Below are 70932 nucleotides of genomic sequence, written 5' to 3'. Positions count from 1 at the left end.
ACTTTTGTGAACTACAAAAACAAGTATAATCTCCACATTAAAAACAAAGATAGAGGCATGGTAAGGTAAAGAGATGGCCAAGATCCTACAGAAGTTAGTGGCAGAGATGGGACGAGAACTCAAATTCCCTGACTGCAGTCCCGTGAATAAACATATTCCATGTCCTTTCTCCACTGTCCACCAGCACTGATTTACATAACGATCAAAATAGAAAAGGGCCCTTTTTGAAGGCACAAGATGAGCTTCCTCTAGGAACTAACAAGTCACTATTCAGTAAGAAATCCTGAGCTAAGGAAATTGCTCTTTTTATCTAATAAAATTTCCAGCGGGTTTAACTTATTTCATATAGAAGCAGGGAAACATATACACTCAGAGATGCTTGTATATCCCTCTTCCAAAGGTAATGACAGAATATGTAATCTATACTTCTGTGATCATAGCAGATCTCATTCCATAGTGTTGTGGGGGGCTGGGTCTTTCCTCCTAGACATGAGAATTAGGGCTATCTTCATCACTGTTACGCTCTACCTCTTAACACGGGGCCTGGCATGAGCAGGGGCTCATGAAGTTCATGAGTGGGTGGATGATGGATGGAAGGATGGCTGAGTGCATGGATGAAGGAGTGCATATACAGATAGGTACATGCATGGACATATGCATGCCTGCTTGGAAATGATTTGGTCTCCTCTGATGGGGGATCAGCTATATTTACAGATCTATCAGAATGTGATTAAGTAGGTCACAGTTAAGTTTGACCTTTGACATCTACTTTTTTCCCACTGATAATTCAAGTGCTATCGTGCAAGAAAAGAAGGGAAGGTAAGGCATTGGAGAACATCCTAACCCAAACCAGTGGGTATGGTGAACACAAGAACCTGAGCCTCTGAGAAGTAGCAGCTTTGAAGGCAGCCAGAGGGCAAGAGAAAGAGAAGCAGACTAGCTGACTTGTTGGACACTTAGAGGTCCTGGGGTCTAGGCCAAGTATGGGAGTGGTCAAGGCAGGACACATGGTCAGGGTCGGGGGCAGGAAACATGGGGAACTGAAAAGAATTATGGGCTTCACCAGCAAGGAATTCTAATTCACTCTCTCATGAGCCACAGTGGTAATTTCATCCATTTTATTGTTCCTCTGAACTATTAAAAGCAAACTAAATACACATTGAGGCAGCTTCTCCAGGCCTGGAAATTCTCTCCTTTAGGGTTGGGGAAGTTTGTTCAGAGACCACAGAAACAAAGGCACCTCAGATGGTGATGTTTTCTTCTAAGGAACTTCCTTACCCATCTTGTGTGGAGTACACACCCCAGTGAAGTTTCACTTGCCCTGGGAGAGAGCTTGACCTGTGTACCTGGGAAGACAGAGGAACCCTGGGTGTTTGGGAGTCAAAAAGAGCTGGCATCCAGTTCAGGGTTTGCCACTCATTAGACAGGGACCCTCAGCCAAGCCACCTACCTTCTCTGAGCCTTGGCTTCTTACCTGTTAAACCACCCTGACACTGCTGCTGGGTCATAGGCCTGGTGAGGATGTAAAGAACCTGCCATAGAGTACAAGTGGCCACCTGGTGACTCTGAAGTGCTCTGCACATGGACAGTGGTGTCATCTATTTAGAGGATTAAAAATCACATATGGTTTGCCTGCAGATAAATGTTTCTCAAATACCTTAAAGATTTTATTTATTCATTTGAGAGAGAGAGAGAGTACTCAAGGAGAGGGGGGAGAAGGAGAGTGAGAGAAAGGTAGACAATCCCAAGCAGACTCCATGCTGAACGTGGAGCCCAACACAGGGTTCAATCTCAGAACCCTGAGATCCTGACCCAAGCTGAAACCAGGAGTTGGACGCTTAACCAACTGAGTCACCCAAGCATCCCTTAAATATTTCAAAAACTGAAAAACGAAGTCAGATCCTAGCAAATATCATCATTTCTAGGGCCTCACATTAATTTTGAGTTTAACCCAAATTAACATATTCCCCAGCTTTGTCAAGATGGACCTATACCTCAGACTACCACCCTCAGAACTGAAAGTATGAACATTTTATGTGGAAGAACAATGTAGGGCTGTAGAGTATGAGCTAGCACAAACAACCAGGTTTCAGTCCAGACACAGGCCTGGGCCTGACTTAACTGCATGTCAGTACAATTGCAGTGTAAAGGATTTTGGGCCAGTCTACCCTTGCCAAAAGGCCAGATTTTTTTCTCTCCCTTAGGGCTGAAGTTGTTCTCACAGCTCTCTGCAGTGGCACTGCTTAGGAGAGAACCTAGCACATTTTAGGTACTCAATACATGTTTCTTGAACTAAATCTGAAACCTGAAAATAATATGGTAATTTGTGAAATGCTGGCTTCAAACAGCCACCTTCTTTTTGAGAACACCATCCCAAGCCAGGTGTCCACCTCCCAAAACTGCACCTTCTGTCACAACACAGATTTTTTTCTGTTCATTTCTGGTGCTGTGGTAAAATCGGCATTCCCAAGGAGCAGTCAAGACCACACAGAATAGTCTCGCTCAGCACGAGACTTTCCACTGGCACCAAACTTACAACAAATTTTCAAGCGCAAGTTCACTGCCACTTTCAAAGATGTGTGTTTCAGGATGGTCAAACTCCAAGCAAGGAAGTTGGGCAATGACGGTGAAGATGACATTAAGCGCTCACGTTTCTGAAAGCGAATACCAAGGTAAGCTCAACCCAGAGTATCCACTGTCTCCATGGATACCTGCATCATCTCTGCAGGAGAAGGGCCATTCAGAAGAGAGACCCAGGAATAGGTGGACCCTGCCTAGTGTTTCTCACTGGACATGCCAGCCAGAAGAAGGCCACCAACCAGGCAATTCCCAAACCCTCCAAACCAGATCCTCACGCTCAGATCTAGATAGGAAGCCTCAGATGTTTCCAATCAAGAACTCCCAACCTTTCAAAGGCACACAGTCCTCATCATTTAGAACCCATCTTGTAAGGGAAGTGAGGTCTGGGAGGGCTGGATCCTGGTATGAAAGAACAGTCTTTGTTTTATATTCTTCAATAGGATTTTTTAAAATTATAAAGTAATTCATGCTCATTGCACAAAAGAGAATACAGAATGTTATAAATAAGAAAATAAAACCATCCAAATTTCCATAACATAGAGACAATCATTAACACTTCTATAAATGCATGTATGTATGCATGGTGTGTGTGTATATATATAATATATATTATATATATAGTTAGAAGCATCATGTACATAATTTTTGCATCCCACGGTCCTCACCTAAAATTACTTAAAAGCATTTTCCAATGGCATTCAATGTTTATATTTCATGAACACCCACGTAGCCTTTACTCTGCACCAGAAACTATTCTAAGTGCCTCACGAGCATTAACCCTCATAGCAGGCCTATGAGGTGAGTATTATTATCATCCCTCTTTGCAGATGGGGACACAGAGCAGGCAAGTAGCAGAGCTGGAGTTCACACCCGGCTGTCTAAGTCCAAAGGCCGTGCCCCCTCAACCACCATGCTGCACTGTCTCTGCAGCCTTTGGAAACCTGACTTTTTATGACTCCAGAATATTCCAGTTGGGTCTCCTGTGATTGGAGCAATGCCACGTTTAAGACCTCAAAGTCCCTTCCGGCCAAGGTCCTTTCAGCTCTCTGAGTTTGTTGACTCCAGGAAGAGGATCCTGGCTATCAGTGCCTCAACAGTTGACGACAAGCTATATATAGCAAAGTGGGAGAAACACTGCCAAAGAAACACCCATTGTAAGAGCATTAGCTCATTGACCCCTGCCACCCCCACCCCCCCCAGACTCCGGTACCCAGGGAACGGCTGCTTCTCTTATTCGAGCTCAAGCAGGCTGCCTCATTCACCTGAGCTTCACTTTCTATCACTAACACAGGGCACTTTCACCTGCCTGACAGGATGTTGAAGAGACTTAAGGAGACAGCTAGATGAACCTGAAGTACCTGGCCCAAGCTGGCCCAGGGCTGGGTAGAGTACAAGGCTGGTTTTTGGATTTTGTTTTTTAACATGCTTTATTTATTTATTTTTTTTAACATACCTTGATTTACATGGATATCCACTCATTCACTGGGATGTAAAGGACAGACTCTGGAGTCAGACAAGCTAGGACTGACTCCCGGCCCTGCCATTTCCTAGCTGTGGGACTTTGGGCAAGTTTCTTACCCCCTCTGAACCTCCTTTGCTCATCTGTGTTATCAGGCATCATAATGGCAGCCACCACACAGACCACCGTGAGGATTAGATGAGATAATGCATGCCAAAGAATTTAGCATTTACCAGGGACTCACTAAGTCATGGCCCTTCCTACTACTTCTTTGCTCATTTTCCACATTCTCTGCTTTCCCCTGTATTCATTTGTTTCTCTGTCAAGGTGGAGCCCTGGAAGGGGGCAGGGGAACCGCCAATCAGGTCTGAGTCTGTGACACAGGAACCCTCAAGCAACAAGAATTGCAGGGAGGTTAGAGACCTGGTCACCCTCCACTTCCCTTTTCCACTTCACGGCTCAGGAGACCTGACCAGTGTGCCTGGCCGCTGGCCACCACCACTGTCAGAGAGTACTACTGGGTCTTTGAAGGCCCCTTCCAGCACCCCAGAGAGTCATTAGCATCTGATTTCTAAAGGAATCAACCTATTCCTTGAAAGGAAAACACTCTGAGAAGCTTGATCCTGCTCCTGGGGGCTGGAATGCCCGTTTCCAAAGCCCCTGTCCTTGGTTCCTGCGTGAGGTATGCAGGAAAATGGCTGTCACCACCCAGCCTGCCAGCGATGCCAGTGATAAGGCTCCCCAAGACTTTGAGCTGGTATACCCCGCAAAGACACTACCCTCCCCCACCCCTAGCTCCAGGGAGGGGCAATCTGGAGGCAGGGCCAGGCTTGCTGGGAGGCAGGCCTGCCTCTTCAGTATTTCCACTCAGCCCTCGGGCTACAAGGGAGGAACAGGACACTCCTCAAAGCCAGCATGGTAATTGCAGGAGGCATTAAGCTTAATTAGGCTAATCATCTGCCTGAAGTCATTCACCCTCAACCTCCAAAAAAATGTCTTCAGAAGAAAATCCCATAGAAGCTGTGGGGCTTGAAGGGTGCAGGTGGAGGCTTAGGGCGCTGGTATCCGGAATTCCTAAGGGGCCTCCAGCATGGTCTCAGGAGTCTCAGGGCGTCAGAGCTAACCAGCTAAATCTATACCAAGAAGGGCAAAAGGGGGAACTTCTCAGCCTCAGTCCCAAGCCAGGATCTGGGCCTGAACTGGAGGCTAGGGGGTCTTTTCTGGTTTCCCTGTGAGCCTATTTGACTTGGTCAGTGGATGTCTGACCCAGGAAACCGTCGTGCCCAGGCACGTTCCCACAGGTTCTGCGGGTTTAGTTTCTCCAGCTGTCTGCTCCCTACAGCAGTGGCCTCCTGTCTGCCAGGGTGACTCTGTGTAACCAGCCAACTGGGAGACAGAAAAACGTACCAGTCTGAGTGAAATGGTTCCTCACTCAGAAAACTTCATGCGAGGCTACAAAGCCCAGCTGAGAAGGAGCAATCCTTTGCAACAAGGAAAAAAAAAATCTATTTAGCAGCTAAAACGGAATCCTAAACCCCATAATTCAAAAGCCCCGGGGAGTAGAGATACCAGCGGCCAAACCCTTGTGCATAAATGCCTTCCTGGAACTGGGGCGTGGGAGAGAATCTGGAAGCTGTGTCCACCCCCAGGTCTGCAGAAGTCCACACACCTACAGCAAAAATGTCACTAAATCAAAACCCACTCATCCAGAATTCAGGACAGCTGGGATAAGGAAGGCTCAGTTCCTCCCTTTGTAATGGTTTACGGAAGGCACATTAGTGAACACAATTGTGGGGGAAATGCTTAGCCCTACTGAGTCTTCCTGATCCTCTTAGTTGCACATATTAGCACACAAGGAGCTAGGCATAAATAGCCCTACTTTGTCCATCAGAGATGATTCTTGCCGTTAGAGACTCACTTTGTTGGCAGTGGGCCCTAGCTTTTATACAATCTCTACAAAAAGTAAGAGACGGGCAGTTTACGGATTGGTGCCTGCCATGTGCTAGAGAGGAGCGCTAATCCTCTGCTCTCTGCTAAGTGGCAGGCCCAGGGCAAGGTGATTGACACTAAGTCACCCCTCACAATAAACCCCGGAGGGTAGATGTTGTTAACCCATATTTACAAAAAGAAGAAACCAAGGCCCAGAAGTATTGCATAACCGCTGAGGTCACTGAGCAAGTGAGCACACTGCTGGATTCAAGCTCAGGTCAAAGCCTGTACACACACGGCATCCCCAGGAATTCAACAATGGAGCTTCCTTTGGCGCAGCTGGGCGTTCACCGTGGCAGCCGTGTGAGGGATACGGCAGGGCAGAAGCCGGGGCAAGTCCAGCTGGGCAGCCCACTGTCCCCACAGTCCAGCGGGAGATGGCAAGGGCCCAACAGAGGCAGCAAAAGGGTGGGAGCACACTGGAGGGAGCTGTAAGGAAGTGAAGAGCTTCGGGAGAGAGGGCAGCTTCTTCAAAGACTGTTTAAGCCCTGGGGTTGGGTCAAGAAGGGAAGAAGAACCACACTTTCTCCTACGAGTATAGACAAGGTAAAGACAAACACTTCAAACACACATGACCAGCTCAAGGATAGAAGAACTTGTCCCTGGAAGGTTCCCAGGCATGCCCAGGAAGGTGGAAATTGAGGAAAAGCCAGACTCCCCAGGCACGGCAGCAGGAGGTGCTTGGGGGAGGAGGCAGCCCTCAGCAGTGACAGCCTCTCACATGGACATAAAACACCATGCAGAGTTCTTATGAGGTCCTCTCCCCCCCCCCCAGAGCCCTGCAAGGACGCTAAGCAGCCAGACATTGTAACTGCAGATAGAGACCTTGGTGTCTAGGGCCATAAATGACTTACCCACCCCAGGATGGGTGGCCCTAGCCAGTGGTCAGAACTTCCTGAGGTCACTCCCTCCCCAGTGCCAGCCCTTTGCTCTCTGGTGTCTTCTTCTGTGGTTGGGTTTGTGACTTCCCACTTCTGTGACCAACTCTGTGAGGCCAGGGGAGGGATAACTGTTCATTCATCCAGTCAGTCAGCCAGTCAATAGACACTTGAGTGCCTACCATGTGCCAGGCACGGTGTTTGGTGCTGGGATATGACACTGAACACACAGTCCCTGCAGGGGAAGACATTCCAGACAAGGATTGCAGGCAAGGAGCACAGAAGTAGGGGCTACAAAGGGGAAGGAGCAAGCAGAAGTTTGGTCAGGGAGATAGCATTTGGGCATGACTTTTCGCAGGTGCCAGCCTGGGAAGAAAGAAGAGGTGCTCCTTCCCACCCCAGCCTCTCCACCTGAGGGCGTGCAGCTGGGTGCCAGGTACACCTCCTCAGAGGACCCTGGCACCATTGTCCCTAAGCTGAAGACCCTCAGATTGACAAAACGACATCCTCAGGGCTTGAACGCTGGGCAGCAGAGAAGGCAAGAATGGCGACACTGCCCACGTGGAGGAGGCCACGTGACTCATCTACTCGCCTAAGCTGTTCCACTTGGAATGTTCTGGCCATCACCAACTAGGCACCAGAGCGTAAAGGCCCTGGAAATGCCTCATCTACCTTATTATTTTAACCTACTTTTAATCAGTCAAAGACCACACCCAAAGACACAGTTCCTAGCATGAGAAGCTATAATGAGGCCAGCAGATGGAGCCTTGACAACTCGCACACAGCACAAGCGCTGAGTGATATATTGAGCCCGGAGGGGCTTGGCCAAGGCAGAAGGGAGTACGCAGACATACAAGTGGATTCTTTCTTAGATACGTTATGGCACAGACAGACAGGAATAGACTCCTCTTCCCAAAGTCATTGCCATGTACTGACTTCCCCAAAGTTGCCTAGAGAAGCAGCCCCATCCTGGGCAAGCCTGTGAGTGCTAGAGGCCGGGACTGAGGCTGTGCCCTCTGACTTCTAGCTCCTTGCATAGAATTAGCCCAAAGTGGCAACAAGGAATATTTTCTGGACAAAATTTTCGGGGTAAGGGATGACAAGCAACTTATCGGGCTAGCCTGTGCCCTCTACAACTAGAGCGGCAAGAGCACCATTAATACTGGCAATATTGGATGTGTCCTCCCAGCCTCAGTTTCCCCAGCAGCCCATCCTGCCTCCAGCTGTTCTGGACCCTCATGGGTGATAAGTGGCAAGAGTACCTGCAGACCTGGGCACAGCACAAGAGAAACCCCGTCTGTGCTTGGTGAAGAAGAAGAAAGGAGAGCAGTAAGTGGCTTGATTACAGCAAACCCCCAAAGGCACCCCACCAGAATCTAGTGGGAAGGGGGGCACCGCTAGTAGCCATCAGGTCTAGTAATCCAATCAGTCAGAAAGCCCAGGAAGGATGTGCACAGACATATAATCAGATAATGTTCCCCAAAATGAGAAGCAAGCATGACCGTCCATGTGGAAGCTCCTGGCCATCCCTGTGCAAGAAGGATCCTTCCCAAGTTCACAGTCCCTTTGCAACCATGGTTCTACGGGTGAAATTAATAGTAATGGTTACTGCAACTCCACCATATCTTCTCCCTCTCCCTGACCCAGGCCCCATCTGCAGCCAGCTTTCCCCTGAGGGCACAGCTTCCCCCTGGCCTGCTTGCAATGGAGGCTACTCCTTCTGCCCTGGCAAGTGACTCCAAGCTATCTTCACTCCCCAGAGCTGCTTCCAGCCTACCCTCCTCTGCCCGCACCCGAAGCTCCTGTCCATCTGAGGCTTTGCGGGCTGGTCCTCCTCTCCTTAAAGCGGTCACCTGCCATCCACGCCCTTCACCCCCCCTCACTCACGGCGAACCTGTGCGCGGGCCTGCTGTCCTCCTCCCAGGCCATCTGGGCTCACCTCAGCCTCTAGGGGTGCCATCAGTCCTGACTTCCTTCTCACTGGTAGCCCTCGCCCGTACCCCAGTCCAGGTACCCACACCCATACCCTGCACCCTGTCATTCCCCAGACTCGCTCCATCTTCCAGATCATCAACTCAGACACCCCACCTATTGACCACAGGCTCCAGGCCTCCAGCCCTCAGGGCACTTCACCTTCCTGGAAAGCCCTGACTCTGGAGCCGCCCCTGACCTAGACTCGGCCACAGAGCCCCACTGGTAAGCGGTCTCACATGAGGTGCCTGTGATCCCCCCACAGTCCTCTGCGCCAAAACTCCCTACGGCAGCTCTTCTCACTCTCTTCTCTCAGACCTCCTCACACCACCGCCCCCTTCCTTCCAGCTGCAGATTCATCCCCGCATCATGGAGAAGGTATCCTATTTTCCATTCAGCAGTTTCTGATTTAATACCCCAAATATGTGTGACTGACTGTCCTAGGCACTGGCGAGATAGCAGTGAACACAACAGATAAAAGTCCCTATCCTTGCAGCCGGCAGCCAACTGGGTGGAATCAAACAGTTAAAAAGACGAATAAAGCAAATAGTATGTGACAAGTGCTAAGGGAAAATGCTAAGAGTGAGGACAGAAACTCCTAGACAAGCACGCCCTTCATGCCTGCCACCAGGGAAGGCACCGCCTGGTACCTTGGCCTCCTCAGGGACTGCTGCCCCCAAATCTCTGTGGCTTTTCCCAGCCCAAGGCTAGTTCCACCCCTGGGCTCTGGGTCCCTCTCTCCTCACTGCTGGGGGCACGGGTCTCCATCCCACCTCTTGCCAGTCTCCCACTTCTCCCCCTTCCCTCTGCCTCCCTCCCCCAAACATGCTTGGGTCCCGCTCACTCATCCAGAAACCAAAGAAGACACAACTCTCCTTCCACCCATTTCTCCACCTTCCCCCAACCTGGTGCCCTCTCTCCTCCTACCAAAGTGAGGTTACCTCAGAGAGCTGCTTACAACCCTCGCTGCCATCTTGTGCTACCAACGCTGCAGTTTGGTCCTATCCCTGCAACTGCCCCGGAAGGGCTCTTGCCAAGGTCACTGTCAGCTCCCTGTGGCCACGTCAGCCTTCACCTTCTGACCTCCCAGCAGCATTTGCCCCTGACCATCCGGGTCCACGGCAGGAGCACCATCATAAGAAAGCGGTGTGTGCAGCACTAAGGAGTGCACACTCCAGAGCCAAGGCATCCTGAGATGGCAGTCCTGCTTCTGTCACTCACTCACTAGCTGTCGCTTTGACCTCTCCACGGCAGAAGCGGACGAACACCAGCACTGCCTCGCCGGGTTGCTGTTAGATAAAAGCCGGTATGGGGCATCCAGTGTTTCCTGGCACCGTAGTGACAGTGGCCATCGCTGTATCACAAGACCACCAAACTTTGCACACACACTAGGTACATAGACAATGAAGTCGCTGAGAACAAAACTGGAAGGAAGACTTACTTGTCTGTGAGGTCTGCATGTCAGAGGAGCAGTTCCTTCATGAATAACAGGGAAACCAGGGGCACCTGGGTCACTCGGTCGGTTAAGCGGCCAACTCTTGATTTTGGCTCAGGCCATGATCTCAGCGTCGTGAGATTGAGCCCCGCATCGGGCTCTGCGCTGGGTGTGGAACCTGCTTGGGATTCTCTCTCTCCCTGTCCCTCTACCCCTCCCCCTGCTTGCACTCTCTCTCTCTCTCTCTCAAATAAATAAATCTTTAAAAAAAAAAAAAAAAGAAAAAGTAATTCAGAGAAACTGGAACACTGCTGACAAGTCAGCCATTGAGAAAATGCCAGACCAGGAGGTAGAAGTGTTTGGAAGGGTGGGGCCACACTTGGTGCAGGCCACTGGCCAGCAGGAAGAACAGAGTGGGAGTCCCCCACCGAGAAGGACCAGCTCTGTGAAGGCCCTGCAAAGCCCTTCCTCCACGTGTCTTCCCCACTCATCCACCTACAGTGGGCCTGTGGCACCTTGCCTTTGGGACTGACATTGCCCCTTTCCCTCTTATTGTCACTTGGACTTGTCCCCCCCCACTCCTTGGCTGCACATCCCCAGAGGACAGACTTTGACTTGACCTAGAGGTATACCACTGGCAGCCCTACCCGAGCCTGGCACCCAGAAGAATGGTGCCTGAGGCCATTGCTGAACTGCTCAAGGGACAACTAGAGAAGCCACCCAGATGGAGCAAAGGTCAAGGAAGAGGTTTCTTAACTGACAGACTGGCTGAGTCAGCAAGAGACTGGGGGAGTGGAGGACGGAGGATGAAGATGAGAAAGTTCTGGTTTCGCAACTAACGAACCCTCTTTCATGGTGGCAGAGCCAACATATTTGATGTTAAAGGGGCAGAGGAGCTCTGCAGAGGGGTAGGAATGGGGATGCACAGGAGATCAGGGATGATGTCACCAGGAGGCATCCTTGAGAGAGTCCTGAGGGGTGACCCAGAGATCCCAGGGGCAGAGGCAGGAAAGGCATTCCAGGCAGGGGGAACAAAGAGTACAGAAGCTTGTACAAGGGAGTACGTGGTATGTTTGGGCAGCCAGGGGGGTGCTGGAAGGCTGAGCCAAGTGTGGCAGGGGCAGAGGAGGCCAGGAGGCCCTAAGATTAGATGCCCTGGGTCCAGGCCCTGAGCATGGCCCCCTGGAGGCCAAGGAGCCACTCAGGAGCTCAAAGCAGGCAAGAAGATGGAAAGATTTGTGTTTGAGAAAGCTGTGCAGGCTGTCAGGCAGACAATGGCCTGGGAGGCAAGCTTTAGAATACAGGAGGCCAGAGAGAAGGCAGTCAGCCACACTGTCCAGCTCAGAGACTGCAACGAAGATTTAACAAAGGACTGTGGCAATGGGTACAAAGACAGATATGACATGTAGGTGCCTTATAAGGCTTGGTGGCTGGTTGGGGAGAGCAGGTTGGCAGTGAGAGAGAAGAGTTAAGTCAGAGTGGTCCAAGTTCCTGGCACAGACAATACGGTGGAGGACAACATGATGACACCATTAAATGAGATGCTGCATCGCAGAAAAACACTCTGCAAGGGAGGCCCCCAAAGAGGAAGGTGAATCTTAACACTGTTCATTAGGGGCCAAGCCAGGATACCTGAGAAGGCCGGAAAAATCATGATAATAATATCAAATATTTTGAGCACTTGCATTACTACTACTGAGCACTTTGTGCTGGATTCTGTGGATTCGTTGTCTCAACCCCCATTCCATTCTCTTTCTAACTGGAAGGTTGGAAAGCTAAACACATTTCCCAGACTCCTGCAGCTAGGGTCCAGGATGTAACCTAGGTTCCACCAGTCAGATACACTCACACCAGACTTGGAAAGCAGAAGTCCCATGTCCTTCAGCTGTTTCTAGCAGCAAGCGCGATCCTGGAGATGTGGGGTTTCTTGGAGGCACATTCCAGGGTTCCTCCCACAGCTTCCCAGTTATTAAGAGGTAAGTGTGTGGCGCCAGCAGCAGTGATTTCTTCATTCCGGCTTCCTGGCACCTGGAGCCCAGCTGTAAGCCTGAGTCCTGAGCTCTGAATTCTGGTGTCAGAGGCAGCGCAGAGGTAAACAGCCCCACCCTGGAGGGTCCATTCTGAACTGCCCTGGGAATCCTTCCGGGGACTTGTCAGTGAGCTGCTCCTCCAGCCCTCCCAACAGAGTTGTAGGACCTCATTCCCTACCTTACATCTGCCCTCGCTCCAAGTCAGCCCCGACGTGTTGCACAGGGCACTGTGCTGGGCTTTTATATGCATTATCCCCTCAGGACAGACCTACTATTAGCTTTTTTTTTTTTTTTTTTCAAAAGAGGACTGAGTCATAGAGATGCTAAGCAATTCACAAGAGGTTACACAGTAAGTGACAGAGACAGATTTCAGCCCACTGCCAAGTGCACCCCCAACCCCTACAGTACACTGCACTGATAGGGAGCACACTGTTACGCTGTCTCCCAGAAGCTGCCCCGTGAGCACGTCTTTCCCAGCTTCCATTAGGCTGGGGGAGGGGCAGAACAGAAGGAGAGGGACGGGGAGCCCACTGGAGAGGCACTCTTTCAAAATCATGGTGGGTTATGGGAGGACCTTGTGGTGGGTCATTCTAATTAAAAGTGGGGCATAAAGCTCTGCTTGCTTAGCAGTTGACACCAATGAGGAAATTCCCTGTCCTTCTTAGAAAATGGGGCAGGTTGGCACATGGAGGTTATCAGCAAGAGGGCGCTGACAACCACTCCTCAGCAACTTCACAACTGAGCTTGTTGGGTCATTTCATTCCCCACATCTGTAAAGTCTGGCCTAATAGGGCCAAAAAAGACACCACTTGGATGGCGAAGTGAGAGAAAAAGAATCAAGATATTTGATTTTGAGAGCTATAGACGCTGACCCTTTAGACTGAAACTAAGTTTCCTCATATGCCCTCCCTCTAGATGGGGACAGAGGGACACAGCTTTGCAAAGGAACACTTGCTAATCCTTTTCCTCCCCCCAGAGATTTTTCCTTGGCTGCTTAGCCCATAAGTGAAGTCATGTGTGTCTGTGCATAAGTTCAACAACTATAATTTGCAGGGAGTTAATTACCTTCATACTTTGATCTGGTGGAGTTTCATCTCTATGGTTACCAGCTGAGTATAAACAGTTATCACTTGTCTCTTTTACATAAAATATTCTTGGAAAATACCCCAGGGCTCCAATCATGGAAATCAAATATGCAGAATGTTCAGAGAACCTTTTAAGATTTTTTTTTTACATAAAATGTCTCTACAAACAAAAATAGATAAAATTGGGTAACCATATGGCTATAAATAATAATTCGAGGATTGATGCAGTTTGCTTTTTCAGCTCTAATTTGTAAGGAGCACATAAGATCTCCTCAGTGAGGCTGGTCTGGTGAGGGTAAGGGCTTGGCTGAGTGACAGGTGGGGGTGCTCAGGAAACAGTGTCCAGCACTGATGATGTTCACTCTGGGAGTATCAGAGTTGGGGGTGACTGATGCTCAGAGGGATCACTCAGGTAAGTGATCATTTAGTCCTGGTGCTTATTGATTATGCCTGCCTAGGGCCTTATGCTGAAGCCTTACGTGTAAATAGATGCAACGGTGTTGAATGAATGAATGAATGATGATGAAAGATAACATTTATGCAGAGTTTACTGTGTGCCAGTCATTGTCATGCACTTTACCAGTATTTCATGTAATCCTCACCATAGCACTAGGAGCTAGATATAACTGTCATTGTGCCAAATTTACAGAGGAGAAAACAGAGGCTCAGAGAAGTCACACAGCTAAAGAGGTAGAGCCAGGATTTATGCCCAAGTCCGGCTCAGTGTGAAGCTGCTCTCTCTACCCTCTTCTCTGATGCCATCATATGACAGGCCCACAAATATGGATGTCATGACTGCCGGACAAAACTGAAATTTTCCAGGTGAGGGGCTTGACAGCTTTCCTAATTTCCCAGGAAGGAGCTCCCTAGATGGGTGATCCTGATGGGAAGATGCTCCTGACCCACCAGAAGCATTCAACCATTGGAATCTCTGGTCAACAGTGTCTATCTATTAGTATCTCTATGTCCCTGATCAGTGGTATCTGCCCATTGGTAGCTCTATGTCCCTGGTCAATAGTGTCCATTCACTGGTAGCTCTATATCCCTGCTCTGTAGTGAAAATCCACTGGTAGCTCTATGTTTCTGGTCAACAGTGTCCATCCAGTGGGAGCTTTCCCATCCAGTGTAGAACTGCCAGCAGTTCTGATCTCCAGGAGTCCATGAGGTTGAGCAGGGTTACCATGTCATGGCATACAATGGGAATAATGTCCAGGAGATTTAGGCAACACCCAATCCTGCCCATCCAATCTTGTCTCCAAATGGAAAAGGTGACAGGGACTATACAGGGTGGACCTGGGTGAGACAATGAGAGGACCCACCAGAATGGCACTGCCTAAAGATGGAGGACTCCACTTGCCTTACCCGGGACTCTTTGGAAGTGAGGCCTGAGTCACTGTAGCTATGATTAGACTTCAAAGGCATGTGGATCACCTCTCTAAGACTCAAAATCTGGGTACAGGGTCTGACCAATATATAAAACAGGGACAGAATATATGGAGTGTGGACTACCTATCAAAACCCTGGGTGTCATACTCCCACAGAACTGGGCCATTATGATGGCTTTAGCTCATCAGTCAGTCTCTCAAGATGCCGTCTTCCATCTGCCTCTTGGAAGAAACTCTTGGAATTTTGTCTATGGTGCCAGAAATTGCAGATGCTGCTTAATCAAGTGCAAATGCTTCCCTAGATCCATCAAAGCCCCTTTTCATTTTCTGTTGTGGATGAGATCTGGCAGAGATTGGAAATAATACATACGTACCTGTTGAGTGTTGACCTGAGGTTAGCACACATAGGTTGTGATGGAGGTTGACACTCCGTCACAGCAGAGAGCCGGCTGATGTTCCACTGCAGGAACAAAACAATCGGGCCCACTGTGTGCTTGACCCTGTGAATTCCAAGACAGAGACGCCCTGGCTTCTGCCCCCAGAATGGAGGACACTGAGGACTACATCAGCCGTGACCAGAAAAGGAGGGAACTGGTAGATGAGAAAAGAGGAGGAGGAAGGAGAGACCAGCAGAGCTGGATGAAGTGGCTTTTCGTATACAGCAACCTTGAGAGCCTAGTCAGCAGCATTCTGAGCCCTGGAGTCTTGCTGGAGTCATCTGGAATCTTCCTGAGTTCAGGGTGGGGGGCTGTTCCCTTGGCCACTACTGGAGCTCCAGGACTTTGGGCAATGGACCAGGCGATGGGCATTCCTGTCAGCAGTAGGATGTTTACACCAGGTGTCTCCCTCCCACCTCGACCCCCCACTGTGCTCTCTCAGAGAGTTCTGCTACATGTACTGGTGAGAGTTTCTAGAAGCCCCAAACATCTGCCATCCACTCTCCCACTACTTGTGTGGGAACCAACTCCTCCCCCAAACTCCTAATGCCCTCATTCTACCTTCCTGCTTCCCAGGGCCATGGCTAGACCATTTTGGGGAATATGTGTGTTCTCTCTCTCACACTCACACACTCACAACACACCCAGACACCCACACATAGACCCTCACATTCATACACACTCACAACAACCGACATACACTTGTCCACTCACTCTCACACTCACACACAAAGACCCTCACACTTGGACACACAACCCACATGCTCACACTAGTACATGCTCACACTCAAAGCACACCCATAAACACTCGCACATGCTCGCTCACATATGCTCACCCTCACACAAGCTCACTGACTCCATCATTCCCAGCTGGCCTTCCTTTTCTTCTCACAGCACACCACACCCTGCAGCTTTCCTCTCCATGGCCCAGCCCTTTCCCATTTCTGTTTCCCATGTTCATGTCCATGTCCGTTTCCTCCCATGTCCCATTCCCTCTGGCCCTTCCGGCTGAGCCCCTAACACACCCTTGTCTAGGATGGTCTGCATTTAGCAGTGGACACCCATGACAGATCCATTCTGGAGCTGCCACGCCTCAGCATTTGATGAGCACTTAACTACATACCAAAGGTGTGAACAACGAACAGTGGGGCTTCAGGGACAGTACACAAAGGTATTTCGGAGTGAAAGAGCATTGCTGGAGCCACAGACAATGTCTGTTCCTGGTCGCCTGGGCTTAGTTACATAGCCCTTCATGAGACCACACCACAGGTCTGAAGGGCTGAGCCTCAGTTTCCGCTGTAACACAAGCAGACCTGGGTGGTTTCCAGGCACTCTACATATTGTAATTCCCTGGTCCCAGAAGATTCCCATGGCCCTGAAAAGTGGGGCAGGGTTGGCAGTGGGGGTACTTAGTTTAGGTTTAACCCTCACAGAGCCTGACATGGGGACGTAGGTGTGAGTGGCTTATTTAGAAGTAGTCCCAGGAAGCAAGAGTAAAGGAGCAGGAGTGAGTCTAGAGGAGAAAGGTCACTGTAAGGTGTGTTATCAAGATCACAGATCCAGGCGATGGGGGGCTCCGTTCTGCCAGGGTCTCTGAAAATGTGGACAGTGCCCCCCAGAACCATCCCCTTGAAAGGCAGAGCCGAGTATTGGTCCACCAGCTCCCACTCCCCATTGGCTGGGCTTTGCCTCCAGATGCATTAAATGGCCACTCACTCTTCCATGTTTCCAAGATGTCCTGGTATAAAGGCAACAGGAGCTCCTATAGGCTTGAGAAGGCTCTGGGGGAGAAAGCAACAGGATGCATGGAACACTTGAGGCAGGTTGAGGCACAGTGGGGGCAGATGAGTTGGAACTGCCCAACACAGCTGCCACTGAAATCAGAAGCAGGCTGAGGGAGGCAGCTACAACAGGCAAGTATGGGCCTTAGCCAGCCTCCATCCCACAGAAGGACCATCCCAAGAATACTGACATGCCAGGTAGTGGGCTAGGCATCAGGTAAACATCTGAGAACAACCCTGCTCCTGAGCAGAAGCAGTTCTTTCTCTGCTCTGGGACTCAGTTCCTCTATCCCCCAAAGGGGGATCAAAATGCTTTCTCTACAGATGGTACAAAAATGGATGCAGGGCAGTGTACGACTCTCCAGTGCTTTGCGCTCACATCATTGCCAGACGATGCCATGTCTTTGCCCAGAAAGGTACAGTCTAACAGCAAAATCACAGGTACCTTATAGGCAGGGGACAACTTTGGAGACAAGGCAGTCCTCGTCCCCTGACAGCATGGAGGCTCCTGCTCGAGCATCAGGTGGTGGGGTGGGGGGAGGGGGCAGTATGAAGCTTGCGGCAGTACATGGGCCTTGGAATTGAGATATGAGCTCATAGCCCAGGTCTGCCCAAAAGCTGGGTGACTTTAGAAAGGTCACTTATTATCTCTGCCAAGGGAGGAGAGAGGGCTGCACATTGGGCTTGGCTGATAGTTTGAAGAGGGTATCTGTGAAGAACCAGTACACAAGACCTAGCACAGAGCAGGCCTGCAGCAAATGCCCTCTGCTGGCCGTCCCCACCTGAGGGCCAGAGAATGTCTGCGGAGCTCCCCCAAAGCCAGGCTATCGTCTCTTCTGCAAAGCCTCCCACCCTCCTTCACTGGATGGAACAGTGTGGCAGGGGGTTAAGCGCAGGTGTTGGGGTGGGCGTGGGGTGGGCCGGCAGCAGCCCTGGAAGCGCTCAGGCTTTACAGTCCCCCAGCAGGGGCTGCGATCCCCTCCACTAGCTCAGACCCTGGGCCCTCTGAGAAGCCTTGAGCTTAAGGGAACAAGGTGCCTTCAGTAAAAAAAAAAAAAAAAAAAATCTACAAATAAAGGGTGAGTTTGCAAGGGGAGTGTGGTGCAACCTTGGGGGCTCCAAGCGGTTTTACAGACCCAGACACAGAGCAAAGGCATTCAGGAACCACAGAACAGTTCCTATACCCAATAGGCTGGTGGGGCCCAGGCCATAGGCAGGGATGGGGTGGGTAAGGCCCCTCCTCCAGCTCTTCACTGGTCTCCAAAGGCAGACTTCCAGGCTGGCCCTACTGCAGGTGGGTGGAAGGAAGGAGGGGGGAGAGGTCCAGCTCAATGAAAGTCAGTTCTTGCAGCTCTTCTTGTTAGGGGCCTTACATCCCAGGGATAGGCTTTCCTTAAAAGCAGTTTTTCTTGTTGTGGATATGGAATGGGTACATGCAAGCCCTGGGTGAGAACACCCCCTAATCCCTCCTCTCCACACACTCCCAGAAATGCAGTCCCTCTCAGGTCTCACTAAACAAATTTGGGCATATATAGAGTCAGGAAAATCAAGAGACTGGACTGAAAATCCATCTATAAAATCTTTTTACAACACACAAGACATCCAAAATTCAAAATACATGAAAGCGTGTCAAACCACCAAATACCAAAACACAACCACCAAATGAGCAGCTGTGGCAAGAACCAAATGCCCACGGGGTGCCTGGGTGGCTCAGTCGGTTAAGTGTCAGCCTTCAGCTCAGGTCATGATCTTGGGGTCCTGGGATGGAGCCCCATGTCGGGCTCTCTGTTCAGTAGGGAGTCTCCTTCTCCCTCTCTGCTCTCACTCTCTCTCAAATAAATAAATAAAATCTTAAAAAAAAAACACACACACACATCAAATGCCCATAAACATCACTAGTAGTGAACAGAAACCAAATTTTGATAAACTATAATTTCAGTACCTTGGTCCTTCAGCATATTGAGTTTTATTCAGAGGATTGACCTGGGGCCCCTAAAAGACCAAGCCCAGTGCCTGGCAGATGCAAGAGGTCATCCCAGAGCACTGCCATAAATCCCTGTCCTGCTCCATGGCCTTTGTCACCCCAGTGGCCATCCAGGAACCTGGGCACCGTGATACAAGCTCTCCCTGGTATATAGGAGCACGTGGTTGAGTGAAATGGGGGAGCCAGCCCAAAGGGCTCTCAACCTTTGGCAAGTATGAACTAGAGAAACTTTTGGAGAACCCAAACTCAAACCACTAAGCTGGAAATTGTTCATATTTCAGAAATGCTGTATTGTACGCCAGGGTCCTTTTATACCTCCCTAGGCTATTTAAAGTGGGCATCAAATGGAGCAAACAGGTGACTGATAAAATAATGTGTACCAAAGGAAGACAAGTGCAGATGGATCATACAGTGTGACTCTAATTCTGTGAAAGTCTGCACGGGACAGCGGGACTGGCTCTTGGCAGGGTGGAGGGTTCCATGTTACCCTTTCTTCTCTTCAGTACTCCTGTACTATTTTCAGGACAGGATAGCTGTATTGTTTGGTGGTGGGGAGGGGAGGCGGTTGCTTAAATTTTTTTTAAAGAAATGAGTGTTGCAGCGGCATCAAACAGACTAAGCACCAAATTCAATTTTCCAAAAAGTTGATTACAAGTTCCTGACACCAGCCTTCAAGGCTCTCCACAATGCCCCTGTTGCCCACAGCCCCCATCTACCTTTTCATGGAACCAGCTACTCCCTGACTCACCACAGTCTGCCTCCAGGCTGTTCTGCTGTTCAGTCCCTACGGCTCTGCCTTCCCTTCCCCTTCTCTACCTGGGTATCTCTCTCATTCTGCAAGATCCACTTCAAGCCTACTTGCTCCATGAAAGCTCCCTTGGCTCCCTAGCTGAATGGGGCTGCCCCTAGCCACCCTCTGAAATCCCAGAACTCATGTCTGGAACCCATTTAAAGGAATCTTCCCAGACTGCTGGGCTTTGGTCCCCTCCACCACAGACACACCACGGAGCTGCCCGCATCTTGGCAGTCCCCGCTCCCTGGCAAAGATGCGGTGCTCAGCAAGGGTTCACCTTGATGTTTTCAAAGCACTGGGCACATCAGAATAAATCCTCCATCTCAAGCCAAGGAGGGCCACTTGGGCAAACATACTTTTCACCCCAATCCAAAGGGATTTCCACATGTGTTACTCTTTTCCTCTACAGGATAAACAAAGTTAGTCTTTCCGTGATATTTCAAGTATACTGTTAAAGAACTACTTCAAATGTTGTCTTCAAAGACAAAAATTCAGGAAAAGCTTATAAAATACTTTTGTTAGTCCAGCTGAAGAAGCAGCAACAAGAATGGTAAGCCTTCAGTCTCCGCCTCTTCCCTTTGAAGCTGGACCTCCCAGCCACCTCAAACAGGGGCAAACCTGCCCTCTTTCCATGGCCTGAACCTGGACTCCATCTCTGCCAGTGCTGCAGGAGGTACCTCTCCTCACATGGAGCCCTTTCCTACACTTCAGCCCACAGGGCATGCCCCCCTCCCTCTAACCCGCCCATCCATCCCCTCCCCCTGCCTGCCCCCCACTCCTGCCTGCCCCCACACCAGCACACCCTCCCTCTTGCCTGTCCCCTCCTGCCTGCACCCCCATCTGCACATCCTCCCTCCTGCCTACGCCCGCCTTCCCCCTGCTACCTGCCCCCCCCACATGTAACCCTCCCCACCTGCCCCCTCCACCCGCACACACCCCCTCCTGCCTGCTCCCTCCCGCCTGCCCCTCTCCAGCATCCACATCTGGTTTCCCTTCCCTACAAGTTTCACAATGGACAGATTCTGCACTTCAAGGATTTATGGGTCCTGCTGCCCCTCCTTGCTTTTGATATGATTCCATTATGTGCTTAAAATCTGGGCTGTGCTCTTGGCTCCTGGGAGCTGTTTATGACAATTCTTTTACAGCTCTAAATCATTCACCGTTAGGAACCTGACTGTGTTCAGAAGCAATGACTAGTTGCTAAGACAGAAATTTGCAATGTATCTCGGACAGTTGGTTGAAAAGTTTTCTTCACACAAGATTAGTTAAGGCTAATGTTCACCTGGAAGGTAAATCCTCTGAGCAATGCCTTTGACACTGTCCCCTTACACATGGCTGAGACACTGATTTAGAGGCAAATTAGAAACATCCCCACCCCAAACCCAATCACTTCCTCCTTCTGTTGTGCTCCTTTCTCTGGATGCTAGAGACCCACGGATAGAAGGCTTGGTAGAAATAAAAGCATCAGCACTGCACACCTCCTTCTCCTTAACAGAGTGGACTGAACCATCTTTCATTTTCCAGCTCTGACTTATATTTTTCAGGAGAAGACAAAGAATTCTGGGAATAAGAAGACAAAGTGTTTGTTCCCTGTTCTTTGGTCTAGGACTTCCCTTGGCCAAGGTTTCTCTTGCCTCCCAACTCCCTCTCTGTCACGCCTCCTTCACTGACAGCCAGAGAGATCTTCCTAACAGGTAAAACCTAATCACCGGACTCTCCTGCTTATAGGGCTCGGGGGCTCCTTATCATCTAGGTGGTGAAGCCCAAGGCCCTGTGCAGTATGGCCCTCATTCACATATCCAGCTCTCCCCACTCCTGCACCAGATCCCTGCCCTACCCTCATAGCAGTCTACTGACTAGCTGCCTGTGACCTCCCGCTTCCCTGAGCACTTACTTAAGCTGCTGTTTCCACCTGGAATGTTCTTCTTGATGCCTGCCTTTTCAGACTGTCTCCTCCTCCCCCCCCCCCACTAGAGCCTGAATGCCCACTCTGCCCCACAAGAGTTCACAAGTGTGCCTACCCTCCCCCTCCCTAGCCCTGCCCAAGGCAGATCCGAGGGGGGCGCCACACCTGGGTGTCTGAGACCACCACTTGAAGGAGGCTGGCCCAAAACCACATTGCTGCCCCTGATGCTGAATGTAGGGTGGCCATTTAAAATACAGGAACTTTAGTTAACTTTGGGGGTTTGGTATTATTTGTTTTTTAACTTTATTCTTTTATTTAAATTCCGTTAATTAACATATAGTGTATTATTAGTTTCAGAGGTAGAGGTCAGTGATTCATCAGTCTTATATAACACCCAGTGCTCATTACATCATGTGCCCTCCTTAATGCCCATCACTCAGTTACCCCATCCCCCCACCCCCTGCCCCTCCAGCAACCCTCAGTTTGTTTCCTATTGTTAAGAGCCTCTTATGGTTTGTCTCCCTCTCTGATTTCATCTTGTTTTATTTTTCCCTCCCTTCCCCTATGCTCCTTTGTTTTGATTCCTAAATTCCACATACCAATTTCACACAAGTAATGAGTAACTTTTTAGGATAAGTGTGTCCCCACATGTCGCATGGGCATCGTGTATTTGTGTTTGCCCAATCTGGCAACCCTAGCTAGATGGGAACTCTGGGACACCCTGCAGGGACAGGAGCTGAAGATCACATGCCCGCAGCACAGGGCAAGGGAAGCAGTGGGGAGGCCACGTTCCGCTGTTCTCTCCTCCCCAGAGGGCAGCATATGGCTGTTCTGAGCACAATCCTGTAGCCAGCCACACTGCTTGGAGGTGAAGATCAGCTCTGCCACCCGCCAGTTATGTTGGGCAAGTTACTTACCTTCTCTGTGTCTCTGTGCCATTTTACAGATGGGGGTCACCCACCCTAGGCATTTATGATGATTAAATAAATAGTTGTATAGCCCTCAGAACAATCCTCGACACAAAGTAAGGGTTATATAAGCCTTTCACAAATATAAAACAAAAGCAATTAGCCAAGCAAACCCACAGATAAGGGGGCAAGACGAGGAGATTTAATAATAATAGTAAAATAAAATAAGAACGGAGATCTGTGGAGCGCTGGCTATATGACAAGACACTGTGCCACATGCTTATCCTGTATTAGCTTATTTAATCCCCACCACAGTCCTACTGCTATTTTTCCTATCCTGTTTTTACAGATGAGGAAGCAGAGGCACAGAGAGGCACACCGTGGTAGACTACGATTTTAAACCAAGAAATCTGACTCCAACTCACTAGACTGGGGTAAACTGTGATCCACATTAGTTCGTTCATCATTCATTCATTCATTCATTCACTCATTCACACATTGCTGTGTGCCAGGCCCTGGGTTCCTGCCGGAACACTGGAGTCAATAAGAAAGTTCTCTGAAGCTCCTGGACTGATCGGGAAGATCTTGAGGAGGCTTTGCGGGTATGAGGAGCGGTACTAAAGAGAAAATGGGTCACAGACCACGCAAGCCGACAGCAGTGACCTCTCCCAGACTGGCACAGGGGCAGGGAGGGGATGGGGCAGATGTGCATGGTCGTGGAAGGCTTCCCTGTAAAATGACCTCTTTGCAGATTAAGAAGGTAAAGCAGCAACCAGCCTGGCCAAGGGGCAGGGGAGAAGGCTTCAGAGGAACAGGAAGCTGTCCAAGGAGCTTGAGTTGGAGTTCCCAGGGAACTGGAGAGCAGAGGGTGTGGCTGGAGGGGGTGGGGACACCCCTGCAGTACAGGCCAGTGAGGGACAGCTCCCGGGACCCATGTCAGGAGACAGGGCTCAGTGGACCTTCACAGAGGCCTGGGGGAGAGGCCAGGACCCTGCTGTGAGCATGAAGCAGGACTGGCAGTAGCAGGGGGAGGCAAAGCAGGACGAAGCAGGTGGGGCCTGCAGGGACAGGCCCGTGAGCTATGCTGCGGAAGGTGGGGACAGCTGTGACGACAGGGCCCAAGCCCTCATGGGGCTCACCTGCACCCCAAGAACTCTATGTGCTGCTACTGCAGCACCAGCTGCAGGAAGGGAGTGCCTACCACCCCGCACAGTGGTTAAGGTGGCCCAGAACACTGTCTCAACTGAATGCATGCTCTTGAGTTCTCAACTGTCTCAACTGAATGCTCATGAGTTCCTTTCAGAATAAGAACATTTAAATAAACTGGAAAGCAAGGGGAAAACCTTTTAAGAATGCCCGAAGTCCTGCCACTCAAAGAGCATGCTGTTTGTATCTCTCACTTTGCCATGCTGTATACAGTGGTTTCTGTCTTACATACTTGCAATCATGGTGTTTACACGACCTTGTGTTGTCTGTCCTCGCTGCATAAGCCTTTACTCCATGAAATTCCACAGATTCTGTAATCAGGAGTCTTCATACCAGTATAATATTTCATTCAGAACTCTCACTGTTTACTTAACCAACATCCCACTGCTGGGCATTCAGGTTAACTCCTTATTTGCATGTGACATTTCCCCCTTATCAACTGTTTAAATAGATCTGAGGTGTGTTAATGGGGTGAAATAGTTTATTTCAAACTGTCTGGGTACATACTATAAATATAACGTCCCAAAATCTTGTACCAATTTATAGTTCCACCAGTGATGCTTCCGCCCTTTACCATTGTCCGCTTTGGATGTTACTCTTTAAAATAAATATTTATTATCAGGTAGGACCCAAACCAAAATGGCATGATACTGCAGCATTAATGTGGTTTTCCTTGATTGCTAATGAGGATGCACATTCTTTCATGAGTTGGTTAATAATTGCCTTTCTTTCTGTGTTCCCCCTGAATTGCCCTTTGATGTCCTTTGCTCGTTTATTTGTTAGGGTCCCCTTTGAAAATATCTTCGCTTGTGTTCTTGATATAGTAAAGATGCTTGTTTGCAGTGAGGTGGTGTTGAATAAACAAATGGCAAGATAAATGCTAACGGTGGGTGTGTCACATTTGCTGCAAGCATCCTGTCGCATGTTTGGTGCAACACACAGCATTCTCGTGAGTGGCACCTGAGTGGCAGAGCCCCTCTGCTCTACAAGGCTGCCTGAAGCCTAATTCAACACTGCCTACCTACCCCCTGCACCATTTCCTCTACGCTTAGTTTCTCAGGCTCTCTAAACATTCCAAGTATAAAGAACAAAACCAAGAGTTGTCCTCAGGAAACCTCAATCTGCATCCCTCTCTCCCTCAGAGCAAGGCCGTGGGGAGGGGGTCAGTATGCAGAGCTGTGCGAAAGGAAAGCCAGCAAAGAGGAGGCAACTGGCTGCCCAGGGCCCCACAGGTTGTGGGTGACACTGGGCGAAAGGTACACGGACCTCCACCATGGGGAAGTGTTGTCCCTCGGCTCCCTGGGCTCCCTGGGCAGGAAACCAGCCTTGATCAGTCAACATCCACCTGCTCGGGAGACCTATGGGGTGGCGCCCAGATACCTGCAGGGTTTCCTGGAAAAACCACACTCCTGCTCATTCACCTTCTCCTCCTCCTCCCAGCAAACACTTTTCTGAAGCAAATGTGCTGAGAAGAACTGGCGTTTCTGGGAACATGGTCTTGCCAATGGCCACCCTTATCCACCCCCTACGTGCACGCATGTACTCACACACACACTCTCTCCCCTCTCCCCTACCCGCTCCCTCTCTCACCTGACCATGTAGTCTACATAGCCTGGATTCAGCAATTCTCTATCACACCTCTGGGCTTTTGCCTGAAACACACTTTTATTTATTCAAAGATGTGGCCAAGCACTGCAGTAGGTTGAGGATGAGTAAGGAAGACACAGACTCTAGCTTCACAGAACCAACAGACCAGAGGATGATCCACAATACACTCCCAAATAAACATGAACATGGTACCATGTGAGGTTGCTGCACATACAATGTAAGAAGTAAAATAGGTCAACAGCACAGAGAGTGACTGCAGGCACAGGGAGGAGGAGAGTGACAGTGTGACTGGGTCTCAAGAGTGACTATTTGGGAGAAGAGGGCCACCTGCCAACACCTGGAGAGCAGTGGTGTGGGCAGAGGGTCCCGCAAGGACAAAGATCCAGAGAGAGGGACAGGCTCAGCATGTCTGAAGGAGAGGACAAGGCACTCTGGTGGAGCATGGCCACAGGCAGAAAGGTGGATGCTGGTCACGAGGCGACTGGCTTTGACTCTGAGTGAGATCAGGAGCCAGCAAGGCATTGAGCAGGGGGTTAACCCCAGGAGATCACTGTGTGAGGAGCAGAGACTATAAGGGGGCAGGAGTGGTCTCCTCCCCATTGTCACCCGGTTAACACCTTCCCATCCTTCAGACTGCAGTCCAGTGGGCATTTCCTCTGGGAAGCCACCCCCACCCCCCAACCTGCTCAGATCCCCTGATGAGCCCCATAGCATTAGCTTCCCTTCATCACATCTAGCTCTGCAGTAATTTCATGTGCATTTCTGGTTGTCTGATTAATGTCTGTCTTCCCCACTAGACTCTGAACTCCTTGGGAACAGGTACACCCCTCCTCTGCTCACCTTATATCCCCAGCACCTTGCACGAGACTGGCACACTGTGGGTACTCAATCACTGTGAACAGAATAAATATGCAAATTCCTAGGATCTCAGCCAATTTTTCCACTCCCTCGAGGAATGATTTTCTGCTTATATTTCCTCCCACCTCTGTGCCCCCCATACCTTGCATGTACCCCTTCCACAGAGGCCAGCATAATCACCTACACACACACACACACACACACATCCGACTGTGCTCCAAAGGGCAGGATATATGTGTGGTCCTTCACTGCACTCCAGGGATCCCCTTCAATCAGGCAGTGTTGCTGTGCATAGAACTGCCTCCCCATATCCACCTCACCCTGCCTCATTCACCTGCTCAAAGACCCCCCATATGAGCTCAGTAGAGAGTCTGCACCCTAAAGGCAAGTCAAAGGTCAAAGTTGAGTCTCAGGTGAGCGGCATCACCCACAGACAGGTTGGCAGCAGAAGGCCCCCATCCTCTCCTGTACCAGTGACCTTGAAAGAACTCACACAAACGGGAGTGAGCTCTGCTTGCAGAAACACATGGCTATATTTTGGGGCACCTGGGTGGCACAGTCGGTTAAGCATCTGACTCTTGGTTTTGGCTCAGGTCATGATCTCAGGGTCTTAAGAGCCAGCCCTACATTGGGGTCCACGCTCAGTGGAGAGTCTGCTTAAGACTCTCTCTCCCTCTCCCCGCCCCTGCGTGTGCTGTCTCTCTCTCTCTCTCTCTCTCTCTCTCTCTCGAATAAATAAATAAATAAATCGTAAAAAAAAAAAAAAGACACATGGCTGTATTTTGCAAACCAAAGATAAGCATATATAGACTAAGGAATACAACTAAGGACAAAACACTGGATTGTCTGACCTCTGGTCTCACCCTGGAAGTTGGGAAATTGGCCCGTATTTTTAGGGCCAACCACTTTCTCCTATAAAAGCTCAGTGCCCGTGATCCCAGATGCTGTTAGATCCTACTTAACTAATCAGCACTGTTAATAAAAAAAAATCTATTTCACATGTTCTGAGAAAGCTTAGTAGGTAAGAAATCCTTTTTGCAGAATAAAATGCATTATATTTTTTAAAGGGCAATTTGTATTAAAAGCCTTAAAATGGACATAACCCATGGCCCAGTGACTCTGAGACATGATCAATTTTTAAAGGGCCCCAAAATTGAGCTACAAGAATATCTGTCACACAGCACTGCTTCTGAGATAATATGGTGGAAAACAATCTACATGTCTAGCAGAGAGTAATTACTTAAAGTAATTATGACACATCTGTACAGTGGAATATGCTGCATCCAAAATACTAAAACAATACACAGCAGTTATTGAGCACTTACTCTGTGACAGGGACTGCATTAAAAGCTTTACAGACACCATCTCATTTAATTCTCCCTAAGCTGTAAGTACCATTATCATTACAACCTCGCAGATTAGAAAATCAATAATGAAGAGAGTTAAATCATTTGCCCCAGGTCACACAGCTAGTAGCAGGATTCACACCCAGGCAGTGTGACATGGAGACACCAAGTTCTCACGCACGATGCTCTATGACTTCATACGACGCTATTAAAAAGAGACTGGAGAAGCAAAACCAGTCACATGGGAGGATGTTGATGATAGAGTGATAGGTAAAACAAGCGGGTTATTGAATAGGACACACGCACTGATCACATTTGTGCAAATGAATGCAAGCAAAGACAAAGGGTTTGAAAAGATAACACTGCTGGCATCTTGGTGTAGACCTCTGAGTGGGTGGAAGTGTGTGTGTGTGTGTGTGTGTGTGTGTGTGTGTGTTTTATGTTTTCTTCTGCTTGTGTTTTCTGATTTTTCTGTAACAAATGTTTTGGTTTTGTACTAAGAAAAATTTTCAAGAGATTAAAAATTTTAAAAATTAATGCTAATGCCAAAAAAATCACTCCCTTGCACTCATATTCTGCATAAACCTAAATGTCCAGCTGTTGGCCTTGCTTTAAGTATAGATACAACTGCATGCATAGGACTTAGGAAATGGCCTGAAGCCAGCTCACGAGCTCTGGCAGGCTCTTCATGGCCAAGCATCCTCTCAAGGCAGCCAAGGTTTCAAACTGGGAAGAGACAGCACACATTTTCCTACTCTGCCCCCAGCCTCCTGCCCTCCCCATCCCTCCAGACCCCTCTCTGGGTATTTGTACCCCCAGAGAGTTAGTGAGCTGACAGCACAGAGCTGTGTGAGCTGGAAGAAACTGGCAGCTTCTGCCCTGGCTTCAGCTCTGGCCTGGGAGCCAAGCCCAGGGACCCTTGGAGCCTGAGACACTCCATCCCCTGTCGCTGAGTCTAAGAAGGAAGCACTTCCCCAAGTGCCTGAGGGAGGCAGGACAACCCAGAGACTAGAGCCCCAGAGCTGCAGCCACATATACCAGGGCCCCTCCTGGCCTAGCCACCTGCCTCCTGGCCACATGATCTTACCCAAGTTATTTCTTCTTCTGAGTCTGTTTCCATGCCCATCAAATAAGGAATTAAAATACCAACTTAGAAAAGGACTTATAAGAATCAAAAGAATACATATTAAAATACATCCTATAATGATACCAATGAGTAATATTTCCTGGGCACCAGCTATGGGACAGGTACTCTGTTGAACACTTTATAAGTCCGATCTTACACAGCTCTCACAGCCACCCGATGACAGGCAAAATGAAGACTTAAAGTAGTGAAGTCACTTGCACTTCTAAGTAATGGAGCAGGAATTCCTGTTGCCATGCCTTGGCCCACACCACTCCACCAGAGAGCTTGGCATATGTGGGGAACATGGACTTTGTGCAGATGGTTACCACTGCCATGTCTCCCTACTGGACAGAGGCTTTAGAGAATGGTATGACAATGAGGAATCCTGGCTTCTGGCCGCCCCCCCCCCCCCCCCCGCCAGCCTGCACAGGCAGCTCACACAGCCACACACCACTTTAGGAAGCCTTCCTGTCAGAGTGACCAAATCTCCCTCACACACACCCTTGGAGGCAGCCCCAGCGGCCACAGGCAATGGCTTTGCTGCTGTACAACCTATGGCAACCTCCCTCCAGAACTGGCCTCGTGCTCTGGCCACCAAGGCTGCTGGCCCAGCAAAGACAACTCACGCCCTAGGAGTCAGGCCTGCTGGCACCCACACCTGGCACCTGCTCCAAAACCCTTTCAGTCTCAGAAGATCTGGGCCGCGGGCCTGGGGCTCTCAGCCGCCCGTCTGGCCAGAGGGAACCACACGAATCGGAAAAGCAGTACCCTTAAGCAGCCTCTCAAGCGTCCGGTACAGCCCGGGCACCGGCGGTGTGCGCGGGCTGGAGTCCGGGTGTGCAAGCGTTCGCGTAGAAGTGAGAGGGCAGCCGGTGTGAGTGTGCCTGTGCGCGCGTGGCTCCGAGTGAGCGCCGCTGTGATCACGGTCCCGGGGCGGGGAAGGTCTCCTCCCCCCACCTCGTTGAGAAATCTCAGTGAGTCACCGAGTGGTTCTGCATATTAATGAGCTCGCTGCGGCGAGGGCAGGAGCGGATTTAAAAAGAGGCCCGGGCGGGAGGAGGGAGGCTGCGGAGAGAGCGCTGAGCGGAGCGCAGAAGCGCAGCGCGGCAGCCGAGGCACCCACCGACGGGCGCAGCGGGAGCGAGCGGAGCCGGGAGGCGCGCTCCGGGCAGAGACAGCCGAGCCGGCCGGGCGCCCTCCCCAGTCCCTGCTCCCGCGCCCCGCGCCCCTCCGGCCAGCATGAGGCTCCTGTCGGCCGCGCTGCTCCTGCTGCTCCTGGCGCTGTGCGCCGCACGCGTGGACGGTGAGTGCCCGGGAGGTCCCTCGTCGCCGCCCGGTCCCGTCCTGGGGCACCCAGGCGCCAACTGCGGGGCTTCCTGGGACCCTGGAGGTTCTGGGTGGGCACCGAGGGAGGTCGGGGGCAGGAGACCCCGCACGCGGCTGAACGGCACCCCGCGCTCTCCCTTGCAGGGTCCAAATGCAAGTGCTCGCGAAAGGGGCCCAAGATTCGCTACAGCGACGTGAAGAAGCTGGAAATGAAGCCAAAGTACCCGCACTGCGAGGAGAAGATGGTTATGTGAGTTCTGGCTCCTCACCGTGAGCGTGTGCGCGCTGCTCTTAACCCGGTGCTGGGGCACAGCTTGGGGCTGGATCGGGCGGGCTAACAAACATTCCTCTGTGCCTCTGGCAAGGCCTTGGACCAGCCTTTGTAATTGCCCAGCGAGTCCTTGGGACGCTGGCGCGACAGTGTGAAAGAGAGTTTGGAAAGAGGGTCACTGTCCGGTGCTCTGGAAACAGCCCCTCTGGGAGTTCACCCTTGCTAAGATTCAAATGGGCAGCCTAGGTGCCTGCACTGCCCACCTTTCTGGGATGATCAAGGGTTAAGTGGCTCCCGTTGTGCCAACTTTAGAAAATCCGGATTGAAAGCACTCAAAACACACCCAGAACTATTGTACTTGCCCCCAAACTGGGAGGCATGCTGCCTTCCTGTTACTGGAGAGAGAATAAAAACAAATGTCTTTAAGTCCTCAGACCCTCCTTTCAGAGCCTTTTTCCGATCAGGGGACCACAGACGGTCAGTTTTTGGCTTCTAGCGATTTCATTTTGGGACTGATCCTTGATCTTCCCCCACCGGCTGGACTCTTGTGGGTCCCTGAGCCTGAGCAGTGCTGTGCAAAGTGTTCTGTTGGGGTTAACGTGCCATGCGGCTGGAGCCCTGCTTGGTGGGGATGCGAGGAATATTTTAAAAACTGGGGCAGAGTGAGAGAACACTGAGTTTCCTTGCTCCTCTGCCTTCCCAATTAACCACTTGAGTCCAGTACCACTGTTTCCCCATCAATACACACTTGGCCAGGAAGGAAGCCCTTGGCAAAGCAGCTACCAAATATCTGCCACGGACCATTGGCCCCTCTTCCCCTCCCCCAGCAACAGGACACAATTTATTCTCAGTCTGGGCAAGTGCCTTCTGTCTGCTGGACCTGCTGGCCCAAAGGCCTCCACCCCCCATTGCCACCTGGCTGCACAGTCAGGCTCAAGTTAGGGGAATTTGCAAAGCCATCAGGCTTGAGCTGAACCCCACTGCCTTTCCGCCCAGGCACTTAAATTAACCTCTTGTCCCTTGCCCCCTTGCCTTGCAAACCCAAGTCCCGAAAAACTGCCAGAAAATCCTTTTTGGTGAGGGCCAGGGTTCCCACAAGCTGAGAGAGGAGCTACAAGCCCCCCATCCCAGCTCGGGGGCTGGAGATGACAGGGACACTGAAAATTAAGTCTGCACTCCTCTAAGTGCTGAAAACCACCCCATGCCCCAAGGCAAGGTGTCAAGACCTTTCAGGGAAGGAGAAGCAGGGTATGGGGTGCAGAGCCATCTCAAAAAGACAGAACCCTCAATAAACAGGCTTACTCCTTTTCCTGGTAAAACTTCAGAATAGAGAAGAAACTGACAGCAGCAGGCAGATGCGGGAAGGCCTTACGCAGCCTTGTGAAAACTTGCAGTGGCCTCCAGAGGTCCGAACACAGTCAGCGTCTCCAAAACCTTCACTCACACCCAGATGCCCCCCCCATCCCTGAAGGGCTAAACATCCTCTCCCGTCTCAAGCTCCTAAGAGTCTCTAGATCAGACAAGGGGCCAGCACTTTTTGCCAAAGCAGGTTTTCAGGCACAAAAGCTGAACAAAAGCAAGTTTTGCAGCTCACCCTGAGTCACCCAGAAATCTCTGATGAGGCTGGGGGGTGGGGTGGGGAGGGCAGTCAGCTTTGCAAGTGGGAGTTCTTGCACCAGGAGACTCCAAATTTTATATAGGGCAATTTGTGTCATATGTCCACTGAACTCTTGCCAAAACCCTCGGCACCCAGAACCACTGAGGAGAGAGGACGCAGGACCCAGAATTTCTGAGTAACTGCTGGGAACAGAAATCCTCGTGTCTCCACCCCACAACCAATTTTCACAGGCCCAGTATTGTGACAAGCATTTGAGGACTGTGCTGGGAGGGTCGAGTGTCCTCCCCTGCTGCCCCTCCCTTCAGGACTGGGCATCCTCAGCCTGGGTACAGTGACCTAACTGAGGAAGGGCTTTTCATCAGGTTTGGGCACATCCTTTCTTTCTGAGGGCAAAAGCAGTATTGTAGACAGAGAGCAGTGGGCTAAATTCCCGCAGAGCAACCAGGTACCGCAAGGAGGAGAAGGAGCACACTCCCCCTGAAGCCTGGCCCTGTGCTGGCCACCTAGAAGGAGGAACAGGACCAGGGAAATGACTGGTCTCAGGGAAGGCCAGCGAAGGCAGAGCCCAGTCCACAGGCACTAGCAGAAGATCCACACCTACTCGAGGAAGCTGAGGCTGTGGTGGGGGCCTTGGAAACTCAGAGCACAGAGAAGGGAAGAGAACAAGTTGCCCAGAAATATTCTGCCCCCATACTGGTGGCAAGATTCGATTCTTTTCTCCCTGTCAACTGGGACAGTCGGTTCATGGTGGCCCTGGTCCCATCTAGAACTTGGCATGTGCCCTGACACTTTTATCTTTGGGAACCTGCGGGGCCCTAGCTGACCTCTCTCCTTCCCTTTTTGCTCTTCCCATTCCAGCCCCCAACTGCCCCTCTTTGGCCCCGCAGCTCATTCCCCAGCACCCAGTCCAGGAGCATCCCTTGCCTGTGCTGTGACCTCTCAGGGAACGGCCCCTCTCCCCTTCCACTTTTTCAGGTCCCCTACATGGTCCCTCATTCTGGAACACCATCCTTCCTCCCCCACCCAGAAGATTCCTCCTAAATCCTGCCGCCCTAGCTCAGCCCTGGCTGAGAGGGGCATAGAGGTACTGGGCAGTAGTCCTGCCTCCCCATCCAGGCTGGAGCTCACACACTAAGGCTTCTCCTTGCCCCTGGCCATCCCATCTTCCATGACAAATACTAATGACGGTAACTCTTCACTGTGCATCTACCAAGTGCTAGGCATTCTCCATAGATTATATCATCTCATCACCCAATAATCCTAAGAGGTATGTCCTATAATTAGACCCATTTTACAGATGGGCAAACTCATTCAGGGTTTACCCAAGGTCCACAGACAGACCTGGGATTCATACTCTGTACAATTCCGCCTGCTTCCCTCCCACATGGCTAGGGCCTCCACTGGCTTGGAACACTGGCTGATGGAGGCCTGAAGGGAGGTCTTACTTTCTTGCCAGAGGCTGAGACAACAGGGACTTCATGCTCGGGAATCAAAATGGGCTTCAAGGCCAGCAAGACTTAACTTCAAGATCTGTAATGCCTAGCCCGGGGACAATCTTCAGAGGATCAAGTGGAACTGGGGTTTGAAGGGTCAGAGAGAGACCACCACATGCACAGAGCATGTCTGAGTCCCACCGCGAGCTCCTCATTTCTAAGAAAGAGGTCTTAGCATGTGCACCTTGCTGGCCTTAGCTCTCTCCACCTCTCCATCCCAGGTTCAGAGCAGCTGGAAGAGTCCCCTGAGCTTTGTTCTCTAAGGGAGGCATAAGCCCTGTAAACAACAGCCTCATGGGGGTAGGGACGGGGTAAGGGGACTATCCCAGACTCTAAGGGCTCCAGGGGAAAAGTGAGAGCCTAAGGGGACACCTAGAAACTCCCAAAGAGCCAGCCAGGCAGTGAGCACATGGGCACGCTCCCATGAAAGGAGGGAGGAGGCCACAGTCTCTCAGTGTCCTGACTGGGACAGACCAGGGCCACCCACAGGCCACAATAAGGGGCTTCATTCAGGCTCCTCAATCCTCCACCCCATGCTGCTCCATTTCAGCATCACCACTAAGAGCGTGTCCAGGTACCGGGGTCAGGAGCATTGCCTGCACCCCAAGCTGCAGAGCACCAAGCGGTTCATCAAGTGGTACAACGCCTGGAACGAGAAGCGCAGGTATGGCCCACCTCCTCGCCCCTTCCTTCCCACCCCCCCCCCCCAGCTCCAGATCCTAGACTCCAGCTAGCTCATCAAGCCCTATCTAATGGGGGAACACCCACCACCGTCGCCACGGCAAGCAGATAGCCAGCCCTGCTTATAGAACCCCACGCGGTAAGGAATTCACCACTTCCCAAAGCAGGCAATTCCTCTCCTGGACAACTGTAAGCATCGAAAATGTAACCTTTTGTGAACTAAAGTTTGCACCATGCTAACTTTTTAAGTTGCAGTCTTAATTCCTCTTCTTTTTAAAGTAACTTAAGGTCTCCGATCCTCAGTTTCCCTCTGTCAAATGAATGAGCAAGCACCTGGCGTGGCTCTCTGTGATTCTTGTGTGGTAAAACATGACCATTCAAGTAACTGGGGTATATTAACTGTAACACTGGGTACAACACAAGATGATGAGGACAGTGCCTCGCCAGCAACATTCCCTCCCCTCAAGGTGCTGCATGCCCCCTCCCATACTCCTAATCTCAGAGGGTAGCAGTAGCCAGATGACCATAACCATGAACCAGACCCCTGTCCTCTCTGGGCTCTGTTTCTCCATAACCAGAAAATGACTTTCCATCTCTAATCTGGGGTCCTGTGTTTGGCAAGTTCCTGGTTTCCTCATACCACATAGAAGAGAGCCTGTCCCAGAGCACACCTACTCCTCACACACTCAGGGCCTGTCTACACCTGTACCTACCCAGCATGTTCCGAGAAGCGCTTGCACGCACACACACAGAAGGGACTTCCTCAGGAGCTGGTGCCAGCACCTCATCCTGCAGAGCGGGAAACCGAGGCCAAGTGGAGGTGGGGAGTAACTTCCCTAGGAGCACAGGGCAGGAAGCCAGGCCTCCCAGGGTCACCTTCACCCTGCCTAGAGTGGGTGCCTGAGCCACCCCTCCCATTGTCCCACCCAGCCCTTCCACTGTAAGCTCAGCCCATGACCAGCTCTCCACCGGCTGACACTTGGGCCCAACCCCAATACCTGAGCCTTCTGTGCTGCCTCCAAAACTGCCTCGTCTGCAGCTGCTTGAAATAGAAACTGATGAGAGCGAGAGATTATTTTCTATAAATCTGATGGGAATGAAGCAGGTGGCTCACATGGCAGAAGCAGGACCTGCCCCTGTCCACTGTCACTCTCCAGGCCCTGCGTCACCAAAGTGGAACGAGGCTCACCTCGGGGCCAGTCCATGGAGGGGGCTGAGAACATCTCCACCAGACTGCTGGCAGACACTGAGGCGGTTTGCACACTTTGTCCCTCAGCCCTCCACCTGGGCCCTAGCTCTGACGAAGAGGAGGCAGGCATGGGACAATGCAGCCCTGCTCTTTTGTCTCGGCAAATTCCAATGATGAGAGCATCTCCGTTACCAGGCCTCCCGTCACTTTATTACAAAATGAGCTCGTCCTCTTTCTGGGGAAGCTGAGGCATCCTGGGAGAGGAAGGGGGCAATTCCTTACCCTCCCTCTGTAAAAGGTTGAAAATGTCTCCATGAATGTACAATGGAGAGAAAGGAACTATCTCGAAGTCCTCTTTGCAGAGACAGTGAGAGAATGCTAAACGTAGGGCAGAGGAAGGAGAAGCCAGCCTGGCAGCCCAGGCCCATGGAGCCAGACTAGCAGATCTGCATCTCAGAGCTCCCGGCTTCCGGCTGCCAAGGGAAGCAGCGCATCAGGCAGAGCACAATTAGGGTGATCCTACTCAGGAATCAGGAAGAAGGCAGAAGAATCTGAGTATGAGGCATAGCCCTGGAACAGCCATGGGGCAGAAGAGAAGGGATTTAAGTACCTAAAGAGAGACAGTCTGGAAGGTGAGGGGAAAAGGCCAGCTTGGGAATGCACACAGGCCCACAACCACTAGAGGAAGTGATCTTGAGCCAGAGGCCTCCCCGACAGCCCTAGCCCCAGCCCTACTACCACCCTTCAGTCTTCAGGCAGCAGCTTCTAGAACTAGCATTTTTCTGGAAGGCATGCATTCTCTGGGCAAAATACAAAGAAAGATGCAATCCTAAATTGAAGGAGGGGCTGCCTGTCCTCCCATGTTGCATCCCTGCTCATGCTGCAAACAGACCTCATTCCCACCACTGACATTCAGTGTTCACAGGGCAAATCTGAAGTCCCCTGTGCCTCAGTTTCCTCACATACAGAGACGGTTTGCTCCATAGGGCTTTGAGGATTGCAGAGGTGGAGGCTGTTGAGAATGCACAAAGCCAGATTTGGGTAAACTTTTGTGGTCCATGTGATGACTTCTTAAGGGTTCCCCACTCCCACCCCCACTTCTCCCAAGCTCCAGAATTCCTGGGAGGGGCGCTCCTAAAGACAAGGATGAAGCAGCTTAGCCACCAGCCTGTGGATCGCCTGTGTCATATTCTGAGCCACTGACATGGGTGTTTTCTCTTCCTAGGGTCTACGAAGAGTAGGGTGAAAAATCCCACATGGGAAAACTTCATACCAGCTGGGAGAGGAGCAAAGGATTCTGCAGATAAAAAACAAAAAAACAAAAAAACAAACCTTTTCTTTCTCACAGGCATAAGACACAAATTATATATTGTTACAAAGCACTTTTTACCAAGGGTCAGTTTTTACATTTTATAGCTGTGTGCGGAAGGCTTCCAGATGTGAGACCCTTCTCTCGTGCTCCAGACTTTATCACACACTGCTTTTTATCGAAGAGGGGGAAACTTATGCCTTTCCTTTGTAAAAAAAAAAAAAAAAAAAAAAAAAAAAAAAACTGCTTTTTTGTATTTGTCCAGACATCACTACATCTGAGCTTTATAAGCGCCTGGGAGGAACCCAGAGCTTGGTTTAAACATTTCATAGCAGCATTGCTCCGTTGCTAATGCAGGAAGCTTCCGCTCAGAGGTCCTGGCGCCTCCACACAGCTGCCATGGGCTCTCCTGGGCTCATGGTTGGTCACAGCCTCAGGGGGACTCCACAGTGGCCCCTGTCACCAGGCAAGAAGAAGCCGATCTCTCTGCATCTGTTCTTTAAGGAACTTAAGTTTGGCTGCCAGAGAAATGTGCTTCATCCCCCACCCCACCCCACCCCCACTTTATTTTTACATACTCTAGGAAACATTTCCAAGATTCTGGGATGGCAAAGCATAGGGTCCTTAAGGAAGGGATTGGGTCTTCTCTCCTTCCTGTGAAAGGTTCACTGCTTCAGTACTGAATACTTGGGAAGCACGTGAAGTTCCCAACACTGTTAGCAAAACCTGACAAGAAAACTTAAAAATCCACCCGGACACGCACAATGCCCAGCTACAGACACACGTTCTATCAATGATGGAGAACCTTCAGAGCATGTTTCTTTCCCTCGTTGCAACTGAACAGGCAGGACAGAAGCATTCTGTGACTCCCCGTGTAATTCTTCAGTGTTAAACAGTGCAGTCCTCTTTTGAAAGCCGAAACAACGACATGCCCTTTTCTTTGTAAATATACTCTTTAAGAACGCCCCCTCCATACACTGCCCCTTCAGTATATGCCTCATTGTACTGCTGTGTCGTCATATGCTATGCACGTGTCAGAAACCATTAGCGTTGCATGCAGGTTTCATATTCTAAGACAAAAAGAAAAGTAATAAAATATATTTGAAATGTACCAAAATTCTAGACTACTGACTTTTTTTCTATTCAGTGAGGCCAGGATGACAATCAAATGTTTACTACATTGTGAATAAACAGGGACAAATGCATTGGGAAGGAAGGAAAACTGGCATTTCCCAAATACCTGTAAATACTGTCACCTTTGTGGAACGCCATTATGGTGCTAAAGCAGGAGGCAATTCACATAGCACTCAGGACACCAGGGCATGATGAACACTTGGTAAATGTCGCACCCTTGATAGTCACAAGAGCAGGCCACTCTGTACTTTGCACAAACCACCCACAGCCCCACATCCCTCTATCCAAATCAGCCAGGCCCTAAAATAGGCGTCTCTGTGCCCACCTGTGTCCCCCACGTGCCACAGGACTGCCTAAAGGGGCAGCCTCCACCTGTCTGCACTTTTTGTGCACTACCCTAGGAACCAGAAGCCAGACACCGATGTGCATGTCACTTCTGAGGATGGTTTCCTGACGTGCACAGCTGCCTCTGCCAACACTTACAGGGACACACAGCAAATACCCTGCCTTAGCAGAATGCTCAGGTAGAATGAGGCATTCTGCCTCAGCAGAATGCTATGGTAGACCCTTTCCATCATGGCCTCACCTCCTGGCAGTGCCACATGTATTCCTAAGGAAACTGAGGACCAGAGAGGTTAAGAAAGTTGCCCAAGGTCACTCATCACACTGTTCCAATAGCTGAGCCTGACAGTCTTTCTGCTGAAGAGAGCAGGAGAGAGGGGGCCAGGGCCACGTGAATGCGGGACTTGGTTCAACCTTTCCCTTCATTATGGAGAAAGAAGGCAGACTGGATAGGGAAGCCCAGACACCAATAGACAGAACAGAGCCAGAGGGCCCCCGGGGGAGGGCGCATACCAGGGCAGGGGAGAGCAGAAGCCAGGCCTCTCTCCCTGGGAGCCCTGAACCCTGCTTGGCCCCAGAGCAGCACGCCATGGGAGCTCATGAGGGAGGGCCACTGTAAGGAAGTTAGCTGAAGGAGCCCCCCACCTCCAGCCTGACAACATAAAGGCATGACAGGAGGAGGCTGTGAGGTGCAGGGTTCACTGTGCCGCTCCCCGAGTCTCAGGCTTCACCTTCCCCTTGCTCTCTCTATGCCATCTGTGGTCCCAGGACCAGCACCTCTTCTCCAGCCCTGCTGGCCCCGGTGTCCTCTTGGTTCTCTGACCTCCCAAGGCACAGAATAGATTCTTAGCAACAGTAGCAATGTGCCCTTACAGTGTCAGGCACCGAGCTGGGCACTTGCCCTGCCATGCCCCCGATCCCTTCCCTGCCCCACTCTTCCCAAAGGCCTGTCCTGAGCGGGCCGCAGCACTGCGCCAGGCTTGATGCCAGGATGGCCACATCCTCAGGGAGCTCTGGCCCAGCTCTGCTGCTCATCTTCTCTGCCCAGCCAAACCCTCTATCACAGAGCTTTTCCTGGTCAGCTTGGATCCTGGGTCAGGACCAGCGACATAACTGCAAGGCCTGGGGCAAAATAAAGATGCAGGACCCTCTATTCAAAAACTAAGAATGTCAAGATGGCCAGAGCAGAGCATCAGACCTTAGTAGAGGGGTCCGTGCAACTTAACTTGCTGCAAGCCCCATGGAGCCAGCCCTCTACCTGGGGTAGCAACCCTAACACCCATCTGGACGGCTCATCTTGGCCCTGAGTTATTATATGACTTGTACTACAATTTAATAGTTTTATTTTAACTTGAACATCTAATAAGATGTGCTCCTAGAAGCCAGGGACGATGTCTTACACTTGTTTGTAAAAACCTCTCAGAACCTATGACAGCACTTGTGAGGTACTCAAATGCTGTGAATTGATCTTAGTCTCAAGGAGCGCCCTGAGAACACACTCTCTGTACCCACTTACTGAGCCACCACTACGTGCAAAGACCTGCACCAGGCACCATGGGGGAGCACAGGCGTGGTCACGTGCTGTCCCGTCCTCAAGGGCAGAGTCCACCATTCATCCACCCAGCCGCTGTCTCATGATGAAGCATTTGCTATGCAGAGCACACTGTGCTGGTTGCTGGGAATGACCTCTCCAGAAACTCCCAGTCTACAAGGGAGTCACAGACTCAGCTGAAATTGCCCACTGATCTAAGCACACCATGCTAGAGGGCTGCACAGCAGGCTCTGAGGCCACTCCAAAGGGGTACCTCACCCAGCCTTGGAGGAAGCAACCCCTGACCAACACCTCTATCAACCTGGAGAGGGCTCATGGCACACTGCAAGCTGTTCTCAGGCAACAATAGGAAGTGCTGATTCCATCCTGGCTCTGACGTGGCCTGTGGTTCCTGTGTCCACTGGTGATGAGACAGGCCAACAAAGACAGGGAGCACCACAGCTGGAAAAGTCGGGAAGGCTTAGGGAATTCAGAGGGGCATCAGGAACGCCAGCCACGCCCCAGCTGAACGTCCGGGGAAACCAGCCACAGCTCCAAACTCTACCCGCCCTTTCATGCATGTCTCTTCCTCTCCCTTGTCTTTGCCGGGCCATCTGGCCTGCCAGTGAGCCGTGGCTGGGGCCAGCCTCCCCAACCTCATGGGCAAGGAAGACGGCCACAGATTTCCTGAGCAACCTCCCATATGTTGGAAGACATCATCCTGCTCTTAGGAACCTTAGGGTATTTTCCTGTCCTCCTCTTTTTGAAAAGTTGGAAAGATATTCTCAAAGGTCACCAAGAAAGCAATAAAACCCACATTTTCTTACTTGTACGGTAACCTCTCCCGGCTTCCTCTTCACCGGCCCGCTCTGATATGTGCCACCAGAGGGCAGCAGGGAGCGGGTGCACGGCCACCCAGGGCTCTCAAGATCCCTGAGGCCCTGTGAGAACAGTGACAGCAGTAAACCAGTGGTCAGTGTGGCCTATGAGCCAGACCCTGTGCTGAGGACCTTACCCATCTTACCCCAGTGAATCCTACTGACAAGCACAGCAGGGGATTCTGTCATTCGCTCCACTTTATGGATAAGAAAACTGAGGTCCGGTGAGGTGGATACACTGCCCACGTTCACAAAGCTACCAGGCGGTACACACACGGGATTTGAACCAGGCTTTTGCTCCCTGAAGTACACACTGTCTCACCGTTCCTGTTGACCACAGGCCAGCAGGACACTCTGCTGTGCCCTCACCCGGGGCTTACCTCCTGTTCACTGAAGAGAGATTAATCATCCAGTCAACATGGGCCACACAGAGAGCCAGCCTTAGCCAGCGTTGTCTCGAGTGTGCCTCACTCATCTTTTGGAGGCAGAAGACCGCACCCCTCCATGTGCTCCTCCCTTCTCCAGCACGGACCCCACAGAGCAGGCCCGACCACGGTGCCATCGCTGCTCGGGCCCACATCTGGTAGATGCAAATTCTGCTTGAGAAGCAGCGGCCAGGAGACTTTACCTGCAACAACCAAATCACTTCAACAAGAAAGATGACTGTGCCAGCATCCAATTAGACTCAACATTTTAGCTAGAAACAAGGTGAAACCATTTTTGGTTTCAAAAATTAACTCAAAGCTGGATTTGAAAAGAATCAGCCCCGCTTCATAATGAGAGCTGACATTGTGGGATGAGTAGTAGGAACGTCTAATTGGATGCAAATGAGACTCTCATCTCATAGTCAGTTATTCCCCAGAGCAAAAGGGAAGGTGAAGCAACAGGCTCTTTCTTTCAACCCATTGTTTCATTAAAGGCAGCCCTCTAACAAGAATCATTTCTAAATTACAAAGGCTTTTGTCCCTTTGAAATAATGGTCTGCAAAGGCAGATTGGAGTTAAGTACATGCATTAGTACAGTCAAAAAAATATTATAAACTGAGAAAATGACGAGAGAAAGAATAACCTTCAATTCCTTGATCGCTGCTAAGATACCAACCCTTCTGATTCCCTGCACTTTGAGGGGCAACAAAGTTTAATAAAAAGCTGTAACCACCGGGGCGCCTGGGTGGCTCAGTCGTTAAGCGACTGCCTTCAGCTCAGGTCATGATCCCGGGGTCCTGGGATGGAGCCCCGCATCGGGCTCCCTGCTCGGTGGGAAGCCTGCTTCTCCCTCTCCCACTCCCCTTGCTGGTGTTCCCTCTCTCGCTGTGTCTCTGTCAAATAAATTAAAAAAAAAAAAAAAAAAAAAAGCTGTAACCACCACCACAAACAGTATTTACTGAGTGCTTTCTCAACAAACACTTTTAGTAGTCCCATTTTACAGATGGGGAACTTAAGGCTTAGAAAAGCTGAGTAACTTGTCCAAGTGGTCTTCGGCAGTGTTAAATCTTTGGACACTTCCAGGTAGGGTGACCGTACGTCCTGGTTTGCCTGAGACAAGCCTGGTCTTTGATTGTCGTCCCAGTGTAATTGTGAAGTGTTTCCTTTTGCTCTCTTAAAAGAGTTCTAGTGTGATTGATAAAAATCGTGATTGTTCCACTTACAGGGCCTGGAAGGAATGTACAGAGGGTTTGGGATTATGTGGTATCTGAGAAATGTTTAGTCAGTTTCCTGCCTTGAACAACCTACTCCTAAGCTAGCCCAGAATCTTCCTGGGCAATCTCCTGGTTTCTCCTGTTCTGTCCTGGTCTGCCTCCTCCCCGCTAAGTAAAAATTGGAGCTGGCGCCCATGGACTGATCTCTGGGGAGCAGGCACATGGTACTCCGGAGACCCATCTGCTCAGTGAAGACCCAAATCAAAATCCCTATCCCCCTCTCTGTGTCTGTTCACATGAGATTCCCCAGACAATTGGGAGTATTAGATTCTGGTTTCAGGAGAACAAAATCAGCCGAGCAGCTGTACCTCCCAGAGGACTGAGGAAAATCATTCCTTGACGATGTGGTTGGCATGCACTGCGAGTGGGGGATTAGCTACTTCAGAGGAGTGGTAATGGGATATGGGCCTCTGACATCTTATTCTGATGCAGGGATCCTGGGGAGGGCTGAAGCATCTCAGGAAGATTGGGGAAACCCTGTAGACCTAAAGGTGCACTCCCTCTCTCCACATCAGTTCTGAGCACATCTCCCCTCCAACTGCCCGCTGCCGTTTTGGTTAAGTCCGGAGCCCTTTCCTACCACAAGGCTGCTGACTTGCTTCTTTCTCTGAGCCTGGAAGGAGCTGCGGTGAGAGAGAGGGCAGAGCCCCAAGACTCAGAGTATGCTGGAGCCTCACTTCGCTAAGCCACCTGGAGCTGTGGCAGCTCGGGGGTGCGGGGGGGGGGTACACGTGAGTCCTTCAGGCTCACTGACTCAGCTCAGCTGTCCCCTCCATGTTTAGCCCTTGGGCTGGCATCCTGCTCCTGAGGCTGCAGGGTATGTCCAGCTGATGCTCTGCCTGACCTGCTCTGCCCCAGATCCGTAAGGGGTTCTCTGTACCTCTCCCCTCCCCCATCTATTCAAACAGCCCCTCATGGGATAGATCACAGAAGGGGCCTGGGCCCCAGCTCCATGTTCCAGCCCCAAGTGTCTGCAGAGCTGGGAATGCAGGCTTCGAGCCAGATGGGCCCATTCAAATCCTGGCTCCTCTCCTTAAAAGCCGAGTGACTATGGGCAAGTGACTTAATTTCTCCCAAGCCCAACTTAGAGTTGAGCATTAAATGTCTCAACACAGAAAGTAAAAATTCAATACACAGTTACTTATTATTATTACCATCCTATCTTTAAAATTTCCAACATAACATGACATTTACCAGGCATAAAAAGGTCAGATGTGGGAGCACATATCTACCAAGAAAATAAATTGGAACCTCATGTGAACTTCCATACCTCAGTTCATCACTTATAAAATAGGAATAATAATAATGCTTAGTCTCAAAGAATTTTTTGAAAAACACTAAATGAGAAAATTAAGTAGAATATGTAAAACTTTGTGCGGCACATAATAGGCACACAGTAAATTGGCAGCTAATAACAATAAATTCACCTTAGTCACAAGAATATAATTAACAATTTAGCGAAGACTTACATCTGGGTGAAAAAAACACCTTAAAATCTAGTCTCACCTTGTACCCAGTAGCTAAATTTCTTTAAAGTTATATATTTTTAAACTGCTTTTGGATGCTGGGCACCCCCCCCCCCACCGAAAAGCTGGTGAATGCAATGCTTCCCTCTCCCTGAAAAAAAAAAAATGCACAGACTATTTTACAAACAATTTCAGGAGATTCTGGGATCCCCCCAATGTCATCCTTATGAGTCCTTAGATTCTGTGTGAGTAATTCCTGCCTTAGACCATTCCAGATGGGGCATCCAGAGGCTGCTTGAATGCTTCCACTACCAGGAGTCCCCCAATTCATAAAGTAGCTCACTCTGTGGTTGGAAAAACTGCTAAAAAGTTGTACAATTCTTCCTTGAACCAGGATACTAAAAGATGCTTCCTGAGGTCTATCTTCGGAGCAACACAGAGGTAGCAGGATACCTTTTCCAGGTGCCAACCCTTGGCATTTGTGGAAGGCAGGACCCAGGTCATGACACATCTGATCCTCTCCAGGCTAACCCTGTGCATCCTCTCAGCCATTCTAGGGGACGACTTCCAGGCCCTTTGCCATCCAGGTCACCCTGCCCAAACCACCTCCTGCATGCCTGTGGTTCCTTTCCTCTATCTAGGATATTGTGCTGTTATGAACGCCTCCTAAGTCCCAGCTCCTGTTCTTAGCCACCTTATCACATCCATCAGGGCAGGCATCTACCTGATCCCCAAGGCCTCATCATATAAGAGCAGAGTTTCATGCCACACACACTCCCCTCTCCAACCCTGTTTTGGGCCAACTGATCTTAGGAACCTAAGTGCACCACTGTACATCTGTCCCAATTAAATTTAGTCTCGCTGATTTCTTCCCTGACACTCTAAACCTTTCAGGAGTGTCTAGAATTCACATTCTATCACCCAGTGTATTAATTCTGTCTCTCAGCTTTGAGACGTTTGCAAATCGCATCCAAGGTAAGGCAATCAGTAAGACTTACACATCTCCCTGCATTAAGCTCGGGGCAGAGTGCCTTACACATGTTATCCTTAAATTTTCACATCAACTCTGTGAATTAGGCATTGACATCTACACTATCATTCCTGTTTCATTAAACACAACCGAGTCTGACGGAGAGTCTATCACTCGTGTAAGGCCACCCAGGTACCCAAGAGCCAAGCCAGGATTTTGACCCAGGCCCGTCCAAGCCACACTATTTTCCACACCGAATGGCATTTTTTCCTAGATATGTCCGTCTCTCCACCAAGGCTGTGGGATCTCTGACAATAGCGAATAGGTTTTGTGTCCGAATTCCCAGCCCCTGGCGAGTGCCTGGCGCAGAAGAGTTGTTTTATGACTAAGAGGAAAGCAAGGAAAGGGGTCACGGGGCTGAGCCCTGAAGTTCAGGTTCTTCTTTTAAAGCATTTAGTCTACCCTGTGGAACATTAGGATACGTTGATGTCCACGCATGACCAGAAGGTTCCGTGTCCCCAGCCCCCAGGATCGCGCTGGACTGTGACAACCATTCACCCACGTCATTGGAAAGCTGACCCAGAACAGTGGCCTCGCATCCCTCCCACAGCCCCCTGCACCCGAGCCCAGCCGGGGGCTCTCCCAGCGCGCCCCCCACTCCTCCCGCCCCACAGCCGGCCTCCTCAGCACGGGGGGCTCCGTGGTGGCAGAGAGAAGGTTCAGGAAGCCTCCGGCTCGAGATTTCTCAAATGTTCCTGACGAACTCAAACACTCCTTTTCATGAAATGGACTCTGGAACGAACTCCCAGAACTTTCATTCCGAGGAATCAGGCCGAGGGAAAGAGGCTTAGGACAATGACCGCACAGCGCCCCACTGATGTCAAACCACGGTCTGTATGCCGAACCGGTTCCGTCCACACGGCACCACATTTCCACGCACACCCCTCTCATGGCATACAACCCCCACCATGGCCTGTTCCTTCTACTACGGGCTGCAAGGTCTTAATTCTTCTGAGAACCATCAAGCAGGAATCCCACTGAAGATACCCACATGGGTTAACAGACGGAAAGACAGACCCAGGGAAGACCCGGCGCTCACGTGAAGGAGAAAGAGCGGGGGCGCCATCTTGTGGTGACTTCACAACTTGCAAGCCTAACTTACCCCTTCCGCGGTAACACCATCCCGGCCTCTCCCTCTTCACTTGGGAAGCCCCTTCCCCAGCTTGCGAAGCCTGAGGGGGGCTGTGAACTACGATGTCCACGCCCAGCGGCAGAGACCATCCCTGACCCAGGATGGCCAGTCAGAGCCCAGGATCGACCCCCCCCTCCCAGCACGCTGATTGGCTGAGACGAGGACACATGACCCAAGGAAGCCAATCAGGGACTTCACAAGATTTACTAAGAGAAGCTGGAGCAAGAGGCTTCTCTTCTCCATGATCACAAGCTATAAGGATATGGACTCAGGGCATCGCGGGTCGTGTTTGGGATCGTTTAAAGAAAACCTGCCCGAGCACTAAGCCACAACACTGAAGGAATCGGGGCAGAGGAATGGAGTGCCGGGACTACAACCACATGGGTTAGCCCCTAGATCAAACTCTGCCTGAACTCGTACCCACTCTCCTCAGGTATAGGAGCCAACTCGTTCTGGTTTTTCTTAAGCAAGAATCAAGTCTCTCTCACTTGTAATCAAGAGACATTACACATCTATAAAAGTAAAAGAAAAAAATTAAGCCCAGTTGCAGAAAATAAATAATGCATACATTAACTTTATAAGGCTTTTAAAAACAAATAACTATTAATATCAGCTCTACTAAATTCAAATGAAATAATTACATGAAACAATAAATCTTAAAGCCATGGATCTCGATCTAATAGATTAAAATATAAAGTTAGTAGGGAAGAAAGATTTCCACCAACAGGTCAATAAGAAGTGATTGCTGAGTGTAACAGAACCTTTTCTGAGTATTTTGTATTGTCAAATCTCTCTTTGTAGCATGTGTGGCAATATGGAAATATCCTCAGGAACTGTTGGATAAACTCTTTTCAGCCAATAAAACCGTTTTTAGGAGTCCATCCTGAGAACAGAATCCCAATCAAGGAAAATGATACTTGCATGGAGATGTTCACTGCAGCATTATTTACAACAGGTATAAATAAATAAATCGGCAAACTCAAAAGGTTAGGATACATGAATGTTATGTAACATCAATTTCATTACATATACATAACCAGGCAACCTATTCATACGCCAACTACAGAAATATTTATTCAGGGGCACCTGGGTAGTTCAGTCGGTTAGGCATTGGACTCTTGATTTTGGCTCACGTCATGATTTCAGGACCTTGAGATCGAGCCCTGCATCTGAGCGTGGAGCCAGCTTAGGATTCTCTCTCTCCCTCTCCCTCTGCCCCTCTCCCCAGTCACCTCGCTCTCTCTCTCTAAAAAAAAGAAAAGAAAAGAAGAAAAGAAAAAATATTTACTCAAACACTTGCTGAATACCAGCAATAATTTACTGAGTTCTTATTGTGGGCAATGTATTTTCCATCCTTCACGTCATTTCACCCTGCAACAATTTAAAAGTTATGGACTTCTTTATAAACCCTTCTATAAGTGCGTAATCTAAGGCTTGGAGAAGTTTATACCTTTCTGGTGACAGTGACAAAGGATTTGAATCCAGGAGTCCTAATACAGACTCCACACACATGCTACTTGCCATGAAGCAGGTGAGGCAATGAGGTCACCTGAGTTACATGTATAGGCAGCACATGACCTCTGTGGGAGGTACTCTGTATTTTTAGGCTTTCCAGCTCACGGTCCAGGTGGAGGCAAAGGAAAGAGCCTTTATCAGCATCTGCCAGGGCTCAGGCACTGAGCCAGGTTCTTTGTTTCCACTGTCTACATTAACCCTTGTAATGATCCCCGGGGCGAGGTGGGGTGGGGGGAGACCTCACAAAACTTTCATTTCTACAGAAGCCAAGAGAGATCCAGAGGTTTGTTCCTGGTCAGGGGCACAGCCTCTTATCCACATGCGTAACAAAAAGATGAATGGGAGAAATCATGGAGACCTGCTCAGTTACAGCAGAGGATAAGGAGCAGGGAAAGGTCTGGAGGGCTCTGAAAGCCAGGCAAAAGGATATCTGTGCCATAATGCCTGGAATGGGGAGAACAATACTGTATAAATGACTACCATTATAGGGCTCTTACTCCAAGCCAACACTATCCATGATTCCTCACCACACCATAAGAGCAGCCCTTCAAGTCAGGCATTATTATCCCATTTTACAGATTAGGACTTGCAGCAAGTAGTACAACCAGACTACAGATAAAGACCCAGTCTCTCGACACCACAGCACGTGGCCTTTCTGGAGCCCAGCAATCTCTACACCCGGAAGGTTGAGCCTGTGGCACATTTCCAAACACGAGACACAGAGAGGGGCTGGGTGGCATACCTCACATGGCTCCAGGAGGGGTTCCGAATGGCAGCAGCATAGCCGGTGGGAGACAGCAGCCCAGCTCCCCACTAATTGTCCCTCTTTGTGGTGTTCAGTGAAGGACTCAGAAGAAACCAATCTTTGTGTCTTTTCATGGTTAAAATTCTACATAGAACAGAAACCTCAAAGCAGCCACCAAGCCAGTCTTTGTTGGGTTTCTAGGCAGTAAGGACGCTGCATCTCAACACTTAGCGCTCAGAGAGAAAGGGGCTCGGTTATTCAAAGGGGAACTCAACAAGAGCCTTTTTCTCCCAAGTCCTTGCAATCTTGGACTCACTTTTAATCCCCGGAAGAAATGTTGGATCCCTTTTCTCCGCCACATCCCAACGTTGTTCTTGCAAGTTCACAAACTGTCAGTGGAAGATTTTCAGAAGTTGGGCAGTTCCCACTTTGTTCCGCATTCTGATAGAACCAGTTTGGTTTTCAGAACCTTGAAACCTTCCTTTTTGAAAAACATCAGTACATTCAGATATATATCTCAAGTTTCTAAATACAAAGAAATATATGCATTGTAGTTTCACAAACAAGCCTCAACTGCATTCCTTCAAAATAAGGTGCCAGGCAGGGGAAGCTGGCTGAATGTGCTTGTCCTAAAAAAGCATACATATCCTTTAAAAAAAAAAGCCAAAGGCAGGTTTAGGTGCCTGGGTTCTGCAAACACACCCTCCCCAGGTAGGAGAGGGGCTGTTTCCAGCTCCTTGAGGAATAAACAGCTTCTAAAGGCCAAGAAAGACCTCTTGCCTTCTCTGGGCCCCAAACTCCTCTATGAGCCAATTATCATCATCATCATCATCATCATCACCAAAACTATCACTTGCAAAGCAGCTAAAACGTGCAGGGCCCTCCCTGAGACACATGACAGACTTTATTCTATCGAATCCTCAAACTTTCTGGAGAAGAGGAATGCTTACCCCCATTTGTCAGACGTGGAACCCGAAACTCAAGGACTCTAAAGAACGACAGAGCCAGCAAGTGTCAAAGCTAGAGGGAAGCCAAAGCTGAAGGACTCCAGTCCAAGTTCTTCCTGCCTCAACCTCCCATGCCTCTGCCCCTCTCCAAACCCAGTACCCCGCTGATAAGAAGATGGACAGACCTGTAGCTTAGCCAGTGATGCCGAGGTGGGAGACTTTTCTCCTCCTCTTCGAGAGGCTTCCTGTTGACGCACCCACACAGGCTGTTCCCAAACAAATGCTCTCTGACCTCTCTCCCCAGACAAAGCAGTACTCTGGACTCTCTCTTCTTTATAACTCCAGTCAGCCAACCAACTGTATGCAAAAACCCTGCTCAAGGATCCTGGGATCCAAAGATGGCAATTGTTCAGCCATTCTGGAGAGTAGTTTGACAGAATATTATTATCAAAAATGTCCATTTCTGACACTCTACAAAATATCTGACCGGTACCCCTTAAATGGTTGCCACACTCAAACAGGGCAACTCAAGATGATTTAATAAAGGAAGGTCAGTGATGTGCTGGGGCCAGCGCTACCAGCCCATGAGAGCCAATTGGCGACATTTTCAGAATGTTTATGAGCCAGTTCCTACATTGTTGGTAAGCCTGGAACCAGCCATGGTGGGAGAGTTTACACTACAGAAAGCAGGAAATGTTACAAATCAGGGTCTGGTTTGGTTTGGTTTGGTTTTTCCGAGAGAGAGAGAGTCATTAAACATTTACCAGCACACCCTTGGAAGAACCTGTAAAAATGTGGGCAAAGTTAAGGGAACTCAAGTCGGATAACGCAGTCCTCTGAGGTTAGCAACAGTGGGGAGCTGTGAGCAGCCAAGCCCTGAAGGGGCAAGGAATGGTACCAAACCCAGACTGTAGCTGAAGGGGAGGGCAAGGGGACAGAACCTTTGGAGAGAGGCAATCCTGTAGGGCAGGCAATAAGGGAAAAAATACTCCAATCTCAGCCCCTTCCCACCAACCACCTCTGGCCTGCTGTTGATGGAGCCCACCTGAAAGAAGAGTGTGTGGGAGCCTCCCCCTCCCCGATGAAGCTCAGAATGATTAGCTTCCAGAGCACCATGCAGAGGAATGAAACGTAGAACGTGGATCTGGGGCACCCTGTATCCAGAACAAGATGCCACCAATTATTAAACACACACACACACACTCTCTTTCTCTCTCTGCACAAGGACATATGTGTATTTCCAGAAGAGCCCCCAAGTAACTGGTAACAGGGGAGGATGCTGGCAACTGGATCAGCAGAGGGAGACTTTCTTTTCATTAGACTCTCTTCCATACTGTTGAACTTTTATTTCTGTGCCTATAGTACCTTTTCAAAAAGCGAGGTTTTTCTTTTTAACAGCAGTGCTTTTCTTTCTCTCTTTACACATTTGGGGTGCCTAGCAAGTGCAGAGCTCATTTGGTGGGACAGTAACTAGCCGCCACAGGGCATGATTGCAGGGAGCACCATTTGCTGAGGAGAGACGGACACCTCCTGGAAAAAGGCCATACAGCAACCTATGGGGAAAGCACGGACGGCCCTGTGATACAAGGTAGGAGGATCCGCGCCGGGGAAAACGTGGACTTGGGAGCTGGGCTCTGCCCCAGATCCGCTCTGGGAACTGGGCAACCCCTCTGAGCTTCCGTTCCCTGGCCCGTGGTGGAAGGAAACGGCCCCTAAGGTGGCGGGGCAGGAGGGGCTGGTGTGGGTGCCAAGGAGAGGGGATTTCCTTCAAGGCAGAGATTTTGTGATCCCCGTCAAGGGACTGGAGTGGGGGTGGGGGCTGCTTCTGAATACTTTTTCTCTTTCCAAGTCCTTTGTACACACCTCGAAGGCCTGGAGTCTGGAAAAGGCTTCCCGGAGCGAGCAGATGCCTCTAGGAGGCGGGAGCCGGGCTCCCCCTTGTGGCTGCTCACGCAGCTCCCTGGACGTGGCGCAGGGGTCCCCGGGGGAGCGCAATGGCTGGGAAACGCTCCAAAGAAAGACTTCGCCCGCAAGTTCACGGACACCTTTGCCTCCTCCTCCCTCTCACCCTTTCAAAACGGTGCCTTCGGAGGAAAAGTCGCCCCTGTGGAGGCTAGCCCAGGTCCCACCCGGAACGAGGGCTGCGTGTCAGCTCCTAAAAGCCCCTCCGACGGGCTTCTCGCACTCTCCACCGAGACCTTCGACAGGACAAAGTGCCAAAACAGAATGCTGTGGCATCTCTCTTCTACATTTAATAAGTGAATGCTTTGAACCTCTGGTAAACACGACATGAAATTCTGTCACAGGACCCCTAAGATTGTGGCACACTTTTAAAACTATGAATGTGGAGGCACCTGGGTGGCTCAGTCCTGAAGCGTCTGCCTTCAGCTCAGGTCCCGGAATCGAGGCCCACATCAGGCTCCCTGCTCAGCCGGGAGCCTGTTTCTCCCTCTCCCCATACCCATCCACCCTGCTCGTGCAATACTGCAGTGAGTACCTTCTGCAAAAAAAGCACCCCAAATGTGTAAAGAGAGAAAGAAAAGCATTGCTGTTAAAACAAACAAACAAAAAAAACCTCGCTTTTTGAAAAGGTACTATATGCACAGAAATAAAAGTCCAACAGTATGGAAGAGAGTCTAATGAAAAGAGCTGTGAATTCGTAGTATAATATGGTATGATCTGGAAACAGAGGCAAATTCAAAGTTGTAGGCTACCTATTTTCTCTCCAGCCTGTCATTTTTAATTATAAACTCACTGGAGATAATGTTCAAAGTGAAACGGCAGCCCCTCCCTGTGTGACAGGAGGGGCCAAATGACTCTCCTGCCCCTGCCCCCTCAGGCCCCTTGCCCCTGCAGGTGCCCCCTAGGTCCTCTTTAGGGAGCACTTGCTAAGTAAGAGCTTGCACACATACAGAGCTCCCATTCGTTCCCCTGAGATGTTCAGAAAGCACATCCGGGTAGCCAAGGGGAGGGCTGGCCTAAAGGACCCGGGCTCCACACCTGCCACTGAGGGACCAGGGATGCTTCTGGTAAAGTTGGAGCTGGAAAGGGCCTCATCCATCGGCTTCTTGGTGACCCAGGACAAGGGACTGAGGCCTGAAAGGGAAAAGGCCTCAACCTAGACCCAGATCTGTCCCCAACTTCCTCTCAAATGTTCTTTCAAGGAGCTCCACTGTCCCTGATTGAGGCTCAGAGAAAGATCATCATTACTGTGACAGAAAGGTGGAGGGAGGCCATGCCCACCTAAATACACTGGACCCCATTCCCTGGGAAATGTCATGAGCTTCCCCATGTGTTTAGCATCATGGTGCTAGGGGGTGAGTTCTAGAAGGCCTCGGCAGGTCCCCTTGTCCAACCCTCATATTTCACAAACAGGTAAACTGAGGTCACAAAGGGAACACAGCCTAGTTATGAGGCCTTGGCAGGGGAACAATACCCTAGTATCCTAGGAGGCTCCCCCACCGAACACTGCATAACAATAGGAGGCCGAGTCCCCAGTGACCAAGGCCCTGGCACTAGCCACAGGGCCGTGTGTCTTAGCTGCTGTGGTGAACAGAGCCAGGCCCAGGATGCAAGCAGGGGGCCACAGGGCAGGCCAGGAAGATCAGAGGCTTTGCCAGAGGCATTGTGACCTGTAAACTGGAAGCAACAACCACCTCTTTATGACCAGGGTAGAGAGAAAGTAGTTCTTACAATCATTTTAATGGAAACTAAGAAAAAGAAGCAGAAATCATGTGTTTCTATGTCAGAGGAACATTTGCTTACCACGCAAGCTTTGAGTCTCCATGTAAGCACTCCCTCCTCCCTGAAGCCTTCCCAGTTCTGTCAGGCAGGCTTGAGTGACTCCCTAACTGGGGGTCACCAAGAGCTCCCTGCTCTCCTCCTAGATGATGAGCCCCCCAAGGGTGGAACCGAAGGCCAAGGCTTCTCTGGGACACTCCCAGGAATAAGCGCAGTATTGAAACCTAGTCGGTGCTCAGTAAATATCTGACACCAACTAAACGAATAGCTACCTGGACTCATCCCTAATCACAATAAAGTACAAAAAGCTTATGAATGCAACTTGGTAAATCTTGATATCAAAGAATCAGAAAATATGGAAGAACAAAGCATAACAAGAATCCTTTGAGAAACAAGTTATCTTACACATACAAGGTTTACAGTGTTTCTAGTTCAGTGGGTAATCCTCCCATAAAAGTTCTCAGATTCTAGAACTCTGGAGCAGGCATGACTGACCAAGGTTTATCAGCTCTAGACCCAAGGCAGCAAAGGCCCAGGGAGGAGAAGCAGGGTCAGGCTGCAGTGAGATCAGAATTCCACTTGATTTTTTGCTTATTTATAACTTTCCTTTTTCAAAACCACTAACTTGAATATGGAATAATATACTTAATTTGAAAACTAAAAAATAATCTAAAGATACATTGTAAGATAGAGGATGTCCCTGCCATTCTTGTCTCCACACACTCGCTCAAGCAATCACTGTGTTAACAGTTTTCCATGCATGCTTCAGAGGTTTCTTAGGCTTAGCCAAGCAAGATGAATATTTATTTTATATTCCCTCTTTATACACACACACACACTGGCAGAGTACATACACTGTTAGTCTCTGCTCTTGTTTTGTTCTCTTTTTTTAAAGATTTTATTCATTTGTTTGCACAAGCAGTGGGAGTGGCAGGCAGAGGGAGAAGCAGATTCCCCGCTGAGCAAGGAGCCCGATGCGGGACTTGATCCCAGGACCTTGGCATCATGACCTGAGCTAAAATCAAGAGTCAGAGGCTTAACCGACGGAGCCACTCAGGTGTCCCTATTTTTCTCTCTTAATAAACCTTGGATACTTTTCTACATGGGTAGAGGTCTTTTATTATTTTCTTACAGCTACACAGTATTCTTCTATATGGATGCAACATACTTTATTTACCACTCCTCCTCTCTCAGGGATCGCTTTCACCTTTTGTATTTCAAACAATACTGCAGTGAGTAGCTTCTGCAAAAATACGTGCTTGCTCAGGTTTGCCGCTTTGCCAGAGCCTCTCCATGTTCCTCAAGCCAACCCAGATCCTTCACTTTTGGCACATCCCAGGCCCGTTTATTTTCTGAGATCCACTGGTGCCCAGGAGGAGGGACTGAAGTAGGCAGCCTCAACCTCCCAACCTGGCCCTCTCCATGCCGGAGGCAGAGCTGGGCCTCCGGGTTCTCCTGCACACCCTTACCCACCCCACCCCGTCCAGGGCAGGCCTGCACCCAAGGGATGACTAACACTTCATGGGTGATGATGGAGCCATGGGTCCTCTCTAGTCGTACATCCGTCACCCTCTTCCACCAACAGGTGGCGCTGCTTTCCGCCTTTAGACAGTTAATCTGCTCCACAGGAAGCACGACTCCTGCAAGAGTAATAAACTCTTTACTCTGGGAATAAATGATGGCTTTTCAGCCGTATGATTATCCATACACCTCTCTACATGATCCTCCAACAGCCTAGGGCCACGACTACAATTTTCTCTGGTTTCTCCCTTCTTGGTCCCTTTCCGTGTTGCAGGTACAGGCAGTTTGCCTCATTTCCCTGGACGCTGGGAGACAGAAGCACCCAGTAGTTATGAACTTGGGCTCCTGAATCAGACTTTTGTTCAAAATCCGATTCCACCACGTGCCTTGTTGTGTGGTCTCTGGCAACTGGCTTCACCTGTCCGAGCTTCCACCACCTCCTCTACAGGACTGGAGGACAGCACTACACACCTCACTGAGCGGGCAGGAGGATTAAATCAGGTGTCACGCCAGCAGCGTGCTAGGCATACGGCAGGTCTTACACTGATCTGCTCTGCCTGCCCAAATTTCGCACCTCGCTTGGGAAGTCTTTCTTAACATACACTGGTCTTCCATCAGGTCGTCACACACTACAAGCTTGTTCCTGCCCCAAAGTCCGCACTTGCTAGGGCCTCTGCCTGCAATGCTCTCCCCCTTGATCCCCCCATGGCTGGGTCCTTCTCATCCTTTAAGTCTCAGCTTCTGAGTCAGCTCAGGGATCGTCCTTGTCACCTCAGCTAGAGTGGGGATCTCCTGTTTTGCCTCCCCCAGTGGCACCCTGTTTATTTAGCACCTGTTACCACCTGCTGTCTTAGGTGTATACTCAATTTTGTGACTGCACTCTCTTCTCCTGTTGGAATGCATTCCAGGAGGGCAGCTTCATTTTCCTCGGGTTTCCCAGCACTGCACACAGTGACCCCTGCACCTGGGAGGTATCCCATAACTGACTGGTGGATGACTGACTGAGTGGATGAGAGCACATAGGCAGAGCTGTGTTTGAACTCTGTCCACTGGCTGCTTTGCACACCCGTGTTCTGATTTGCAGGCACACAACCAGCTCTTTGAGGGTAGGAATGGTGTCTCCTCCCTGGTGCAGCCTTCAGTGGGCAGAGCCAGGACGTGGGGAGAGGGCAGCAACTGAGAGAGCTGCTGAGGGCTTGTTGGTGGGAGGGGCCCCATGGATTCAAGCAAGACAGAAAATCATCCTAGGGGAGGCAAGCCCAAGTAAGAAATGTGCTATGTCCAGCCAAGTCAGAAAATGTCCCCATGCCTACAGAGACACCCATCTTGAACATACTCCCCTCAGAAGCACCCAGCTGCACTCTCTGTAAAACTGAAATCACACATGTGATGCACTCTCTCTTCTGCCCAGATTTTTCTGGAGCTGGGGAGATGGAGACACAGTAGCAAAGCCCACATACTTCACCATTTAAAACAGATCCAAATCCAGGTCCACATTCAACCACACAACATACTGGGCACCTCTTAAGCAGCAAACATTGTTCTGGTCATGGGAGAGACAGCAGTTGCTGCCCCACATGGAACTTTCAGTTTAGTCAGAGGCACAGACAAGGCACAGCAAGCAAATAAGCATGCAGACTATCCACACACTTATGGGCTGGTGAGTCAATGCTGTGATGCAGAGTGACCGCTGGGGTTTGTGGAGGGTGGCTTTGGCCAGGCTCATCAGGAGGTCCTCCTCTGAAAAGGAGCCAGCATGCGGAGAGCGCTCCAGGAGAACAAGCTCAAAGCCCTGAAGAGCATTTAAAGGCACTAAATGGAGACCAGTGTTGCTGGAACCCGGAAGGCAGAGGGCAGAGGCACTGGCCCTCTCCATGAGGTTGAGATAACCCACAAGACACCCCCAAGTTGGCAGGTGGCAGAGAGCATCGAGCCTTGTTAACTAGACTTAAAAGATGGGGGTATTCTATACTGAGGGCCATGGGAAACCTCTGAAGGGTTTTAGGCAAGGAAGTTAAATGATCTTCTCTACTCAGGAGAAGTTGACAACATCCTGGCCATGAATGAATGAATTGAATGAACAACTACAGAATCAATGAACGTGAGTCATTTAGAGTCCTCTCAGTGCTCAGATCATGCTGAGTTCTTCAGGGACATGGGCACAAGAAGCCTAGGACAGCCCACAAACTCTAGAACCATGAACTCCACACCAAACACAGCACAGACAGTATCCCTTGGTCACTCAAGAGGCTGCTGGCTTCAGCTCATCAGCACGGTTCAGCTCTCTGGCCCCTCTGAAGCTCTGCCCATCAAGCAGACAGGGAGACCAGACAGGAGAGGGAAACATTTAATGTCACACAGCCAGGTGACTCCACAAGACCTCAGATGAGGGCAGCACTGGAGCCTGGAGGTTTCCCCCTGAACTGCAAGCCCCTGGGGACACCTAACACCCCTCCGTCTCCTACCACGTCATTCTTTTTTGAGATTCAGAGAGTGAGAGAAGAAGGGTTTTCTGGTAGCAGAGGGAACCCGGACCTCTCAATTCCCACCAAGAAAACAAGGACAGAAGCTGACTTCAAAGCCAATAATGCCTCCTGTATGCCATGGTCACAGCCCTTCTCCACAAGAGAAACCAACCAACAGACAAGAACAGACCTTCTCCCTCACCCGCGCCTGCAACAGCTGTCCTCCGCCACAAAGTAGGGCTGTGGTTTCCATCCCATGTCCCAGCCCCTGGGTGGAGCTGGCCCCCGAGTGAGTGTTCACATAAAGTGAGAAAGGGAGATGACGAGTGGCCAATGTCATGGGCACTGAAGCCAGATAGCCCTGGGCTCCAACTCTGGTTCTATGGCCTGCCAGCCCCATGACCTTGGTCATGTATCAAAACCTCCTTGGGCCTCAGTCTCCACATATTTGAAAGGCAGATTAAAATGCACAGGCTTGCAACTTTAATAAAATTATGCATATTGAGGGTGAAGCTCAATGTCCCTCTGAAAAAAATTGTTCAGAAACCGTATTTACATCAATGCGAATGTTGATGATGGTGGTGGAGTCAAGCAGTACAGAGGACTTCTACTGAGCATCTGGACCCTGGGCGTTCCCAGGTTTCATGCTAACCAGGGGTATCTGGAACATATTTGTTAAATCAGGAAAGAAGAGAGGGATGCTTTAGAAAGATTTCTGCAGACCCCGCTAGTGAGCAAAAAGTCTAATCCGGCTGGCTTCCCAGCACCCCACCCCCACCGCACCCCAGACTCCAGGAGAGCCACCTCCCAGCCCCCACTCTGGGATACACCCCTCGGTGGTAACAGGTGTCCAGGTGTTGCGGCGAGCAGCTTGTGGCCAGGGCCTTGAGAGCTGGTGGCGTCACCGCAGTAGCTCCCCTCTCCTCTCTCCTTCAGTGTCCAGAGTGGAGGCTGGGGGCATCTGTGGGAGCAGAAAGAGTATCATGTGGCCTGGGCTTTGGCAGAGCTTGGCTACGACTTACCTGTGGCCACGGGTATGACTGGCGGTAAAGGCGTGACCAGGGTTTCGATTTGCCCTTGCCTGACCCCCACAGCCAGCAGGGGTAATTAGGGACCTCTCCTCAGATTATGGTCCTCCGTTTCCCACCCCATCCCATTCTAACTCCTAAAGTTACACCACCACGGAATGAGTGAACAGATTCCCACCCAGCAAGCCCTCTGGCAGCCAGGCACCGAGCACCCAGCAGAGCCTGGGGCTACGGTGCCAACTTGTGAGCCAACTCTCAGGTTACAGAGGTGGGGTGATCTCAGAGAAGAGATGCAACCCAACTAACTCCCTGCTCTACAGGTGAGGAAGGGCCAGGTATGGGCACACATGTGTACATGCATGTCAACCACACACAGGCAGACACACATGTATGAACACCCAGTGCCCACACACAAAACCCTTGTCTCCACAAATACCCTTTGAGCACCAGGTATGCGAGGCTGGGCACTTTGCCTGAGGGCACAAAGAGGGTATGGCAAAAAAAAAAAAGGCCTCACCTATGGGCAGATGTGACTACGTCATTTTTGCTTCTCCTGCTCCCTTTCTAGGGCAGACTGCACCCCACAGACCCTTCTCTCCCCCCACCCCCACATTGTTATTGCTATTACTAGGGTCATATTGGGCCTAGTGGTGCTTCCCTATTGCATCCAGTAAATAAGGGCCATTAGATCAATGCATTCCATGGCAGTCTGCTTTACTTAGATTGATAATGAGTAATATATTTCTGTGCCCAGACTTTGTGGGCACCCACAGGGCCTGAGCTGCAGGTGCAAAGTGAAGCTGCCTCCCTTTCTGCGAAGAGCAATCACTACCTTCTCCTTCAGCATACACACACACACACACAGTGGGAACTGATTTTCACACTTTTCCTGCTTACCTTTCTCACTCTGGTTTGTGTCTTCCCCACCTGCCCCAGGCTCGTGATGCCTATCGCCTGGTGCCTCCTTCTCTTAACTATTTCTGCTTCAGAAATACTGAAGCGTCCACCCTGGCTGCAATTAACGTCAGCTGGGGCACTCAGCACAGCAAAATCTAGGCATTATTACGTGAGCATTTCATCCAGAATGGCCCCTTCCCTGTCCTCATCACACAGCACAGAAAAAAGGAATGAGAGACACAGTGACCGCCCTACTTGGAATACCCAGGTCCTCTGCATCTTTTTTCCAACACACACTGCCGATCTGTCATTAGACACTAGGGCACTGCACCCAATCATAAGCCCCCTGGGGTCAGGAGGCACTGGGCTCTTGGGGACCGAGTCCTCCTGGCTGTCAGAAGGCAGTCCTTCTGAGAAGTCGGAGTGGGCTGTGTCCTCCCTCCCACCGCCCCCACCCCCACTTCAGATGCAAAGTGCACATATGGCTCATCTCCATCTTTGGGGGAGGTTCCGTCTAAAGTCCTCCCAAAGATTCAGATTGTATGACAAATCACGTTCTAGACTATCGTGGCGAGAAAGGGCCGGGGCATTTGCATCATTACCCCCAGACAACAGCTTCATTAGGCTGAAAGAGAGGTTTGCAGCCGCGTGAGCTCTGCCACTGACCTGGGCCTCTCACTTCCCCCATTGTCTGTGGGCTCCAAGGCTCTCACTCCAAACCATATGGTCCGTTTGGGCATCTCACACTGCCTTCCAGGAAAAGCAGGCATGTTGGGAAGCACTTGGAGCAAGCCAGAAGCCTGCCCGAAAGATCACAGGTGCAATCCTGCCCCAAAGTGAGATCAGTCTGTGCCAGGACAGAGAAACTGCTAGAGATCAGAGGGGGCTAAACTCTGAAAAGCAGGGTGTGGGCCTGAGAGGGAAGGAGAAAAGCACCTTAGCAAGAAGGCAAAGGAGAGAAGAACCACTTGACATTTGTCCCTCACATAGAAGGCAGCCTGCTGTCCCAGACCTATGAGAGCATGTCTGGCAGAATCTTGGTGTGGGAAGCAACGGGGTAGCAGTGCTCATGCTGGGTCTACCCTTTCTTCACCACGGCCCCTACTCAGTCCCCCAAGTATATGGAGACCCCACAAGGGTCCCAGACTCCAGGCATTTCTCCCACAAATATGATAAGCAGACCCACAATCTGGCAGGCCACTCCCCTTCTCCAGTCCCCAGGAACCTAAAAACCTGAAAACCAGCCATCCATTTGAAGAAGACACCCTGGGTTCTGGCTTAAAGAAGGCTGGGAGACAGGGCTGGGTGGATGAGCTGTCCCATCCCTATTTCTTCAAAATCCCATCTTTTTGAAAATCCTCTTTGCTCCAAGCCTTTGCAAGATTCCAAACAGATGGAATGAACCCCGGGAGCCAGCACAGCCACATGGGCCTGGTTCCCAGAGGGAAGGGGAAGCCCAGCACCCCTGCCCAGAGAAGGGGGGCGCTGTCACCTTGGACAAAACGGCGTGCCCTCCCTGTCATCAAGAAATGGGCCAGCATGGGCCTCACCTGATGATCCTTTAAGAGCAGAGAAAGAAAACAAACTCTGTGGCACAGCACTCCACTCCGCCAACAGGGCGGATTAGGGTCAGGATTAACATTTTAAACTCAAGCCGACTTTCTGACTCAAAGATCTTCCATCGCTAATCGTATTACTATCTCTGGGATTATTGCTTTACTGGCTGCAGAAGAGATTCTAAAAATCAAATTGCTTAAAGTTGCCTCCTGTTTTCTCTTGGCTCTTTGGGAGGTAGGGGGGCGGTGTGGGCTGTAGCTTGTTAAGGAGACCACTTCTCAAGTCGAATCTCACTTAATATTTCTCTCCTGCCCCGCGCCAGGCGGCGGTAAAGAAGACGGGCGACACGGTTCCTTTATTCCCGCCCACGCCTGCTCCTAATTCCTGGTAATTTATCCCATATTAAAACTTCTTTAAGTAAGAATGGACAAGCATCAGCACCTGCTATGCAAATGCGGCCAAATCCAGCCCGGGCCGCGGGGCGTGCGCGCCCGCCCGACCGCGAGCGGCCATTCAGCGCTCCCAAGGCGCCCGGCGCGCCCTTCATATGGAAACGGGCGGAGGGCCTGACAGATTGCGCCGGCCGCTCGCTCGGGCGGCGGGGGCGGGAGCCGGCGAGGCGGGGGCCGCGGGGCAGGGCGCGCGCCGGCCTCGGACACGCCCCCCAGGGGGTGGGGGGGGCAGCGGGCCAGCTCCCGTGGGTGTTCCGCCCCCGAACTTCTTCTTCTCTGGGAAGCGCCCCCACGCGCGCGGCCACCCGGTGCCCGAGCTCCCCCGACGGCGCCCTGGCCTGCGGGGCTCCGGGTCCCGCCGTCCCGCAGGCTGGCCCCGGGCTGCCCCACCGGGCGCGGGCGGGGGAGCCAGCCCCGCGAGCAGCAGGCCCGGGCTCCGGCGCGGCGGGCCCGCCGGAAAACAAGGATTAGCTGGGGGGGGGGGGGGCACCTTTGAAGCCCCGTCCCTCCTCACGTGGCTGGAGGCCGCGGCGCAGTCTCCTCTCGTGCGGCCCTAATCCCCGCACGCGGCCCGCCCCGCCGCGCCCTGGCCCTGGCCCTCTCGCTCTCCTCGGCCGCGCGGCTCGGGCAAGACCCCCTTTCCCCGGCCCAGGAGCCTGTATTGGTGGCTCGGTGAAAGGAGCGGCGGCGGCGAGGGAGGGGGCGCGCGGGCGCGGCCGGCGGCCCAAAGACGTGCAAAGTGATAAATACATTGTTTCGCGGCCGCCCGCTCGCTCGGTCCCGGGGGAGGGAGGGGGGCATAGAAAATGAGGCATTTTCTTCCCCCTTTAACGCAAGGGGAGTACCAATAATTCATGTATGTTATAATTCTTCATTGCCCCTAGGTAGTCTGGGAAAACTGGAAGAAAAGAAAATGCCAGAAAGTTACGGTAAAACTTAAGATGCGGCCGAAGTCGCTTTCTTTGCCCCTGCTGCGAGTGTTTGAATAAGAAGAATGCTCCCGGACTGTAACAAGCAAAAAGAATGAAGAAGACAAAAGATTTCCAGAAAAAGGTTTAGCTAGAAGACAAGGCAAGTGAAACTGAAAGGAGAAAAAAAAAAAAAAAGCTTTTACAATGGAACAATAAGTGTACTAATCGCTTTGATATATTATACAAGCCCAAAGACCCAAAACATTGTGTAATTATTTATAAATGACTTCTCCACTCCTGTGTATAATGCAGAGGAAAGAATAAAACTGCAGGCTACTCTCTCTAAACTATTTCTAAATAGACCTGGTTCAAAAGAAGGCAGAAGTGTTTGAAATAAAATAATTAATGGTGGATTTTATGGTTGTCTCATTAAAACATTTTAATTACTACAAACAAAATGCATTTGTGTTCCAACCCAACATGAATTTATGTAGCTGCAGCGTTAAGGAAGAGAAAAGCAAAAGAAAAGCACTTCAGCTATTTCTCTTTTCTCTCTTTCAGAATTCTGTCCATAAAACGATAGTTAAATTCCATTAGGATAAATTTCACTGCGACTTCTTTTGTACACACAGGAGAAAACACCCTCGCACAGTTTTCCCACACTTGACCCACAAGCATCTTGGAGGGAAGGGGGCTGTTTTTAATCTCCACTGATGATGTTCTTAAAGACTCAAACACATGAAACAGACAAAAATGAACTCTGGCTTTAGCAATATCCCATGGCAGGTGCGGCCTGGATTTGGGGAGATGAATCTAGTGACAGCAACAGCAGGGGCCTCTGTTTTGTTTTGTTTCTAAATCTGAGCCCAGAAGATTTGAAGAAATCTACGAAGCCAAAACTCAGAGGCTTTGAAGGAGGCTCTGGATTGATTCTAGCCTCAAGCAGCTGATGTGAATATGATTCCAGGCCTCACTGCTGAGGGGGGTGGGGGGTGAGCACCTTCTGCCTGTTCCCTCTTCATTTCAGGGTCTGCACCCCGTGAGCCCTCCCTGCACAAGTGTGCACACCCCCACTGTACTTTGGGCACAAAAAGGACATTGTTTCACCCAAGACTGGCCCAAACCACAAACGCACTTCAAACCTTGGGTGAGCCCAAGCACACATTGTCCCCGCCACTAGGCTGGAGAACTCAAATCAAATCTGAAATTTTCTTATGGAAAGAATTTATTTGGCTGCAGAATTGACCAATGTGTTTTTGGAAGACATTTCTTACACAGCGCTAGAAGAAAGTTGATTTGCACCAGGACTTCCCCTGGAGGCCAACATTCATCCCACAAGTAGGCAGATTGTACACAAACAAACACATCAGTATACAATGCCACAGAATATTCAAGCAGACCTCTCTGAGGTGGGAAGTGCATACAGCCGGCACTGTATTTAGCAGGGCAGGGGCCGAGGGGGCCTCCGCGGATTTCTGGAAACCATGGATAATTTGCCATTTTCCTTGCTCTGTCACTGAAAGACCCCTCTGTTTCCCCTCTCCTGCCTGGTCTCCCCCCTCCCTTTTACCCCCCCTTCCACAACTGTCATGGGTCATCAGTAAAGAAAACAGGGAATTGTTTCTCCTTTCCACTCCCCAACCCTACCCTGCTTCTCTTAGATGGAAACGCATATCTGCGGGTGTATTTAACAGACTGAAAGGAATACTGTGTGCCTCTTGGTCCAACATCTTCCTCCACCACTTCCTTTGGAGTAACTGCACCTTTTTCTTCCTTTTTTTCTAAAAAAAAAAAAAAAAAAGATTACAATGTTTTCTTTCTAAAATGCCACCCACCTAAACCCATGCCATCCCTCCCCACAGGTAGCTCCAGAAAGAAGGCGATGATGGTAGACAGAACAGTGTGGAAAGGGTGGCCCTCGTACAGCTTTGCTTTGTGCACAAAAACCTGCCTTAAAAACTCGGTGCACTGCACTGCCCTGTGCCCAAGACCTGGATGGATGAGTGGCTGGGTAAGGCGCCAAAACCCTTCACCTCCCTTAACCTAAATGGCATCTGAGAGTTCATGTATACTGTAAAAACAAAAGAACATTGCCTGTAGCAGAATCCAGATCTACATGTAGATGTCACAGCACTCTTGAAATTAATATTCTGTGTAAAAATTGGTGTGGACGGGGAATGTTACATCTCAGCTAAAACAGTTTGGGAGAAAAGTATGAAATGTGATGATGTCCTTCCTCCCCACCCGCCCCGCCCCGGCCCACCCAACACATCCAGATTGTCATGCCAGCACGTGGAATTGCAGGACCCTAACCCCCTCAGCCTCATTCCCACAGCAACATCTCTAAAAGCCAGTTTGTTCAACCTCAGGCTTATATGTTTCCGATCATCAAAAGGGAGGATGGCGAGGAAGCCATCTGGCTCAGCTTCATGTCCCCAAAAGGGCTCAGAGGCTATGGGTACTAACTCCAAACGAAGTCACACGCATGGTCCCTGAGTCACTGACAAGGCTAGAGGAAGAAGATATGCACCCACAAATTTAAATCTGCTTCCATCCCTGCATTTCCACGCCTATACACATGAGGATTTGATGATGGTCTTTTAGAAATTGTCTGGGGTGCCTGGCTGGCTAAGTCACTGGAGCATGGAACTCTTGATCTCAGGGTTGTGAGTTCCAGCCCCATGGTGGGTGTAGAGATTTCTTTAAAAAAAATTAAAATGTTTTTAAAACTCTGAAATTGTCTTATGAGCAGCACAGACAGTTTTGCATTTGTATATGCCAACCACATTCATTTACTGCAGGTAAATATTTATAATTTGCCACTATTTTCTCCTATTTTGGCCTTTCTTCCCTTAAAAAAAAAAAAAAAAAACACAAGAATCTCAGAAGACCCTGGAAACATTAAACTCCTTGCTCAACCCTGAGAGCTTCTCCTCCCATCTCTCCAAAATGCCAGTTCCTTCACCAGGTGTTGACATTGCAAAGGTCCTCTCAGTATGGGACTGGAATCATCTCCCTGTTGGGTCCGCCGCAGTGGTCTTGACTGAGTCAGACCTCCTGAGCCTCCTGGAAAAGGCATGCCTTTTTCAGCCCCTGCATCCCTTCCAGGGATCCTCCCCTCCCCTCCCCTCACGCTCCCCAGTTGTCACCCAGGCAAGCAACACCACAGAAGTCCCAGTCTTGGCATCACTTGGAGCACCTCTGAGTGGTCCTAGAAGCATGTCTGATCTGCCTCACAGGCTTAGGTAAGCACAGGATAGGAGGGTGGATGCTAAAGCAAGGCATTTATTCCAATATGAGAACCAAACAGAGGCTCTAAGTATCAATCGCCACTACAGCATGTGGTCCATATTTCCAGATTCTGATGAGGGCACCTGGGCTAGGATCCCCCATCATCCCTACCGCCCCAGGTGACCACAGTGTGAGAAACTCTGGTTTCATCCAGTCCCTTGGAACATCTGCCCAACACACCTACCTCTGCCCCCAGCCGACTGACAGCTGGATGGCTCACACATCAGGCAGCCAGAAGACCTGGTGCAGCCCTTGCCACCTCAGCGTCTGCTGGGGCTGGATTGATTGAATCCTAGTGTGCTCTGGGAATGAGGGCTTCCACAGATGTGCTCTGTACTAGCCTCCAAGGGATTTGGGGGGGAGGGCAGGAGAAACTTCTCAGACTTCTTTGGAAGGGAGAGCTCTGAGCCTCAAAGGGAACACATGGGAGCCTAAGCTAACACCTTGTTCTCATTCTCCCAGGGCTCAGCTCCATCCTCAGTGGGTCACCTGCTGGAGACACAACCCCCGCCCCCCCGCCTGCCAAGCCTCAGATGCACTTATGAAAAGCAAAGTGGGCAGACACTAATGTCCATCGAGGAGTTGCCCCACGCACTGCACAAGAGCCGGGGCAGGCTGGGCAAGGCTCAGATGCCTGCCCAGTAAGGTCACTAAGGCTCGGGCAGAGGAGTGGGGCTCACGCGGGAGAGAGTATAGAGCCACTGTTAGCTCATAAAGTGCCTTTGGGCACATTTGAAAACCACACCTCTCTGAGAAGATGCCATCCCACATCACAGCACATGGCTCGGCACGTGGTAGAGAGGTTAGAATTTAGCCCCCACTTGCACAGGATGCTCTTGTGTGGTGAACCACTGGAACCACTGTGATAGCCCTGCTCAGAGAAAGCAACAGGAAAAGGAGACAAAGAGGAAGAAGAAAGACTGCCATGGCTATTTGAGGCCCATCACAACTATCTCCTACCCTCTTCCCACTGGGACCCCATAGAAGCCCCATCCAGACTGGCCCCTACATTGTTGCCACAGTCATCCTCACCCGCCCCTTCTACCTAAATTGTCTGTTCAGGGCGCCTGGGTGGCTCAGTTGGTTAAGCGACTGCCTTCGGCTCAGGTCATGATCCTGGAGTCCCGGGATCAAGTCCCCCATCAGGCTCCCTGCTCAGCGGGGAGTCTGCTTCTCCCTCTGATCCTCCCCCCCCCCATGCTCTCTCTCTCTCTCTCTCTCTAATAAATAAATAAAATCTTTAAAAAAAATAAAAATAAATTGTTCATATCCCATCCATCCTTCAATGCCTTCTCAAGATCCCCTCTGCCAGGAAGCCTTCCCTGACCAGCCCTCTTCCTTTGGGGAGGTACACAATGCTCTTCAGGTCTGTTCCCTAAGTGGGCCCTCAGTACTTCTTCATAGCCAGTGGCAGGCGGCCCTTCTGTGGCCAGGTCTCCCCTGTTGGCCACATCTCCCCTGGCCACGTCTCCCCTGCTCCATGACGATAGGTCTGCCTGACTCTACGCAGAGCATCTGGCACAGGGCAGCATGCAAGAAGCACTCACTGTGTACTTATGAACAGCGATGGAAAAACCTGGAATGGGGGCTGAAAGGACTCCCAAGTCTGGCCCTAGTTTGACCGCCAGCAATCCCTGGGGTAACCTGGAGAAAAGACCCCTCCATCTCCCACCTCAGTTTCCTAGATATGAGGTACAGTGCACAGATGAATAATCTCTAAGAGTTCTGCCAGCAGTGAACCCTAAGCTAATGAGGCTCAGGGCCCATGACCCCCATCAGCCAGGTTTTCATCCTGGCTGGCACAGTGCTTGGTCCGGAATAGGCAAGCAATATGGTATAGGGGTTGCCTCAGTCTCCACGCTTTGGCAACAGAGCATTTAACTTGGTGTTTTATTTAGCAAACCTCAGACATCAAACCTAGCCAACTCAAGCAAAAGAGCCCTACTAAGAAAAGTCCTATGGGGTTTCTTGCGCAGTCAATGAGAAGACAGAGAACCACCTTGGAATATAGGGGGCTTGGGGGATGGGCAGCAGAACCACAGCTGAAGGCAGGCCCACAAAAGAGCTAGGGCAGGATACCCACTGGCTCCTGGCCACGGCTTCCATCACTGGCCACTGGCCCATCCAGGTTGTTGCCACAACACTTGTATACTCTGATCTATCACCAGCTCAGAGCCTAAGTTCCAAGTGGGGCATGCAACTGACCCCATTTAAGCCACATGGCCATACCCCAATTGCCAGGAATGGAGAGGGAGGTGTTCATGCATTCAAATTCCTTCACAGGAAGGCCCTTCAGGTGCAAGGCAGCCAAGAAATGACAAATGGCCACTCCAGGGACCCTGTTCCCCTGAACAGACAGATTTTCTTTCAGGAATTTAGAAAAGATGCTGTAGTAGGTTGAATAGTGGCTCCCCAAAAGATATGTCCACCCAGAAACTCAGAATGTGAACTTACTTGGAATAAGGTTCTTTGCAGCTGGAATTAAGGGAAGGATTTCAAAACAAAATCATCCTGGACTAGGGTGGGCCCTAAATCCAATGACAAGGGTCCTTATAAGCAACGAAGACACAGAAACACAGAGAAGGCGGCAGAGACTGAAGTGGTGCAACTACAAGTCAAGGAAGGCCAAGGATTACCAGAAGCCACCAGAAGCTAGGAGAGGCACAGAACACACTCTCCCTCAGAGCCTCCAAAAAGTGCCAACGCTGCTGATGCCTTGATTCAGACTTCCAGCCTCCTAAAGAACAAATATCTGCTGTTTGAAGGTCCTAATTCGTGGTGATTTAGTACCACAGTCTCAGGAATATAATACAGGGGTCCAGCAATGTCAAATCAAAGGCTGGTGGGAGTGCATCGGAGCCTCAGAGAAGCAGAGTGAGGATGCCTCAGCTCCAGCAGGCTCATACAAATGCCAGCACCTTTGTGTTCCTTGAAATGCCTAGTATCACCCAACAATTTCCCTTTCTGGCTTAACCAGATTAAATCCACTTTTGGTGACTTGTAACAAATCTAAACCTCTTCTATATGAGCATGTATAGCCTTCTCTCCAGGTTGGGAGTACATGAAAGGCACCGTAGAAGGAAAGGCTGGGCTGGGTAGAGTCCATGAAGCCGGAAAACCAGCACTGGACAGCCCGCCAAGGCAGGCTCTGCCTCCAGACAACAGCCCTGTAAAAAAGGGACAGTGTCCCAGGCAGGGACAGCTCTGAGGACAGCAGGGACCAAACTGAGGCCATTACCCAGATATCATGGGAAGCTGTTCATTTTGTTTTTAACCTCCCCACCCCCATAATCTGGTGCTGTTCCCTAATGACTAGGGACAAAGTTGGGGATGCCTGGGTTCTACTGCTCCAAAGTGAGCACTGGTGACCAGAGAAAAGTGACCGCTGACAGACATAGTGAAAACCTTCTGCTATACCAGGGGCGTTTATGCCGCTAAGGGAGAGAACGGAATGGTGGGGGGCAGGGGGGAGCGGCTCCGCTGAGTGCTTGCTACCCTCTCAAGAGAGGCATTGTAAAAGGGGGGCAGGGGGCTCTCTGAGGGGAGGGGAGTCTCATGCTTTTGTTACTTTAAAAGTTATTGGAAAGTGTTGGGGGTAGGAAAGCTGGGGGACTAGAGTGGTGTTAGGGGTGTTTGGCCAAAATTGCACTCAACTTGAAAAACCATCTGTTCCTTTACTTTCCAAACTGCTCTTCCACTCTCTCCCACCCCCGGCCCCTAGATGAGGGTCGGCAGAAATATTCCCCTATTTCTTCACCAACCTGGGAGAAGCAGGAGCACTTAACTTATCTCTGACCTCTGCTCTATGACCCTTACCCCGCCACTCTCCGTCTTTGAATAGGGTCTTCCCTCGGTTCTGAGGACGCTGCCTCTGCCAACCATTCGTCCGGCGCTGCGTTACAAAAGCGCCCTTCCAAGTGTCCCTCGAACATCATTTCACATCATCCTCAACGGGAGAGACTTCTGCCCCATTTTACAGGTGGGGAAATTGAAGTCAAATCTCTTGGCCAAAGCCACGCGGCCAGTCAGCAGCGGGAGAACGGAAGCGAACCCAGGCTTCCAGCCGGCTGCAGGTTTCCGCAACTTGCTGCGCAGCTCACACTTGCCTGCCCGCGCCCCGCCTCCCCGTCCCAACCCAGCAAGGGGCGCCGGGCCCGCCCCCGGAGGAGCGTGCCTCGGCCGCTAATCGCCGGGCGCCCCCGCCTCCGCTTCACCGCCTGGAGACGCCCCCGCCGGCTTAGCCCGAAGACGGCTCCCGGGGCCGCGGGACGCCGCCGATTGGCCGGCGGTAATTACGGGCACGCTCCGGGAGGGGGGAGGGGCTGGGGCGGCCCCCCGCGAGCATAAATTATGCAAATACCCGGACGCCGCACGGGGCTGACCTGCCGCCTCGCTCCATTCACGGGGGCTGCCGCGGGGGCGGAGGTGGCAAGGGAGGGGGGCGCCCATTGTTGGGGCGGGTACTTAAGGGGTCCTGAGGCCGGTCGTGTGCCACACTCGGTACTCACACGAGCTCATCTGTTCGCCGGCGAGATCACTCGGGAGACCGGCCGGGAGCGTGGCCCCTGCAGACGAGGCGAGGAGGTGAAGCCAAACTCCAGGAGCGCCCCCGCGCCTTTCCAGGCCTTCGCGCCCGCAGCGGCCACAGGGTAGGCCCGGGCCGTTTGGAACGTAAGTGCGTCCCGGCGACCCTGCCCTCAGCGCGGGCTCCCGTCCTCCAGGAGCCCTCTTACCTGCCCTTCGGTCCTGCGCCACGCAACGATGCCAGCCCCTCTGGAGACCTGCCTCTCGGACCTGGACTGCGCCAGCAGCAGCAGCAGCAGCAGCAGCAGCGACCTATCCGGCTTCCTCACCGACGAGGAGGACTGTGCCAGGCTCCAACCACCAGCTTCTGCCTCTGGGACGCCCGTGCCAGTGCGCAGGGGCGCTCCTGGGGTTCCTGCAGCCTCCGATACTCCCCGGGCGCAGGACGACGAGCAGGAGCGGCGGCGGCGCAGGGGCCGGGCGCGTGTGCGCTCTGAGGCGCTGCTGCATTCGCTGCGCAGGAGTCGGCGTGTCAAGGCCAATGACCGCGAGCGCAACCGCATGCACAACTTGAACGCGGCGCTGGATGCGCTGCGCAGCGTGCTGCCCTCCTTCCCCGACGACACCAAGCTCACCAAGATCGAGACGCTGCGCTTCGCCTATAACTACATCTGGGCTCTGGCGGAGACTCTGCGTCTAGCCGACCAGGGACTGCCCGGGGGCGGTGCCCGGGAGCGCCTCCTGCCGCCGCAGTGCGCCCCCTGCCTGCCCGGGCCCCCGAGCCCCTCCAGCGACGCAGAGTCCTGGGGCTCCGGTGCCGCCGCCTCCCCCTGCGCCGCCGCCGCCTCGCCACTGTCTGACCCCAGTAGCCCCGCCGCCTCGGAAGACTTCGCCTATGGCCCCGGAGACCCCCTTTTCTCCTTCCCCGGCCTGCCCAAAGACTTGCTCCACACGACGCCCTGTTTCATCCCTTACCACTAGGCCCGTTGGGGACCCTGTTACCTTCCCACTCCCTCAGGCAACAGGCAGTAGATGGAGCCCCAGCTTCAGTCTCAGGACCCCCAGTGCGGGCGGAGGGAGGAAGCAGGAGCTTTAAAGGGGTGGGAGATACCTGAGCCGCTTGTTAGGTCGCTGCACCCTCACCGTGGCTGCCCCTTGGTCTGTTTCTCCAGCCCTCAGCCCCGGGCCCCTCCTGTCCACCCTTAGACGGCCTTTCCTTTTGCACTTTCTGAACTCCACAAAACCTCTTTTGTGGCTGGCTCAGAGCTGACCCCAGCCACCACTTCAGTGTGATTTAGAAAAGGGACAGATCAGCCCCTGAAGACGAGGTGAAAAGTCAATTTTACAATTTGTAGAACTCTAATGAAGAAAAACGAGCATGAAAATTCGGTTTGAGCCGGCTGACAATACAATGAAAAGGCTTAAAAAGGAGAGACAAGGAGTGGGCTTCATGCATTATGGATCCCGACCCCCA

At 50.9% G+C, this 70932-nt stretch overlaps 2 protein-coding genes across 2 annotated transcripts; both read left to right on the top strand.

Moving 5' to 3' along the window:
• The first annotated feature begins 29798 nt into the window (after positions 1-29798).
• CXCL14 (C-X-C motif chemokine ligand 14) lies at positions 29799-37769 on the top strand. The gene is made up of 4 exons (XM_027606866.2): positions 29799-30068; positions 30236-30341; positions 34024-34137; positions 36569-37769. Exons 1-4 carry the CDS (start codon positions 30005-30007, stop codon positions 36582-36584), a joined length of 300 nt encoding a protein of 99 aa, XP_027462667.1. The 5' UTR covers positions 29799-30004; the 3' UTR covers positions 36585-37769.
• Positions 37770-69695: 31926 nt separating this feature from the next.
• NEUROG1 (neurogenin 1) lies at positions 69696-70439 on the top strand. Its single transcript, XM_027607194.1, has one exon. The coding sequence runs from the start codon at positions 69696-69698 to the stop codon at positions 70437-70439; it is 744 nt and encodes a 247-aa protein (XP_027462995.1).
• The last annotated feature ends 493 nt before the right edge of the window (positions 70440-70932 follow it).

This window comes from Zalophus californianus, chromosome 5 (assembly GCF_009762305.2).
Source record: "Zalophus californianus isolate mZalCal1 chromosome 5, mZalCal1.pri.v2, whole genome shotgun sequence".
Taxonomy (NCBI): Eukaryota; Metazoa; Chordata; class Mammalia; order Carnivora; family Otariidae; genus Zalophus; species Zalophus californianus.
This window is presented reverse-complemented; position numbering and strand designations above follow the sequence as displayed.

Bases quoted from the DNA above. Each gene is read 5' to 3' on its own strand.
- CXCL14 (XM_027606866.2), top strand. From the start codon at position 30,005: ATGAGGCTCCTGTCGGCCGCGCTGCTCCTGCTGCTCCTGGCGCTGTGC. The intron at 30,069-30,235 runs GTGAGTGCCCGG...TCTCCCTTGCAG, and splicing joins GTGCGCCGCACGCGTGGACG to GGTCCAAATGCAAGTGCTCG. The intron at 30,342-34,023 runs GTGAGTTCTGGC...GCTCCATTTCAG, and splicing joins TGCGAGGAGAAGATGGTTAT to CATCACCACTAAGAGCGTGT.
- NEUROG1 (XM_027607194.1), top strand. From the start codon at position 69,696: ATGCCAGCCCCTCTGGAGACCTGCCTCTCGGACCTGGACTGCGCCAGC.